Source organism: Trichosurus vulpecula, chromosome 1, assembly GCF_011100635.1.
Source record: "Trichosurus vulpecula isolate mTriVul1 chromosome 1, mTriVul1.pri, whole genome shotgun sequence".
Taxonomy (NCBI): domain Eukaryota; kingdom Metazoa; phylum Chordata; class Mammalia; order Diprotodontia; family Phalangeridae; genus Trichosurus; species Trichosurus vulpecula.
In genome coordinates this window covers 53,516,228-53,588,087 of record NC_050573.1, presented here as the reverse complement: position 1 = coordinate 53,588,087, position 71,860 = coordinate 53,516,228, and the positions used below count along the sequence as shown (strand labels likewise).

Genomic DNA, 71,860 nt, shown 5'->3' with positions numbered 1-71,860 from the left:
CAGGATTGAGACTAGGACTGGAACACACACACACACACACACACACACACACACACATGACATCTATATCTAGCTATCTCTAGCTCTATACGGGTGGATGACATATAGATTTGTCATCTGCATAGAGATAATAATTGAAGTCATTAGAGCTGACAAAAGGATCCCTTGGAGAAAGAAACAGCAAACCATTATCTTTGCCAAGAAAACCCCATGGACAGAAGTCCACGGAATCACAAAGAGTTGGACGTGACTGAATGACTGAACAACAAGGCAGCTGATGTGGTTAGTAAGTGAGAGAGTATAGAGAGAAAAGAAAGGGCCCAGGATGCACTCACAGTTAGTAGCTGTGACATAGATGATAATTGAGCAATGGAGACCGAAAAAGATCAATTGGTCGGATAGGAGAAGAACCGAGAGAGAGATCATTGTCACGAACACCTAGAGAAGGGACGACATCCAGGAAGAGGTAAGGCAGGCAAGGCGTGAGGATGAGTACAGTGCCAAATGCAGAAAGGTCAAGAAGGATGATGATTGAAAAACTTCCATTCAATTTTATAATTAAAAAGTAATCGCTAATTTTGAAGAAAGTAGTTTCAGTTGAGTGAGGGGGGCTGTAAGCCTGGTTATAAAATGTTGAAAAGAGAATGGGAAAAGAAGTCAGGCACTCATGATTCATCCTCCTAGAGATGATCACCTGCCGTTTGGCAATCGGCACCTGAACCTCTCAATGACTCCTCCTCCTCTGGAGCTCACAAAGTATTTGCCAACACTACGAACATCCTTCTTAGAATTGTTGTTTGGTCACTTGTATTCAGGGAAAGAAATGCAAAGCATGAAAAGCACCTAGGAACTCGATGTTGACTATCAGGTTCATCTAGATAAGCACATGCTCTCACCCATAGGGAGCATCATAAGTACACCATGAAAAGAGCGAAGCTTTTAGGAATCTGTCATCCTGGAGGTGAATTGCCTTGGCCACTTATGTTTCCTATATATGTGTCTCTCTGATGGTAGTATTCAATATGCTCACTCTTCCCACTGATGCTATGTAATCCTGCAGAAGAGTGATTCAGATTTGGTGGTGTGGCATGGGAGAATACTTTCTTAGTACTGTTCATGCTATGGCATTTCAGTAAATGTCTTTGTTTTCAACTAATTGTATTTTCTAGGTGACTATTGAAGGTAAACATATTTGTGGAAGCTTGTAAACTATAGTTTTAGAAGTGCAGACTCACAGTGTACCTGGAACCTAGGGTAGTTGCCATCTGGGGAACCCAACCTGTGAATACAAGTCAATAAGGGTAGCCCTGATGGGGTCACTAAATAATTTGCTTTTTTTTCTTTCCAGATTTTTATTTTGTTTGTATCCTGTGACTATATGTAGGGGAATGGCTCTTAATCTCACAGAATTGTGCCGCTGTAAATTTTGGATCTTTGACTTTCTTCAGCATTGTTTTTTTCAAAGACTTTTTCCTAGTCATTTTCTGCTGATTGTGTATTCTGATTCTAACTTCATTTATTTTGTTTGTAGAAAAGATCTTAATTTTAATGTAACTAAAATAGTCTATATGGTCTTTTATAACATTCTTTATGTTATGATTTGTCATGAATTAATCCTCTATCCACAATTGTTAGAGAAAACTGTTTTTCCCTTCCTTTAATTTTTTAATAACGCAACTTGTTGTATTTAATTTGTATATCCATTTGGATCTATTGTGGTGAAAAGTACTTGTTCAAATATATTTTCTGCCAAACTTCTGTCTAGTTTCCCAGCAGTTTTGGTTTTTTTTAATAATATTTTTTCAACTGCATCTATAATAATTTTTTTACATTCATTTTTTAAATATTGAGTTCCAAATTCTCTCCCTCCCTCTTCCCCTCCTCCTCCCTGAGAGGGTAACCAATTTGATATAGACCAAATGTGCAATTGTGCAAATTTTTCCATATTAATCATGTTGTAAAAGAAAACACAGACCAAAGAAAAAAACCCAAAACAAGAAAAATAAAGAAACTTTTTAAAAAGTCTGCTTAGATCTGCATTCAGACTCTATCAGTTCTTTCTCCGGAGGTGGACAGATAGCCTTTCTTATCTTAAGTCCTTCAGAATGGTCTTGGATCATTGTATTGCTGAGAATAGCTAAGTCATTCACCGTTGATCATAGCACAATATTACTGTTGTGTATAAAGTTCTCCTGGTTTTGCTCACTTCACTTGGTATCAATTCATATAAGTCTTTCCAGGTTTTTCGGAAATCCTCTTGCTCATCATTTTTTATAGCACAATGATACCATCACAATTATGTACCACAACCTGTTCAGCCATTCCCCAATTGATGGGCATCCTCTCAATTTCCAATTCTTTGCCAAAGAGCTGCTATAAATATTTTTGTACCTATAGGTCCCCTCTTTGATCTCTTTGGGATACAGACCTAGTAGCCATATGGCTAGGTCAATGAGTATGCCTTTGGGCATGATTCCAAGTAGCTCTCCAGGATGGTTGGATCAGTTCATAACTCCACCAACATTAGTGTCCCAATTTTTCCACATACTCTCCAATATTTATCATTTCCATTTTCTGTCAAATTAGCCAATCTTATGAGTATGAGATGGTACCTCAAAGTTGTTTAATTTGCATTTCTCTAATCAAAATTGATTTAGAGCATTTTTCATATGATTATAGATAGCTTTAATTTCTTCTTCTGAAAACTGCTTGTTCATATCCTTTGGTTGTCAATTGGGGAATGACTCATATATTCATAGATTTGACTCACTTCTCTATATAGTTGAAAAATGAGGTCTTTGTCAGAGAAACTTCCTGTAAAATTTCTCCTCTGCCCAGTTTTCTGTTTTCCTTCTAATCCTAGCTACACTGGATTTGTTTGTGCAAAAACTTTTTAATTTGATATAATCAAAATTATCCATTCTTCTTCTTGTAATACTCCTGTGAGAAACGTGATTTTGGGGATCACTGGACTTCCTAGGCAGGGCCAAAGTCCTGAGGAAGAACCCTGTGATAATCCCCTAGGGAGGGCTGTACAGACTACAGGACTCCCAGAGGAAGACCAAGTGGTAGCCATCCCTTAATCCGTGGGGATCACAGGGCCTCCTAGGGGTCAGACCCTAGCGATGGCCTCTTAGGATGGCAGTAAGATCACAAGGCTCCCGGGCCAGAAGTCCCAAGTGGCGTCCCCTTAAGAAGGCCATGCAGACCACAGGGTTCCCCAAGGGAATCCAGAGTGGTAGCCCTCTTAACACCGCAGTGGGGATCACAGAACACCCCAAGACAAGATCCAGGAGTAAGCCTGGCAAGCTTCTGCTGCCTGTTACTTCCCCTCACTTGGCCCTAGGAAAATCCATGTGATTTGCCCATTTGTACCCAAAGAACTCAGGACCAGAGTGGGCAGAGGAAGACATTTTATTATGCTCCCTGAGAGAGTGGGTGTAGTGCTCACAGGAACACTCCCACTGATACAGCTGCAAGAGCAGGGGTAACCATTCCCTCCACTCCTGCTAGAGTCATGGTTAGTTTACGATCTTTGTTTTTTTACATAGTTTTCCTAGGTTATACAGTTTGTATAAATAGGATAATAAGGATACAGAAGCAAAAGTGAAGTTAATTAGATTTTCCTTGTCTTAGTTTAGGATTAAACTATATTCTTTTACTTCCCCTACTTTCCCTCTTTAACATATGCAAATCAGTAGGCCTGGATTCTTGACCAAGACCAGACCCTAGATAAGCTTGAACAGGTTCAAGTGGGTTTGGCCTCTCTAATTCCCTAGACTGCCTTCTCAAAAAGTATGCACAGGTGTACAAGCCTCTGACCTCTCACCTGACCGACCTTGAGGCCTGGTATCTGCTAAAGCTGGGGTGGGGGAGGGCAGGGAAGCACACCTTTAGTTCTGTGGAAACAAAACTCCTCCTCCCATTTCTTACACTCCTTATCTCTTGTTTGGTTGTAAATTCTTTCATTATCCGTAGATATGACAGGTAAGATATTCCATGCTCCCCTAATTTGCTTATGATATCTCCCTTTAGGTCTAAACAATGTACTTATTTTGACCTTATCTTGGAATACAGTGTGAGACATTGGTCTATACCTAGTTTCTGCCAAATTGCATTCCAGTTTTCCCAACAACTTTTGCCAAATATGCTTGGATCTTTGGGTTTATCAAATGCTAGATTACTATGATCATTTATTGCTATGTGTTGTGTATCTAATCTATTCCATTGATCCACCATTCTATTTCTTACCCACTACCACGTTGTTCTGATGATTACAGCTTTGTAATACAGTTTGAGATCTAATACTTTCTCAGCAGTTTTTGAATAAAGAGTTCCTTCTCCAATACTTAATATTCTTGGGTTTATCAAAGATTAGGTTGCCATATGTATTTTCTTTAAATCTTGCTTCTTTGATTTATTCCACCAATCACCTATCCCATTTCTTTCTAATAGTAGATGGTGTTAAACCTGAAAATTTGGTTGAAGGAAACAACAGAGCTAGGTGATAGAAAAATCCATGTTGTTTATTATTTTCCCTTAAAACATAGCGGAGCTAGTTTACTTGTACGTACAAGGAGTCAGAGTATAAACTCTGGCTGCCTGAACAAAGCAATGAGAAAACTTATATACGTTATTTTAGCAGAGCTAGCAAGCCTGTATGACCTCATTTTTATGACCCCCATGTATGTTTAACCATGATACAAGAAGAGGATTTTCCTTAATGGAATAGATTGTAAATACAACAAATTAGATAGTTGACAGAGTGTCAATTGGAATTACTACCCCAGGATCTCTGTGTTTAATTTGCCATTAACATTCCACAACATAGTATATGCCCATAAAATATTAAGATAAGGAAAAGTCACATAATTCAAGATAGTGTCTGGGGTCAAGGTTTTCACCCTTAATGGCCATGGACAGAGCAAGGAATGCTCCATCTGGATTTTGTTGATATAAGATAGAGATATCTCTGGGCTTACTCAGAGAACAAAGAGACTGTTAGGATCAGGCTTTTCTTCTGGTTAAGTAGTTCAGGCCCTGAGTCTTACTGAAATTACAAAAATGATATAAAATAGTATAATATTTTCCACAATGGTTTTAATAATTTCTCTCCACCAGACCTCCACTATTTGAATAACTCAATATTATAAGTGTAGCAAGAGATATACCTCATCTCTTGCCTCTCTCCACTATAAAATATCTTTAGTTCTTCAGTTTTGGGGGCCATGTTGGTAATTTTCTTCTTTCTCCAAGTCTGAATGCTATTCAAAAACAATGAGTGATAATCTTGTTTTTCTCTAAGGTCTGGGGCACATACTCAGGGGCTACAATCCCAACTCCCATTGTACTGACAATTTGGGTCCCCCAGGGCAGCTGATAATTCTTCCCTCAAGATTCTAGGGAACCCTGACTATGAGTGTGTCTCTTTAACACTCCATTATAATAATCAGTTTGTTTTAAGCCTAGTGGCAATACAATGGACTCTCAGGTCCATGTAGTCCATGGTGCTTTAGAGAGTTAATATCAAGTGATAAGTTAGAAATTCACAGTTTCTTTAAGCCCTAAATTGGAAAAATTCCTAAAATTTAAACAGATGTTTAACTCTCTGCCTTAATTAACATTTGTATTGATCTAATGCTAATCCCCAACCCCTTTGCAGAGACAAAATTCAGGTTGCCAGAAATATTTGGGTAAAGAAGTAGCAGAGTACATTCTAATATTTGTTACTAGACAAATATCAGGAAGGGAAATTGGAGAAAGAGCCAATCTTTTTCTTGGAACTTCTTTCAATTAATGAGGGAGTGGCTATGACCAGTGGCATGAGCCCAAGTGTTCTGTTTTGAGATGCCTGGAGGGCTGATGGCTCTCCTTGATCTCTACCTTCTCAGCCACCACTTTCAGAACTAGATGTCTCAGCACTAGATGTCTCAGCTGTTGGGTTGATTCACTGCTTGGCTGGATCAGGCAGGTCAAGCTAGGAGCTACTTTGGCTCCTCAGGGGACTCCTAGTTCAGTTGCTGCTTGTTACTAACCTAAACTCTGGTAAAAACTACAGGTGCTGGACCTTGGGTGGTTCTTTTGACCTTTCAAAGCTCACAAGGTCCTTTCCTGGTTCATTCCGTCTCCAACACTCACTCATCTAAGATTAGGAAAAAACAAAAACAAGGCAAAAAAAAAAAAAGGCAGAGGGCCCATGTTTTCATGGCCATATGTCAGTCTGGGTGGAGAAAGTAGGCAGCTGTCATTACCTCTCCCAACTCAGAGGTTTCTTACCTTGTTTGCCAACAGGGAAGAAAGCATGATTTTGCCTGGCATGGCCACAGTACGCATACTCAATTCTGTCTCACCAGCCAATTTAAAGTCAACAAATCAAATCAACAATCATTTATTAAGCACCTACTAAGTGCCAAGCACTATGCTAAGGGCTAAGAGATCCTAAGAAAGGCAAAAGAGTCCCTTAGAGTCAAGAGACTCACAGTTTAATGAAAGAGATGACAAACGAACCACTATATTCAAACAAGAGGTATACAGGATAAATTGGAAATAACCACAGAGAGAAAGCACTCTCATTAAGCGGAATCAGGAAAAGCTTTTATAAAAAAAAAAGTATATTTTCTTCACTGCATAGTAAGCAGAAAGGAAGCAGTCAGATATTGGGGGAAGAGCCTTTACACCAGGGGTCGCGAGCCTATTCTTCACTATCTGACATCAGCCATTTTCAGAAGCATTCCTGTCTGCTATGCACTGATTGTCTTTTGACCAAGGAAAAGGGACTGGGCAAAAATGCAAGAGAAGGCCAGAAGGGTGCCTTTAATTCAGTCTCTAAAAACCAATTAGGATCCCAGGCCCTAAGAACCAATCGGGAACTATAACAAGGTCCCAGTGCACTTGTCCCAACTGTATAGAGGAAAACCATTTACAAGAGAAGGGTGGAATGCCCTGATCAACCGATCTTATGCTAATTTAATTCCAAGATGTTTAATGCATTTTATTGCATTTTACATGGTTTTTAGAATTATAGATTTAGAGTTACGTGGGCTCCAATCTCATCCACTCTTTAATAAAAGAAACTGAGGCAGAGCTCCAAGCCAATAGCACTTTATTAAAGCGTCCAAGGTCCCCTCTAATGAAGCTGACTTCAGATCTTCTTCATGATCTGAGATGCCCCCTTCCTTTAAAGGCTTAATTTTATTGTGTTTGATACCTAGATGATACAAGAAGGCAAAGTAAAATATAGTCTCATTGGTTGATAGACCTATATCTTGAACTACCAGGAGAAACTTCAGCTCATGCTTGTGATAGATAAGCTGGTACAAGACATCCAATTATGAGCAGAGGCGATGGTCTTTCAGTGGCTCCATGTTGGGCAATAGATTGGGGAATAGATTTGCAGGCAGCTCCTGCAATGTGAAGATAGGGTCAGCCTTTGGTCAACTACTCATAGAACCTGTTGGCCAAGTGCCATAGGGTTGTTTCCCTAATGAAAGGATAACAAGGGTAGAGGTATAATCAAAAATAGCTAGGGGACTTTCTTTTGGGGGGGGGGTTGGAGGTTTTTTAAAAATTAATTTATTTTTCATTTTCAACATTCACTTTTATAAGATTTTGAGTTCTGAATTTTTCCCCTTCCTCTCCTCCCCCCTCCCCAAGACAGCATGCAATCTGATGTAGACTATACACATACAATAATATTAAACATATTTCCACATTAGTCATGGTGTGAAAGAAGAATCAGAACAGAAGGGGAAAACCACAAGAAGAAAAAACAAAAAAAAGAGAGAAAATAATATGTTTCAATCTTCATTCAGACTTCATAGTTCTTTTTCTAGATGTAGATAGCATTTCCTATCAGGAGTCTTTTGGAATTGTCTTAGATCATCGCATTGCTCCGAAGAGCTAAGTCTCTCAAAGTCGGCAATTGCACAATGTTGCTGTTACTGTACACAATGTTCTTCTGGTTTTGCTCACTTCACTCAGCATCTGTTCATGTAAGTCTTTCCAGGATTTGCTAAAGTCCTCTTGCTCGTCATTTCTTATGGAACAATAGTATTCCATTACATTCCTATACCACAACTTGTTCAGCCATTCCCCAATTGATGGGCATCCCCTCAATTTCCAGTTCTTGGCCACCACGAAAAGAGCTGCTATAAATATTTTTGTACATGTGGGTCCTTTTCTCTTTTTTATGATCTCTTTGGGATGCAGACCTAGAAGTAGTATTGCTGGATCAAAGGGTATGCACAATTTTATAGTCTTTTGGGCATAGTTCCAAATTGTTCTCCAGAATGGTTGGATCAGTTCACAACTCCACCAACAATGCATTAGTGTTCCAATTTTCCCATATCTTCTCCAGTATTTATCATTTTCCTCTTTTGTCATGTTAGTGAATCTGATAGGTATGATATGATACCTCAGAGTTGTTTTAATTTGTATTTCTCTAATCAATAGTGATATAGGGCACTTTTTCATATGACTATAGAGAGCTTTCGTTTCTTCATCTGAAAACTGCCTGTTCATATCCTTTGACCATTATCAATTGGGGAATGACTTGTATTCTTATGTATTTGACTCAGTTCTCTATACATTTTAGAAATGAGGACTTTATCAGAGACACTGGCTATAAAAATTGTTTCCCAGCTTTCTGCTTCCCTTTTAATCTTGGTTGCATTGGCTTTGTTTATGCAAAACCTTTTTAATTTAATGTAATCAAAATTATCTATTTTGCATTTCATAATGTTCTCTATCTCTCATTTGGTCATTAATTCTTCCCTTCTCCATAAACCTGACAGATAAACTATTCCTTGATCTCTTAATTTGCTTATGGCATCACCCTTTATGTCTAAATTGTGTACACATTTTGACCTTATCTTGGTATATGGTGTAAGATGTTGCTCTATGCCTGATTTCTGCCACACTATTTTCCAGTTTTCAGCTGGGGAACTTTCTATGCTATTGAGTCACCTCCACCACACAGGGCTTGGTCACTTATTAATCAGGCATTAAGCAAGTGGGTTCACTAGATTGACTAACTGTATATCAGTAGACAAGTACAGCTGTAATAATCACTGCTCCTGTGGAATCAAACTCAACTGACTAATACTAATTGGAAACAAACCAAAGGTCTAAATTAATCATTTCCACAGTTAGGAGGTACCTTAGAGGTCACTGAGTCCAACTCCCCTATTTTACAAATTAGGAAACTGAGGACCAGAAAGGGGCAATGATTTACCCAAGGTCATATACATAGTAAATGGTGTAGCTGGTATGCAAATGCTCAGGTCCTCTGACTCCAGATCAGTACTATTTCTACCATTCTCTTCTTATTAACTTTTCCTTCTGGTTTATGTAATATGTAGAAATGTTGATTTTTTTAAAAAAATTTTATCCCGCTTCTCTCTAGAAGCTATTAATTGTTTCAATTAACCTTGGGGGTTGATTTTCTAGGTTTTCTAAGTAAACCCCCATTTCACCAATAAATAAAAACTTTAACTTGCCTTTATTTCCTTAATTTCTTTTTTTGACTCATTACAATAGGTAACGCTTTTAATACTATATTAAAAAACACCCCTAGGCATATATTAAGAAAGCTTCTAGCGTTTCTCAGTTCCTTACAATACTAGGTCTTTGTTTTAGATAAATGTTTTTGTAGTTATAGCTGTTCGCCATGTGTAGCATGGGGGGTGTCATTGTGTGACTCAAAAGGAGGCAGAATAGATATCTCTAGCATCTTCTCCCCACCCCTTTCTCCCAAGGAGACTTTAATTTCTGCCAGGAGGGAGATTAGGAAGTTAGGGCTAGAATCTCAGACCCTCTGCTCTCCTTAGAGAGAGGAGTTACTGGGCCAGAGTTATATCTATCTGCTCCCTTAAATATTATTGATCTGGGGGATGTGATTTTCAGGTTCAAACTAACTTCCGGTTACTGCTCACTAATTGGGCAAAAAGGAGGACCCCAAGCTGTATATTGAAGGCTTGACCCGTCTCCTAGTTTCACAAAGACTACACATAGCTGATAGCAAAAGAAAACCATTTATCTAAGCCCATAGCAAACAGAAATCAGAGAAAGTATGCACAAGAGAATCAGACAAGATAGAGTAAAGGAGCTCTCCCACTGGGAGCAAGGTAACTCAGAGAGAGAGAGACAGAGAGAGACAGAAACAGACAGAGATAGAGACAGACAGAGATAAACAGAGAGACAAAGACAGACAGAGACAGAGAGAGTCAGAGAGTCATAGATCTTAACCAAAAGGAAGTTCCCCAAAGTCTTTAGTGTAGTAAGCTGGGGATAGGGATATGATGGAGATTGCCAGCTCTTGTCATGCCAGCTTCTTCCCAGAGTCTTTTCCTTTAGCAACCTGAAGTGAGGTCGGCATTATCCGTCTTCTCTCTCAAAGCTGGAAGTCAAAAGAGCCCCAAATGACTGCAGAACCTGAAGAAACTTGAAAACCTCCAAGGAAATGAAGAGATTCAAGGAGCCTGGCACTCTCCTCTTTCCTGTACCCACCAACTCCTCCCCATCCCTCACGGAGGCACATGGCATTGATCTCCACCAGTGAGGAGAGAGTCCCATACCAATAGGCTTTGTGACTTGGGTTACATTTTTTATCGTGTTGATGAAAGGCCTTTTAATTTCTGCTTTTTAGTGTTTTTAACCTAAATGACTGCAGGCTTTCTCTGCATAAGTTGATATATCATGTTGTTTTTATTATGAATACAATTTACTGTGCTAATTGTTTTCCTATTGGTGAAACATCCTCGAATTTTAAATCCAAGTTGGTTTGGATATATTTCTGTTATCTCTTTGCCACTGTTTTGTTTAATTTTTTGTTTGCTTTAGTATTCATCAATGTTATTAGTCAAGAATTCATTTTCTTTGCTTTATTTCACCCTGGTTTAGAAAATCTGGACCATGTTTGTCTTATAGACTGATTTTGATAGTATGACCCCTGGTCCTGGGCCCCCACCCCATCATAAAGGTCTCTGGCTTAGCACTCAGTGAGAACAACTTGACCGCTAAATGAAGAGGGTAAGATTTCTCTCATTCTTTCTAGCTCATAAAAAAAATCCCCCCATCTCAGGAAGTACCTGATCTGTGTGAAATCAGAGCCAGACTGGTTCCTTGTGGGAGACAACACATTGGTACCACAGGTCACATCTTGGGGGCTTATCTGGGATTTGAAGGTATGATTCCCAACAACCCAAAGTGCCTAATCCCTTTCTGAAAGCCCCACACATTTTTGGGGCTTACCCAAGTTTGTTCTATTTCTATTGGTACTAGTGTTCTTCCTCTATGATTGAATGAGCCTGAATATGGATGTCTTGTTTTCAAGGGACTCACTAGAGAAATTTTGGGTGCAGGGGCTCACTGGAAATATTTTTGTCTAGACCTCCGTTTGGAATTGCCCTATACGTTGCAGGTATCCATTGCAGATATTTACGGCCTCCCTCATGTTCTGAAGAGACCCATGGCACAATTAATTTCTCCCCTGAGGGTAAAGGGGTGACTTCCATTCCACCCCATTTTCCAAATTGCTGTTGGGAGAAGCCCACATGCTCTGTGAGCCCTTTTGAGACTTGTCTTCTCTGAAAAGGGGAGCCCATTTTCTTTCATTTTTCCTCTTCCTCTTCTTTTTTCTTTTTCTCGTCTTTGGGTTAGCATGGTACCTCATATGTACAAGGCAGTGAATTACCTGTGAGACCAGTCAGTTCTATGTTCCTCTGGTCTGGTCAGCACTTCATTTTTACTACCCATTATTTTCCACTATTCCCTGCCTTTAGTGTCAGGAAGACCAGGATATCCTTTCTACTAAACTCCCTGCTGGGGTGGGTGAGAGAAGCAGGGACCTGGGTATCATCATGCTTCCTCTCTCTCAAAGCACCTACATGTCCTCTCTCTTTGGAAGGAAATGCTTTATTTCCCCAGAAACTTGAGAAAGTCTAAGTAATGTCTATGCCGATGCTCCTAGGACCGTCCCAAAACATCCCCACCTACCAAGTCTCTATGGCATCTCAGTGGGAAGGGTGATTTCCCACATGGTTACTCTAGAATGCTCATTCTTCCTTCCTCCCTTCCTTCCTTCCTTCCTTCCTTCCTTCCTTCCTTCCTTCCTCCCTCCCTTCCTTCCTTCCTTCCTTCCTCCCTTCCTTCCTTCCTTCTTCCCTTCCTTCCTCCCTTCCTCCCTCCCTCCCTTCCTTCCTTTCTTCCTTCCTTCTTCCCTTCCTTCCTTCCTTCTTTCCTTCCTTCCTTCCTCCCTTCCTTCCTTCCTTCTTCCCTTCCTTCCTTCCTTCCTTCCTTCCTTCCTTCCTCTTTCTCTGAGTATAATTTATGCAGAAGGACAATATTATTCAAATGCTTGATAGAACTCACTTATAAATATATTTGGACCTGACATAATTCCCAACCCCCCCACCATGACCGTTCATGGCTTACTCAATTTCTTTTTCTGAGATCAGATTATTTAAATTATAATAATAGTTATCATTGAATTACTAGCATTTATATAGCACTTTAAGGTTTGTAAAACACTTTGTAAACACCATCTCATTTGGGAGGTAGTGTCTGTTATTATCATACCCATTTTATAGGTGAAGAAAGTAAGACTAAGAGAGGTTAAAAGACTTGACCAAGGTAACACAATATAGTAAGTGTCTGAGGTCAGATTTGAACTAGGATCTTCCTGACTAGCTCTCTATCCACTGAGCCATGCAGCTGCCAAAAAGGTCATCTATAGCTTCTCTTGTTAATTTTGCTATTTTATATTTTTGCCAAGAAGCAGCAAGACATAGTGAAAAGAGGACCAGCCTTGGAATCAGAATACTTGAATGAGCTCTAGCCCTTTATGTGAAATGTACTAGCTGTGTGACTATGGGGGGAAAAATAGCAAAAACCAGTAACTCAGTCAACTCTATAAGAATATGTTACTATAAAATGTTTTATCTGTGTTCACAGAAGAGTTTCCACTCTGGAAATTTTCCAAACCAATAACAATCAAAGGTTCAAACAAATATGTGTGTGTGCATATACATACGTGCGTACGTGTATGTCTAGGTGAACACACATCAACTTGAGTCAACTCAGTAAGTCAACAAGTGTTTACTAGGAGCCAGGCACTGTGCTAAGTATTAGAAATAGAAACAGAGGCAGAAAGAAAGACGGTATCTGCCCTCAAGGAGTTACATTCTTTTTTTAAATTTAATTTTAAATTTACATTTTTTTTTGAAATACAGAGACTTTTTAATTTTTTTTCAGTTCCAAATTCTCATCCTCCCCCTCTCCCATCCACTGAGAAAACAAGAAAAACAAAATCCATTACTTAAATATAGTCAAGAAAACAAATTTCTTTATTAACCATGTCTCCTCCCCAACCGCCCCTCCAAAAAAAGTAAGAAAAAAAGAGGAAAAAATACACACACACACACACATATCTACGTATGTGTGTGTGTGTATGTATATGTGTACTCTGAGTCCATCCGTTCTCTATCTGGAGGTGGATAACATTTTTCATCACAAGGCCTTTGGAATTGTGTTGTCTCATTGTGTTGATCAGAGTTACTAAGTCTTTCTCAGTTTATCTTTGTGTTGTTGTTTAGTCTTGTCTTTAGTTGTGTCAGTCCTGTCCACATCTGATTCTTCATGACCCCATTTGGAGTTTCCTCGGTCTCCAGCTCATTTTGCAGATGAGGAAACTGAGGCAAATATGGTGAAGTGACTTACTGAGGGTCACACAGCTAGTAGATGTCTGAGGCCAGATTTGAACTCCAGAAGACTTCAGGTCTGGCACTCTATCCACTGCACCACCTGGCTGCCCCCATGATTATTTTTACAGTATTGCTATTACTATGTAAATTGTTCTCTTGGTTCTGTTCATTTCATTTTGCATCAGTTCATATAAATCTCTTCAGGTTCCTGGAACCATTCTCTTCATCATTTCTTGCCACACAATAGTATTTCATTGCAATCATATACCATAACTCGTTCAGCCATTCCCTAACTGATGAGTACTCTCTCAGATTCCCATTCTTGGCCACCACAATAAGAGCTCCTATAAATATTTTTGTACATATGAGTCCTTTTCTTCTTTCTTTGGCCTCTTTGGGTATTAGTGGTCATATCGGTGGGTCAGAGAGTATGCATAGATTAATAGTTTTTTGGGCACAGGTCCAAATTATTCTCCAGAGCATTTGGACAAGGAGCTTGGGGGGAAGACAACACATTTGAGGAAACTGGAATGTAGGGGAAAAGGAAAGAAAGTAGAAAGGGGATGAGGAATGGTAGAGAAAGTTCTATCGAGATGAGTCAGCAGTGCAGCCTGGAGAAGGATAATATATCACACACAAACACATGCATGTATGTGTATACATATGCAGCAGAGCACATCTATACATGTGTGTGATGCATGTGTGACCCTATACACACATACATGCACTGCCCTATATAAACATATCAAGCCAAAAACACATTTATTAAGCACTTCCTATTTGCCAGGTGCTAAGATCTGGGGATTAAAAAAAAAAATCAGAACAGCAATCCCTATCTTCAAAAAGCTTATATTCTAATGGAAGAAAACAATACATAAAAGCAAGCTAAAAAGCAGAGGAAAGAGAGAAAGAAGATACCAGGGAGGGCCAAGGCTGAGAATTCTGCAGAATGAAGGATAGTTGATCCAGCTCTCAATTAAAATGAAGGTTTTCTGGCTTTGGGGTCAGAGAGTAAAGGAGGCTGAGTCATGGTGGCAAAGTCCCAAAGAAATATATATGTATGTATGCCTGTACATGGATTTCTCCCCCCTTGGGGGGAAAAGAGGGCTATGTGCCTAATATATGTACATAGACATACAAACATATATGTCTACACACATCCATGCATATGTATGTACGTATATACATTTTGGAAATAGTCATCTCTTATAGTGTCTGGGTTTATAAGGTGTTTGGTTTAGCAGGAATGCTCTTTTCTCTCTGGACCACACCTTCACATGGACAGATTCATTCTATCGTCTACTTCTTTCTCCCTTCAGGCATAAGTTTCTCTCTAATCAGCCCTAATTACCCCACACCCTCAAACCTGTTTGGGAAGAATTATTTGGGATAGCTGAAGTGTTCCCTTCAGCTATCCCCAAAATCCCAAATCAGGCAATTGCCTTTGAGGGAAGTTATTTCTACTCTTTAATTTCCCCTGACCAACATGGGTTAGTTCACTTGCCTAGGAGACTCGTGTCTAGGAGAATTCAAATTCACATGGCTTTTTTTGGGTCTGTTTTTTGGGGGGAGTTATAACGATACTTCGTAGTAAAATCTCTTTGGTTTGTATATCAGATACTCTGGTGATTTGGAAAGAAAATATCTCTCTGTTTTTGCCTCTTCTAGAATAACCATAGCCTCTCACCCACTATACACCCAAAAAGACTCACACCCACAGCATGATGTCATAGAGAAATTGGTTGCTTTTTGAAGACACTTTGCCAATACAAAGAATGGGAAGGAAGCTCAGTGGGAGAGCCAGGGTAAAGTAGAAGACAAGGGGGTGGTAGTTTTACCATTGTGGTTTTTATAAGAGACTGGTAGCAAAGGCAGTCTATAGCATCTTGTTTTTGACATCTCCCTCTTTCCTGAAACTTCAGGGTCATGGCAGAAACGGTTGCCCTGGCCCTCTGAGGCAGCTCACTCTCCCTTTTTCTCCCTCTCCCTGTCGCTCCAGTGGTGGAACTAGTTTCCTATCCCCAGAACATTGTTCATCTCTTACCTTTCATAACATTTCAGCTCCCCCTTTCCTCAGATAAAGGGAAGGAGCTCTGTCTTTTCACCTACAGACACAATAATATCTAGGGCTCTGTGTAAATAGGCATTGGAAACTATATCCAAACATAGACTTTGTCCCCTGTGGCCTGCTACACACCCATTTTATTTAGGTTTCCAGTTTTATTATTATATAATTTGGTATGGTAATGAACACCATTTTGACCCAAGCTGGGGGGTGGTTTTTCCGGAGAGTTCTATGTGACCCGCATCCTACATATGTGGAGGGAGATGTGACTCCTGATGGCTTAGAGAACACTGAACCATGGTGTAGCATATCTACATCAGGAAGAAGGGAGTTCACCAGAGAGATGGCTGGAGGACTTTTGACAGAAGTGATCATGGAAACTATGATCTTTTGAAAAGTAAATGGGTGCAAGGTAATAAAACTATGTCTTTTTGCAGACAACATGATGATATACTTGGAAAATCCTAAAGATTCAACTAAAAAGTAAAAATGGTTAATAGTTTTAGCAAAATAGCAGGATATAAAATATATCCACAAAAATCATCAGCATTTCTGTATATCACCAACAAAACCCTGCAAAAAGAGATGTAAGAGATACCCTATTTAAAATAACTGCAGACAGTATAAAATACCTGGGAGTATATCTGCCAAAACAAACCCAGGAACTACATGAACATAATTATAAAATATTTTTATACAAATAAAGTCAGATTTAAATAATAGAAGAAATATTAATTGTTCATAGGTAGTTGGAGCCAGTATAATAAAAATGACAATTTTACCTAATCAAATCTATTTATTCAATGCCATTCTGATTAAATTTCCAAACAAAATTTTTTTACTGAGCTAGAAAAAATAATAACAAAATTCATTTGGAAGAACAAATGGTCATGGTCTTCAAATGAATAAAAAAAGTAAAGGAAGGAGGCTTAGCAGTACTAGATCTTATACTATAAGGCAGTAATTATCAAAACCATCTTGTACTGGCTAAGAAATAGAAAGGTAGATCAATAGAACAGAGTAGACATACAATAGACAGTAGTGAATGATTATAGCAACTTTGTGTTTGACAAATGTAAAGATTTAAGCTTTTGAGATAAGAATTCTTTATTTGGTAAAAAGTCTGGCAGAAATTAGTTATAGACCAAAATCTAACACCATTTACCAAGATAAGGTCAAAATGGATACATGAACTAGATATACAGGAAGATAGTATAAGAAAAATAGAAGAATACAGAACAAATTACCTATCAGACTTAGGGATAGGAGAACAATTTATGAATAAACAAGAGATAGAGAGTATTGTGAAGTGTAAAAGGGATAATTTCAATTGCATCAAATTAAAAAGGCTTTGTATAAATAAAACCAATGTAGCCAAGATTAGAAGGAAAACAGAAAATTGGGGAAAAAAATTTTATAGACAGTTTCTCAGATAAAGGTCCCATATCTCACATATATAAAGAACTTTATCAAATTTATAAGGATGAGAGTCATTCCCCAGTTGGTAAATGATCAAAGGATATGAACAGGCAGTTTTTCGATGAAGAAATCAAAACTGTCTATCTGTCTATCTATTATCTATATAATTCATTAAAAAATCCTCCAAATCACTATTGATTAGAGAAATGCAAATGAAAACAACTTTGAGATATTATCTCACACCTATCAGATTGGCTAAAATGATAGAAGAGGAAAGCAACAAATGTTAGAGGGGATGTGGAAAAATTGGGACACTAATTCACTGTTGGTGGAACTGTGAACTGATGCAGAATTATGCCCCCAAAAGTTATAAAACTGGGTATACCCTTTGACCTGGCAACGCCACTATTAGATCTGTTTCCCAAGGTGATTAGGGAAAAAGGTAAAGAACTTGTATGTTCCAAAATATTTATAACAGCTCTCTTTGTGGTGGCAAAGAACTGGAAATTGAGGGGATGCCCATCAACTGGGGAATGACTAAGCAAGCTGTGGTATATGACTGTGATGGAATACTACTGTGCTATAAGAAATGATGAGCTGGTAGATTTTAGAAAAAACATGGAAAGACTTGTATGAAATAATGAAGAGTGAAATGAGCAGAACCGAGAGAACATTGTACGTGGTGACAGCAACTTTGAACAAATAAATCATTTTGAGTATTATACTCAAACCAACGACAAAGGACCTATGAAGGAAGGTGCTATCCACATCCAGAGAAAGAACTGATAAACAGAACTGTGTATAGTATGGTTTTACAGATATGTACATATTTTGTGTCTAATGGTAGCCTTCTCTAGGGTGAGATGGGGAGGGAGGGAGAAAAAAATAAAAAGTGCGCAGCAGAGAGCAAAGAAAACTTGTAAGCACAGAAAAGCAAGGTAGTTTTGAAAATGATGTCTAGTATTTATTACATAGTTTTTCAAAGAGCAAACAGTGAGGGGCGGAGCCAAGATGGAAGAGTAAAAGCAGGGACTTGCTTGAACTCTCCCCCAAATCCCTCCAAACACTGTAAAAAATGACTCTAAACGAAATCTATAACTACAGAACCCACAAAATGACAGAGTGAAACAAGTCTCCAGCCCAAGATGGCCTGGATAGTCTCTAGGAAGGGTCTATTGCACTGTGCTGGGAGCGGAGTGCATTTTGGGGAGGGTTATTCTAATTTATATATTTTCCCAAATTTTGTTTTACTGCTTACTTTGATAAAGAGTGGTTTTTGGCTGGGAGTATGACGGTGGGGAGACGCATATGTGGAGATGTGTGTGGCCAAAGGACAAACTCACAGCTCCTAGGACTGAAAGTATTTTCTTTTTTTTTTAATTAAGATTTTTTTTATTTTTAGTTTACAACACTCAATTCTGCATGTTTTTGAGTTCCAGATTTTCTTACCCTCCCTTCCTTCCCCCCTTCCCCCCAAGACGGCATGGAATCCGATATATCTTCTACATATACCTTCATGTTGAACTTATTTACACAATAGTTAAGTTGTAAAGAAGAATTATGACCAATGGAATGAATCATGAGAAAAAAGAAACAAAACCAAAGAGAGAGAGAGAGAGAGAGAGAGAAAAGAGAGAGCAAATAGTTTGCCTCAATCTGCATTCAGACTCCATAGTTCTTTGTCTGGATGTAGATAGCTCTCTCCATCATGAGTCCTTTGGAGCTGTCTTTGAACCCTGTATTGCTGAGAAGAGCCAAGTCTATCAAAGTTAGTCATCACAGAATCAATTTGTCTGTGGTTGTGTACAATGTTCTCCTGGTTCTGCTCCACTCACTCAGCATCATATCATGTAGGTTTTTCCAGGTTATTATGAAATCCGTATCATCCCCATTTCTTATAGCACAGTAGTATTCCATTATCTTCATATACCACAGCTTGTTCAGCCATTCCCCAATTGATGGGCATCCCCTTGATTTCCAATTCTTTGCTACCACAGAAAGAGTTGCTATAAATATTTTTGTACATACAAGTCTCTTTCTCACTTGTGTGATCTCTTTGGGATACAGCCCTAGAAGTGGTATTGCTGGGTCAAAGGGTATGCATATTTTTATAGCCCTTTTGGCATAATTCCAAATTGTTCTCCAGAATGACTGGATCAGTTCACACCTCCACCAACAATGCATTAGTGTTCCAATTTTCCCACATCTTCTCCAGCATTTATCATTTTCCTGTTTTGTCATGTTAGCCAATCTGACAGGAGAGATGTGGTACCTAAGAGTTCTTTTGATTTGCATTTTTCTAATTAATAGTGATTTCGAGCATTTTTTCATATATCTATAGATATCTTTAATTTCTTCCTCTGAAAACTGCCTATTCATATCCTTTGACCATTTCTCAATTGGAGAATGACTTGTATTCCTACAAATTTGGCTCAGTTCCTTATATATTTTAGAGATGAGGCCTTTATCAGAGACACTGGTTATAAAGATTTTCTCCCAATTTTCTGCTTCCCTCCTAATCTGTGTTGCATTGGCTTTTTTTATACAAAAACTTGAAAGTATTTTCTTAAACCCCTCATCTGCATCCTTAAAAGGCTCATGTACCTTGAAGATGCTTCCTATCTCAAGTGGTTCTTTTTCCTGCATCCGTCTGTGTCTGTTTGTCTGGGCTAGTCTTCAGGGTGTGCTCTTGTTGGATGTTTGCTTCATTTTCTTTGATGACATAGTCCATAGAGGGAAGGAATGTAATCCTCTCTCTGGACTCACTCCTCCTTTTCCCAGAATGCCCTTTGGTACAGTCACGAGTTTCAGCTGATTTCTGGGGGATGGAAGCCAGATTGCGAAAGTGCTGAGAATCTAGTGGGAGGCAAGAAGATAAGGCAAGGATATTTGAATTCAACTGAATATCAGTTAGATGTTAGTTAGATATCACATAGATGGGACAGTATAGCTGAAAGGGATAGGAGGGGAAAGAGAAGACTTTTTTTTAAAGAATTGGGGAGACCTCCGAATATTTGTAGGCAGATGAAAAGAAGCCAATTAGTTGGTGACTTTTATTAACCATATACTACATACCAGGGACTGTACCAGGTGGTAGGGTTGAAAATGCATGCATCTTGAGGCACAGAAACCCCCCAAAGGGATTCGGGGCTCACATGGACTCAGGTTTGAACATGGGTGCAGCCTGACCCCGAAAAGGGTCAAATTTCTCTTTCCTTTGGCTTAACATGGATTAATCTAGAAATGTCTCTAAGATAAAACTTGGACAGAGCTTGTGCCCAGAGTGTCCCAAATGTGTGTGGCAGGGTCCCCAAACGCTGCTCCCAGCTTGCAATATGGTGGTTGTTTACAGTACAGCATTTATTTCATCTTACAGAAAAGGCAAAAGGATTTCCAGGAGCCCATGAAAAATCATAGAAGAATAATTCACTCAGATAACTCCTCAGCTAATACTGCCTCCCCTTTCCTCTAGCCTCAAGAAGGGAACTGACCTTGGGAATGCTATCAGGGAGGCCCTCTGTCATTCAGGTGAATTCCTTCCCCTCTCCCCAGAGTACTTCGTACACCTTCCCCCAAAGACTCATAGTATGACTGTGCTTTAGACTCTCCCTGAAAAATTAATATACTTTGGAGCTCTCTCTCTTTTTTTAAAGTATATTTGCTACTGAAGCAAGAACCATGCTCTGGAACTTACTGAACAAACAGCGCCTGTACCATCTAAATAACCCACTAGCTTTGTTCTGCGAGAGGACACTGTGCAGGAACTGTGTGGATTGCCTCCTTCCTTCTCCAAAGAACAGGAATCTATAAGAAATCTTATTCCTCCAGAAGTTCCAATGACATAACTCTAGAATTTCTGAATTTGAAGTCACCCAGGGACAACTCTCAAAGCTGGTGCTACCCAGGAAATCTGCCTTCTTGGCTAGAAGGAGAGTGTGCAGGATTATACAACCTAGAGAATTCAATGCCTGCCCCCACCTTCTTTCCCTTTACATAGGAAACTATATACACTTCACAGGCTCCTTCTCTGGATGTATAAATGGCAGCTATGAAAAGACATTGTTGGAGCTTCTCAACCAAGTGACCCCAAGAGAGGATGGAGCTATCATGGCAACTAGGCCGTGGAGAGGCAAGGGCAGAAACATGTGCCAATCACCTGTGCTCTCAAACATGAGGGCCCTCAACAGAGGTGACAGCAGCTGGAGGCAGTGGTGGAGACTGGACCCAGTGCAATGGAGGAGCATCAGAAGTTCCAGGTCTGAAGGAGAGTGTCTGGATCAGGAAGTGGAAGCAGTAGGAGATAGTTGTGGGGCTGTGAGAGAGCTTGAAACCCCATCTTGTTGGAAAGAAGACCTGGCCTGGGATTTGAAGTCCAAATCTTTAAGGCAGTACTGTAATGGTTTGGTTTTCCTCCAGATGAGAAACATGCCTATTAATCAATTGACAGGCATCTGTGGTTCTTAGAGAGGCATTCCAGTGAATTCCACCTTCACCCCAGGAACCTATAATACTACCCTAAAGGTCCGGGCTCTACCCACCCAAGGAAGAAGAAGGAACCCAAATTGCCTCAGGCCTACTGCTCATCATGTCCTCTACATAAAAGATCATAGGATTTAAAGTAGGATCATTAGATCTAGAAGAGGTCATTGAGTCCATCCCCCTCACTTCACAGATGAGGTTGAGAGAAGGCTAAATCACTCACCCAGGATCCCATAGCAAGTAAGTGTCCAAGACAGGATGGAAACCACATCTTTGTGACTTGAAGCCTAACACTCTATCCCTTGGAGTCACCTAGCTGCCTCAAGGATGTATATGCTCAGGGGAGAGTCAAGTTTCTGCTAACACTAGGAAGGAAAAGAAATAGTGGTTTCAGAATGACAGAGTCATGCAAATAGAAAGAGAATTGAAATGCAGTCAGAGAACCCGGGTTCCAATCCTGATTTTGCTACTGATATGACCTTGAGCAAGTTTCATAGCTCATAGGATGTTCAAGTCACTCTACATGTCTCACTCTTCTCATCTGTAACATGAGAGGAGCTGACTGGATGTGGATTGTCTCCTTCCTTCTCCAAAGAACAGGAATTTATAAGAAATCTTATTTCTCCAGAAGGACAGGGACATAACTCTCGAATTTCTGAATTCGAAGTCACCCAGGGACAACTCTCAAAGCTGATGCTACCCAGGAAATCTGCCTTCTTGGCTAGAAGGTGAGTCTGCAGGATTACACAACCTATGGCCTCTAATGGCCTTTTCAGTTTTAGACTTGTGTTCCTGGAACAGAACCTCAGAGTTTGATGAGAGGCTATCAAGTTCAACTGGGAGGCCATAAGGGTCAACTGGAGGCCATCAAGTTCAACTTGGAGGCCACCAAATTCAACTGGGAGGCTATCAAGTTCAACTGGGAGGCCATAAGGGTCAACTGGGAGGCCATCAAGTTCAACTTGGAAGCCATCATATTCAACTGGGAGGCCATCAAGTTTAACTTGGAGACCAATAAATTCAACTATTCAACTTGGAAGCCCTCAAGTTCAACACACAGAACCAGGATTTGAAGCCAAGTCTTAGACCTAAAGCCAGATAACATGAGGTTTGAGTCCTAGCTATGCCACTTACTATCTTTGATATCACTCCCCTTCTCTGAGCTTTAGTTTCCTCATCTATAAATTGGGAATTGAGAGGCAGATTAGCAGAGTGGACAGAAAGCTGGGCTCTAAATTAGGATGATCTGGGTTTAAGTTCTGTCTCTGTACATGCTAGCTGTGTGACCCTGGGAAAGTCTTAGTTTCTCAGTGTCCCTAGGCAATTCTTTAGTTATTTAGAAAACTTAGAGAGAAGTAAGGGAATTTCCCTACCATGGACTTCTCTACATTAAAGAAATCACAAATTTGAACCAAAAAAATTAAATAAATGGAATTATAATCCCTGCCAATTGTTTCTATCAAGGCAGTTGTGAAGGGAGCCGTCTGTTAACTCCAAAGTGCATATAACAGTGAAAGTCCCAGTGCTCCTTCCCACTCATCTAAGGATGTCTATACATTCCCCTTCCTTCTGTCTCTATTTCCTGTGTAAGTTCTGAGGGTCCTTATCCCAATTCCCCCTCTCATTGGAAAGTTTCCCCAAAACAGGGGTACCCATTCCTCCTCAGGGCTTTAGGGGTATCCAATTCCAAATCCTCTGACACTCTAAAGTTCCCAAGCTCCTTCCTTGGTGGGGGAGGAGGGAGAGAAGGAGAGAAGACAAAGACTACTTTTCTTCCCCACCCCCACTAGCTTCTCCAAGCAATTCCTTCTCTGGGGCAAGACTGGAACTACTCTCTCCTATGTCAGACACTTGAATCCTGGATTCCTAATTGGCTTGCTGCTTTATAGAAAACCCAAAGTGCTTAATTATCTCTTCAAATGTCATTTTGTAGACTTGGCACGCCTGTACCTTTTATGACCATGATCAAAGGAAACTCCTTAATAGATTGTAGATACAACATATCAGACAGCTGACTAAGTGTCAACTGAATTACAACCCAGAATCTCTGTGTCCAGTTTGCCATACATCCCACAACATGACTCATGAGATAAGAGCTAGGAACAGTCACATAATTCAAAAGAATATCTGGGGCTGAGGCTTTCATCCTTCAAGGCCATAGGCAGACCGAGGGATGCTCCAGCTGGGTTTGTTGAGACGAGATAGAGTCGTCTCTCAGCCCGCTCAGCAAAGAAACAGAGATTGCTAAGCATCAGGCCCTTCCCTTGGCCATACTCCATACTCCCAGAACAGTCATGGGGGGGGGGGGGGTGGCGTGTGTCAAGGACACCCACTGAACGCCAAACGGCAGGAACTAAGTCTGATTTTCTTACACAAACTGGGGTTTTTTTAGTTAGGGGCTGGGGGCAGGGTTTTTCTAGCAATAGCTGGCTACTCAAGTATCACACATTAATTGATTGATCGAATGGTTCATACTTTTGATTGATTTGATTGAGAAATCTGGTGAGCTCCTACCGTTTCGTATACTAGTCAGTCAGAGGACACAATTAGCTCTAATTGTAACCCTTGTTTTGAATCCATCATTTACAGAGGCTATAGAAACTGTTACTGCCTTTTTAAGAGCATTAAGAAGCTAAATGGAATTCTGACAGTTTGGGGGGAGGGGTTTAGGTGGGGTACAATTGAAAAAGCCAATTCAGTTGAGAAAATGATTTGATATGAAGTTCCTCTCCCTAGAGAGTCAGGAAGAAAGTGTTGGGGTTTTTTGGTTTGGTGTGTGTGTGCATGCTCTTGATCCATGTGGATCTATGAAATATCAGCTGAGAGATGTCTCACTCTGTGCACTTTTTTCCATATGGATTTAGGGAGAAAGTATGTGTTTTATCTGTGATCCGAGAGGATCTAGGAAGGAAGGAGGAAGCATTTACCTAGTGACTACTATATGCCAGGCACTTTACAATTACCTCATCTGAGCCTCACCACAACCCGGGAGGTAGATGCTAAAAAAATTAACCTCATTTTACAACTGAAGAAATTCAGGTGGACAAAAGTTAAGGCTGGATCTTGAACTCAAAATTATGTGGAACTGAGTGTTGTGAACTAAAAATAAAAAATCTTAATTATAAAAAAAAATGTTAAGGCTGGAAAGAGATGTTGTAGCTAGGTTGTGAAGGGTTTTAAAAACTAACTAAACAGGGAAGTTTATATTTTCTCCTAAAGGCAATAGAAAGCCACTGGAATTGATTGAGCAGGAGAGGCACAAGGTCAGATCTGCCCATAAGGAAAATTACTTTAGCAGCAGTTTGTAGGGCAGACTGGAGGGGAGAAAAACCTGAGTCAGGGAGACCAATTTGGAAGCTGTCACAATCACCTAGGTTAAAGGGAATGAGGGCATGATATAAGGTAGCAGCTTTGCACAAAAAGTTGGATGTGAGAGATGTTATGAAAGTAGAAACCGATTGAATGTGTGGGGTGAAGGAGAGGGAAGAGTCCAGGATGATGCTGAGGTCACCAACCTGGGAGACTGGAAGGATAATTGTGTTTTTGACAGAGGCAGGAAAGTTTGGAAGTGGGGAGGGTTTCAGGGAAAGATAATGAGTTCAGTTTTGGACACATTGGGTCCAAGGTGTCTCCTGAATATCCAGTTTGCTACTGGAGAGGCAGGACTGAAGATGCCAAAGGGAAAGCCTCATACCAAGACAGTATGTGAGTCATCTTTGTAGAGATGACAGTTAAACCCATGGGAGCTGATGAGTTACCAAGAGAAAAATTACAAAGGGGAGAAAGAAGAGCCTGTGATGGAACGCCACCATTGAAAAGCTTGACCTGGATGAAGACTCAGCATAGGAGTCTAAGAAGGTTGGCCATACAAAAAGGAGGAGAACCAGAAAGAAGTAATGTAATGAAAAATTAGGTGAAAGTAATCAAGAGGAGAGGCTAGTCTACAATGTCAAATGCGTAAGGATGATGATAATTGAGAAAATACCATTAGATTTGGCAAATACGAAATCATTGGTGAAGTGGGAGGGGAGAGTCTCAGTTAAGTGATGAGGCATGAAATTAAACTCCCAAGGGTCGAGGAGTAAAAGAGAAAAGGAAGTAGTGGAGACACCTCTTTCTAGAGTTTGGCTGAAAAGGTGAAGAGACCTGTAGGTGGTAGCTTGAGTATATGGTAATGTCTGGTGAGAATTTTTTAAGGATGGCAAAGACCTGAACACATTTGAAGACAGTAAGGAGGAAATGAGTAGATAGGAAGCAGCTGAAAATTTGAGAGGGGGGAAGATGATTGAGAATGCAATCTGCTGGAGGAGACAGGAGTGCACAGGATCAGGGGTCCACCTTGCCAAGGAGAAAAGCTACCCCTTTATCGATTTCATTACATAACTAACATTTTGGTTATTTAGTTTTAGAAACATAGGAGATGATGTCAACAGGTTTTGAGGTGAGGAGAATGAGACAAGAGAGAACTCATGTTAAATGGCCTTAATTTTCTCAATAAATTAAGAGGCCAGGAACTCAGTTAAGAGGTTGGAGGGCAGGAGGAGATATGGGAGGTTTGAGGAAGAGATGGTTTGCGATAATTTCTCTGGTTCACAAGAGAATCAATTAGAGAGGAATAAAAGGATTGCCTTGCTTCAGAGAGGGCCTTGTTGAGGTTGGAGGACATGAATTAATATTGTACCCAGCCAGCACAATTATGAGACTTCTTGCAATTCATTTAGCAGCATTGGAGGAGGAAGGGAAAGAGGAGGACAAGAAGGAAGCGGAGGAGGAGAAAAAGGAGGAGGAAATGAGAGTAATCCTGGGCTGAGGTCTGGCAAGGGAGGAGCAGGAACAGAACTAGGAGATGAGGGATTCTAAAGCAGAGGACATTCAAATCCAGCCTCAGACACTTACTGTGTGACCCTGGGCAAGTCACTTAACCCTGACTGCTTCAAAAAATAAAAATAAAACCGAGGACACTGTAGAGGTCAAATGTCTAACTACTGAGTTGAGATTGGAGAGGGAGGAAAGTATTCATGATGGAGGGTACAGAGGTCTTGATGAGGTCCAAGAACAGGTGAAGCCTAGGGAGATAGGAAGAAAGGGAGACTCAGGAACAAGTGAACAAGTAAAGGGGAGAAGATTTATTAGCATTGAAACATGAGCAAGACACAACCTCTCCGGGTCTCAGTTTCTTCATCTTTCTGTTGACTCGACTCGGTTTTCAAGCACTTATTCTACTCATGACTGAGTTTGTAAAAAGCAGTGGTAACTCCAAATAGGGTTCCTGGTGGGACTGACTTAACATCTGTGAACAGAGGGACAAAATGATCGTCTTGCAGATTTTCCTCCGGAGAAAAAGAAAGTCCACCAGCTTTGCTTTATCTAGCAAGAGATTTACTCTAGGCTGAAGCTGCACCCGAAGAGTCCAGAGGTAATCCCTGGACTTGCTCTGCCGATGCCAGGCTGAAGGATGAGGGAACGGATGTCGATTCAGTTCGATCCAACCATCAGTAAGCGCTTCCTATGGACCCTCCTGAATCCTTGAACCTGTGAGCTGTGCCATGCAGGGTTATACCCAAGATGGAGAATTCTGACAAAAGCCGATCCACTGGAGAAGAAAACGGCAAACCACTCCTGTAGCTTTGCCAAGACAATCCCACGGAGACTACTGGCCCGGGGTGCTGTGGTCCCCGGTGTCACGAGGAGTCCCCACGACTGAACAACAACATATGGAAAGATAGGAAACTGAGCTCCAAGAATGCAAAGACTGAGTCACGGGTGAGTGCGGTGGATAGAAAGGGCAGGACTTGGAGATCAGGATCCTGGGTTCTAATTTTAACCTTGCCATTCTCTAGCTCTGTGACCTTGGGCTATTTAATGACCCTCCTCACGCCTCAATTCCTTCATCTGCAAAATAAGGGGCTTGAACTAGATGACCTTTAAATTCTTCTTTAGATCTCCGATTCAGGGGTGGGATCTGAGGGGCTTTACAAATAAAACGAAGGTGAAATGGCACTTCAGTTTACTTTGGGGGAGGCCTGAAGCGTGCACAAGCTCACATCTTCTGACCTACAAGGAGCACACCTCCCGGCCCCGCCCGTGGACTGGAGCTCCGTCACGTGACACGATTCTCTTTCGCCCCAACCCACCGGCCCCGCCTGGTCCCCGGAGTCCTGGGCCAGGCTGGAAGGTGATTGGTTGTCAGAGGCCGGCGCGGGCGGGGGCGCGCGGGCGGGGGGCGGGGCTACGGACGCGAACCCGACGGCGTCCGCGTTCTCGGGCTGCGCCTCTCATTTTCTTCCGTCACCTCGTTTTGCGCGTGCGCCCCTCGACCCTGTCTTCCGCGGGCTCTTATAGCGGCGGCCGGAACCCTGGACAGATCGAGTGACCGAGCGAGCTAGCAAACGAGGGCTCGGGCAATCCGCTCGAAGGCTTCGGGACAGCGACGCCGCGACATGGGGGCCCCGCTGCTGTGGCTGCTGGCGGCCGTGCTGCTCTGCGCTCGGGCCGCCTCCGGAACCGGTGAGCGGGGCCAGGGCCTCCGGAGGCCCCCGCGGCCCGGGCTCGGGGACCGTTGGGGGTTTAGGGGGCCCAGGGTGGAGGACAGCTAAGGCTCGGGGTGAGGGATGCAGGCTGAGGAATTGAGGCTTTGGGGGCCCCGCGGGAGAGGCGCAGGCTGGAGGATCGAAGTTCAAAGGATTGGGGGGGAGGATCACGGGCTGGAGGCCTGAGACTCAAGGGGTCCTGGAGGGGTAGGGGTGCAAACGGGGGGCCTGAGATTTAAGGGGTCCTGGAGGGGTAGGGGTGCAAACTGGGGGCCTGAGGTGCCAGGGGTCCTGGAGGGGGAGGGGTGCAGACTGGGGGCCTGAGATTTAAGGGGTCCTGGAGGGGGACGGGTGCAGACTGGGGGCCTGAGGCTCAAGGGGGTCCCGGGTGAAGGGGTGCAGACTGAGGGCCTGAGGCTCAAGGGGGTCCCGGGGAAAGGGGTGCAGACTGGGGGCCTGAGGTTCAAGGGGTCCCGGAGAAGGAAGGGGTGCAGACTGGGGGCCTGAGGTTCTAGGAGCCCCGGGCGGGGAGGGGGGGGAGGGACGAGCGAAGACCAGGGACTTGAGACCCCGAACTGGAGGGAGGGAGAGGAGAAGGCCTTAGGGACAGCTAGGGGGAGATGAAGTGCTGGGGTCCTGGGGGATGAGGAGGGGGCAGTGTGTGGGGGAGGCATCTGAGGCGGGAAGGGTTAGGCACCTCAGGGGGAGGAGCCTGGTGGTGGTCTCGAAGGGGAGAAGGGGAAGGCTGAGGGGGAGGATTTTGCCTGGGCCTGGCTGGTGGAGTTGGAAATTGGAGGAAGCGGGGCGGGCTTGGGGCCTGCGGACATGGAGCCTCCCGTGGGTGGGGGACTTTGGGGTTTAGGTAGGGTTGGGCACGCTCTGTTTGAGGACAGCCTCACCAGGCTTTTAGGGGAAGGAGCTCTGACTCACGTCCCGTTTAGCAGCTCAAGTCTCTGTCTCCCCAGGGCTCTTTATATTTTCAACCTCTGCTGGGGTCCATTTGTACCCAGTTCAGGCCGGAGCTGTCTATCCATCATGTTACATAGGGTGGTAAATGTTTGTGTGAAGGAAGATAATAAATATCTTTCCCTCCTCTGTTTGGATCTGGATTAAAGTAATCTAGCAACAAAAATTTTAGCTTGATGGTCTAACTTCTGGTTAGAAATTCAGCTTGGCTGCCATTCACTAGGGGAAGAGTTTTGAAAAAGGCGAGATAGGCTTCATTGTAAAGTATTTTTCCCCCCTGAAGTTTAAAGACATAATTAATTTTATCATGAATGATGGCTAATAAGAGCATAAATGTGTTGTGCACCCACATGGAAAAGATAGAGGATTTGGAGTATAGCTGTCGCCCTTGAGAGTTTTTCATGAAGAGCTTTTTCTGCCATGAGCTGCAAGTATTACTGCTCCTGTTTCATAGATGGAAGAACACTGAATCTAAAGACGGGAAGCAGTTTGCTCAAGGTCATAGTAAATGTTGGAACTGGAAAATTTCTGCCTTCCACTTGAATGTTCTTACCACCACACTATACTGTAATTTCTGTGTTTCTATTTTAATTCTAATATTCTAATTTTTACTGTTTCTAATTTTTTCTCACTCAGCTCCTTTTCTCTTTTTCATGATTTAAAAACTATTTCAATGCTCCCTGCACTGGACTTGTGAACCAAGATGAGATCAACAAAAAGGTTTATTCCCCTTTCTATTGTAACAAAGAAGAGCTTTCAGATGATAGAATTTTTGCTCTTGTACTGAATTAATTCACTTTTGACTTTTCTTTAGGTTGTGCTATTTTTGCCACATGGGTTTATTTTCAATCAAATTTTATTTTTTCAATGATCAAGCATTTATTTCACCCCCATTTCTTCCAGAAAAAAAGGTTTTTATAATCTTGTAACAAATGAGCATAGTCAAGCAAAACAAATTTCATACTGTCCCTATTAAAAAAAATGTGTCTCATTCTTCATATTAGCCCCTCATCTCTCTTGTCAGGAGGTTCTTCATGATTGGTTCTCTGGAGTCGTGGTTAATCATCGTCTCGAATAGAGTTGTTAAATCTTTCAAAATTGTCTCATGTATAATAATGATGTATACTATATATAGTATAAATTGTCCTTCTGGTTCTTCCCACTTCACTCTGTATTACTTCATATAAGTCTTCGAAGGTTTTTCCAAAACTGTCTCTTCATTTTTTTACAGCACAGTAGTGTGCCATTACATGATCATAATACAATTTATTCAGCCATTCCCCAGTTGATGGCCACCCCTGAATTTCCAGCTTTTTGCCACTACCAAAAGCTGCTATAAATATTTCCTATTTCTTTAGTTTCTTTAAATGACTCATGTTTTGTGCTATAGACAGTTTGGTTGTACATTCAGGAAACAGCAAAAAGATTATTATTCCATTAGGATATTTTTCTCCCTCTGAGTTGCCTCATCTGCTTTCTATTCCTTTCCTCAGCTTAGGGAAAATTGAAATTTAGTCCACTTAATTGGGAAGGGAGGGGAGAGGGGGAGGAGAGCTGCTCTCTTGTTATGGTCAGATTGCTTGAATCAGTTTGATTTTTCTTGTAATAGCTGAGATACCAAAAAAGAAGATTTCTTGACCCAGACTATCAGTCTTGGCATTTTTTTTTGTTTCTTGCTCTAATCTTGGAATATAGTCAACTGCTAGTTTTCTTTAGGTGAATTATCCACTTTATCTACAAAGAACTATAGAATAAAAACCTAGAGGGGACCCCCTTGCTGGCTGTTCTCTTGGCTTTGACTGCCAGGTTCTTCCACGTGGTTTGGTGTCTCACATTCCTTTCTGCCATGGGAGCTTGTGGGTAGAGCACCAGAATGGGGTTGTTAAATATATTATTTTTAAAGCTTCCTTTATCTTCACATCTATCTCCATTAGTATAGATAAATTAGCAGGTTATCTAGGAAGACGCCTAGTATTGTGTCTGAAAGCTGCAGGGTGTGTGCTACAGGGCAGCAGAGGATGGAGAGGTTGGCCTGTTCCCCCCACCTGTTGTGGGCTATCTCAGTTAAACTTTGGTTAAACTCCAAGCTCTCTGGGTTCTTTCTTCCTCTGGAGCAGGTAACGTCTGTTTTTAGGTGAAGGTGACTTTACTTCGGAGTCTGTCAGCAGGTCACATGGTTTCCTTATGGCAGAGGATCAACTGGCTGTAGTAGAGTTTTAACTTCCAGACTGATTTCGGGAAGAAATTTTACACATTCCTGGTGATCCTAGTTGCTGGGGAACTTTATACCCTTTATATTCTGTTCCCATTATCCAGTCTGTGGCTGTATACCATTTGAGTTGTTGGCAGTGATTTATTGCTTCAGAGTACCTGTAAAGGCAGGTTTGAATCATTGCAAATTCTTGCTAAATAGTGATGAGTGGTGTGCAATACTTCCTGCATATTTCTCAAATTTTCATATGCACTTTCCGTAATATCTCAAGTTAAAAGTGGATTTTATTTAGTTGATGATAAACATAACTCGCTCATTTTAGGAAAATTTAGGCCAGGAGTTTTTATAACTTGCCAAAGATCGTATGATGAGTTAGTGAAAGAGCTAGGGTTAGAACCCGGCTCAAAGCATTTGTTGAGGACTTACTATGTGCCCAGGCCCTGTGCTAAGTGCTGGAGATCCAAAGAAAGGCAAGAGACAGTGCCTGCCCTCGAGGAGCCCGCAATCTAATTGGGGAAGACAGCGTGCAAACAACTTGGGGAAAGATACTGGAATTAACGGAGACCTGGAAAGGCTTCTTGCGGAAGGCGGGATTTTAGCTAAGATGTGAAGGAAGCCAGGAGGCTGAGATGAGGAGTAGAAATGGTGGGGAAGGAAGAAGCATTTCAGTATGGGCCAGGCCCTTTGCTAAGTGCTTTACAGATACCATCTCATGTGATCCTTACAGCATCTCTTTGAGGTAGGTAGATGAGGAGGAAGAGCTTTCCAGGCCTGGAGACAGCCAGTGAAAACCCACGGAATCTGGAGGTGGAATGTCTTGTTCCAGGAATAGCAAGGAAGCTGCTGTCACTGGATTGTAGATTGTGTGGAGGGGGTGAGTGGGTGGGTGTGGAGGATAAGGTGTAAGAAGACTGGAAAGGTAAGAAGGCCAGATTAAGTAGGGCTTAAAAGCCGGGGGATTTTATTTGATTCTGTGGCTGATAGGGAGCCATTGGAATTGATTGAATAGAGGGTAACATGGTCAGACCTGCACTTGAGGAAGATCATTGTGATAGCTGAGGGGAGGCTGAACTGGAATGGGGCCATGCTTGAGGCAGCCAGACCAGCCAGCGGGCTAGTGTAGTAGTCCACACGTCGGGTAACAAAGGCCTGCACCGAGTGAGGGCAGTGTCAGAGTAGGAGGTGTTGCAAAGTGGTAGAATTGAAAAGCAGCTTAGACACCTAAAAGCAGTCCAGCATTCTCTGTTGTGAATGAAACATTGGCGTTGTCTCTTTAAAGGGCCACATCCAGTTGCTTCTCATTTCTGGTATTCCCTTTACTTTCCAAAGCTTGTACAGAAATAGCTCCAGTCCTTTTCTGACCAAGGCAAAACTAGGCAGCTGGTGGTGCAGGGCTTGAAGACAGAAAGACCTGAATTCAGATCTGGCCTCAAGACAATGACTAGCTTGTGTGATTTTGGGCAAGTCACTTAACGTGTTTGCCTCATTTCCTTCGAATGTAAAATGGAGGTCATAATAGCAGCCACCTCCCAAGGTTGTGGTGAGGCCAAAATGAAATAATACTTGTAAAGTGCTTAGCCCGGTGCCTGGCACATAGTAGGTGCTATAAAAATGCCAGCTATTATTAAATGGTTGAGAACCAGAGTAGTATTAATCCACTAACAGGTGTTGGCTGTTCCACTGAGACTGTTACAAGTCTCTCGATTCATTTGGAATGAAATCTGTGAAAGGCTTAAAAGCTTGATTCTCTTAAACCCTTGAACATTCACTTTGCAGAATGTAGCTTATGTACTACCAGACCCTTTCCCATCCACAGAAGTGTTTGTACCACTGAAGTCCTCTGACAATTCTGCTGCTCATGACCTTTCCAGTCTTCTCTGTTTCCCTTCACGCACACTCAAGGACACTACTTGTCACACCTTGATCTTATTCCATTGTCCTCTAATCTGTGTTCCTTTGCTTCCCTTGGCTCTCCTCTCCACCCTCTTGCTACCCCGCCCCAATAACAAATCACCTGTTGAAATACAGAAGCCTTAGCATTTTTAAGGCCTGATTCTAGTGCCGCTTCTTCGGTGAAGCTTTTCTTATTTCCCCGTTCTTTTTCCATGTTCCACTCCAAGCTGAAAATGATCCCCCTCCTGCTCAGTCATCCCATAACATGCAGCTTTGATCCCATTTTGGTTTGCCGCATTCTAATTCATATCCTGCTTCTTTCCTATTAGCTCAGAAGGAAGAGACCATTTTATTCATCTTTATCGTATCCTGAGAGGCTAAAAGTGTATTGCATGTATTTGGGTCTTTAATGTTTATTTAATTGAACTGAATACCAGCTTAACATTTGGTTTCTTGAAGCTGTTCCACTTTTTGCCTCCTCCCCCCTCCCCTTCCCATGGAGCTGTAAAATCCATAATCAGATATGTGTCTGTGGCTCAGTCGGATTCATCCAGTTCTATGGCTGGAAGCAACATTCTTTGGGAGGAATGAAAGAAGAGGGAAATGAGCTTAAGAGTCACATTTGTGCTTAGCCCAGATAATGAATGGCTCCCTCTGAGAGCAGAGATCTCTTCAGCCTTGTCAGCTGTTACGCAGAGGTTGTAAGCTCAATCCTCCTGATGAACAGTGGCTTTGCATCTTAGGATTCCTGGTACGTTGCCATTAGCCTTTAGGCCTGTACTTCCTGGACGGGACTTGGAACACTACACGAATATACACCACTGATTTTGCAATTTCTGAAAATTTTAGTTCCTCTTGAGATGTTTGAGTTGAAATGAGGTGAGATGATTGTTTTGTTCCAGTGGCACCATTAGAAATCCTCAGAGCCAAGGGACTCTTTAAAGATTCAGAAATTCCTTTGGCTTCTGAATTAATGACATCTGCTGTTTCCACATGGGATCCTGGGTGCCCAAGCCCCTTAAAAGAGAACGTGTTGGTCATTCATTGTGTTGCTGACAAGCCCTACATAGAGTCAGGAGCCCCGGGCTCTGGCTTTGTCTTTACAAATTAGTGACCACAGGACCACAGACACATCCTGTGCTCTCTCGGGAGCTGCTCTGGGTGGCAGCAGGGGCTGGTGGTGGGCTAGCTTAGGAGGACAGTGAAGCTTGATGTTTTTGTCGAGTGCTTAATTGGAATATCTATTAATGGCTGTTGGATTGATATGAATTACTACACCTGGCCAGGTACCAAGTTTGTATTTTGTGCTTTAGCTTTGCTGGGTGTTCTAGTTCAAAGAAAGCAAGTTCTTTATCTTTTCCGAGCTTTGTTACCTTCACCAAAAAAAAAAAGTGATTGATTTAGAAATATTTATTTATTTGAGCTTTCTTTACTTTTAAGCTGCAGCTTGGACAGTAGAAAATATTTAGTCTTTGCAATTGTGATCACAAGAAGAAAACTGGATGTTTTTTAGTACCTGCCAAGAGCTGACATAATTAGAGATACTAGTGATCTGTAGGTAATGTTTGCCTTATATAGTGTTTTTAGAAATATATTTGGATAGCTTATGAAACTAAGAATTTCCATTTTGGACTTCTACACTTTCCCTCCTATCCTCCATTTTTTTCTTTTCTCCACTACCCCAGAAACCACACCCCACCGATGGACAGACACAAACAGACAGTAGCTGCAGTAATAAAGACAAGCCAATGTGAAGCTGCTGCTTTTTAATGTTCGTAGTCATTTGTCTTACTAAACTATGTAGCTCACAGAGAACATCTTCAAAAGTATGTTCTCTAGTTAGGGAACTGCCTTCTGTTGTTTGCCTTGTATCCTGTTTTTGAGAATGGTTCATTAATCTTTGTCACTTTGTGAGAAGGCTCATCTAAATTATTCTTTATTTACAAAATATAGTGTCATTTGATTCAGCTGAATTTTCTAAATAATATATTGGATATCCAAATAGTGGATAGCTAAGCAGCAAAAATGCTTCTGTGTAACCAGAATAATGGTGATAGTCCATATTTTGCCACGTTGTTGATCCTTCTCCTCTCTGTAAGGTAGGCAGGACAGCTAGAGCTCTCAATTTAGAGATGAAGAAACTAAGCCTCGGAAGCAAAGGGACTCGCCTAAAGTCCCACAGCTAGGAGTGAAAAACTGGGGCTTGGACCCAGCTCTTCTGGGTTCTGACTCCACTGCCTGCCCTTCTCAGTCACACCGCTTTTTAGAAAGAGTGACTGCTGCCTACAGAACAATTTTTTTTAATGGAGGCTATGTTAATCCTCTGGTTCATCCACTTGTAATTTATGAGAATTAAGGGCAGGGATACTCCACCAGGCCAGGGAATTTCCAAATACTTTTGAAGCATGGGAAATGCCCTTCCTTTGCCATCATTAATGTGGGGAACTGGCTTTAGAGAAGAAAGCTCATACTTTCTTAGATTCATTTTTTTTGGTTTTTGTTTTTTACTTTTAAACTAACATTTGCACTAATACCTCTCCAACTCATAGCTGGCTTTATAAAATCACCACTATCCAAAAAGAAATTGGTGGAGGACAGTGTGGAATTACACTGTGAGGCAATTGGCAGCCCCATCCCAGAGATCCAGTGGTGGTTCGAAGGAAACGAACCTAATGAGACCTACTCCCAGCTGTGGGATGGTGCTCGGCAGGACCGCATCAGAATCCATGCCACCTACAATGAGCATTCTACCAGTACTGTCTTCATCTCTAACCTCACAGTCAGCGACTCTGGCACCTATGAGTGTCGGGCCAGCAACGACCCCGACCGCAACCACTTGTCGAAGAGTCCCAAAGTCAAGTGGGTTCGTTCCCAGGCAAACGTAATTGTCATCGAACGTGAGTGGCCGGGCTGAAGCACTTGACCAGACTCCACCTGTCTTTGGATGTCTGAAGTTTGCAGTGCACCACCTCCCACCTGTGCCCTGTGGCTTTCTGAAAGCCTGTTGTCCCTCCTCACTTCCCTGCTTTGGCTTTGTAGACCTGAGAAACTTCTTTCCTTCTGTGAGTCTCCCTCTCATTCCCTTATCACTGAGGCCCTGCTCAAAAAGGGTTGTGTGACTTTGAAATAAAATGCCCTCTGACCATCTTGTGCTGGATTCCAAAGGCCTAGAACCATTCCATGCCCCAGACTGTCCTGTTGTGTGTTTGCAGATTTCAGAGTCTTGATTCTGTCCGAGGGCTCTGTTTTTTCCTCTATGAATACTCTGCCTTGCGTTCAGAGGAATCCTGCCTTTTTCCAGATGATACAACCGTTTTTGAAATGGCCATTTCTGTGTTACACACGTAGATCGTAGTTCTCGGTGTTGTGAACCAACCTTGCATACAGAGCTGAAAGTGGAGGTTTTGAAGGAGGAGGGTTTTCTCAATATTGGACCTACTCTAAAAATAGGTTACTGCTTTGGGAACACTGTACTCTTTGAATTGTATTTGATTTCCTGAGACAGCTTTTTGATATTCAAAGCTGTTGCAGCCGAATGATTTAAAATGTTCCCTGGCTGATAATGCAGACCCAGCTGCACAGTATATCAGTGGGACTGTGCCCAGGTGGCCAAAACAAAGAACATTTTTCAGCCCTGTATGAACAGTTCGTTGGGTGGCGCCAGGGTGACCTGGGCATGATAGGAGGGTAGACATGTGTATGTTATGATAGTTATTTGTTTGTGGGGAGAATTTTAGTCTCAATTTTGGCTGCTTGAGGATATTTTAAGATATATGTACATTTTCTCTACTCCTCAAAAAACTTTTATTAATAATTAAAACTGATATTTCTTTTAATGTTTTAAGGTTTGTGAAGTGCTTCACATATACTTAATTTAATCACCATAACAATCCTTTGAGGCACTTCTAACAGCCAGTGTCATCATTTTACAGATGTAGAGGAAGCTGAAGCCCATTTTCTCATTAGCCTAATTTTAAAGGTTTCTGAGGCTAAAATAAAAATAAACATTAACCTATTGCTAACAAGGATGTATTTGTTTATTAGAGGTAAAGTTTCTTCCTACAGAAAGGACTCAGATTTATTTTTGGATTAAAATCAGTTAATTTTTCCTTGAGAAATATACCTATTAAGAGAATGGCTAGGAATGCTACCTGCCTATGTAGAAAAAGGTGCTTTATACAGTCTCTACTCAATACTTTGGTCTCTAGACTTCAGCAATGTCCACTCTTTTCTCTAGCCCCACAAAGTAGAAAACTATTAAAAAAAGTTAATGGGGGATAAGAAGGTAAGAAAGAAAGTGGAAGGAGAGAGAATTTAAAAAAAAATTCTGAATTTGACTAGATGATGGTTTTTCCCCCAATCCTTTTGTTGTTGTTGGTTTTTTTTTTTTTTACTAACTTTGTCCTTTTCTTTTGTAAAAATACAGGAAGCACCGTTTTGACGGCTATAGATGTTTCTGGCCAGAGAACACTCCTGACCTGTAAATTGAATCAAGCTTCAACTCAAATTCAGGGTCATCGTTGGCTGAAAGGTGGCAAGGTGTTGAAAGAGGATACGTCGGATAGTACAGTCACAGAATATGAGTAGGTTTTTCTTAAAATTAATCTTGTTACAGATGTAGTATTTCTCTGGGTTTTTTTTTTCAGATGTTACAAGGACTACAGCAAGATTTTCTTTAAAAATTTTAATAAATATCTTTAAAACCCTCCAAAATACCTACCCCTAAACCCTCTAAATTCATCATCCGTTGTATGCACTAAGGTAAGGGGAAAGGTGTGGCTGGGTGGGAGTTGAGGCTGTTCAGTGAGGAAATGAATCGAGAAGGGGAGGCAGGAGACTGAGGAATTTCTTGGCTTCCAGAAGTACAGTGACACCAGCCCAAAACCAAGTCTGTACTTGGAAAAGCCAGGGTTGTGTTTTAACAGATCAGTTTAAGCCATCCTGCCCAGGCTTTTCAAACCTTGAGCAATTTCAGTCAATTTAATAAGTACCTACTAGATGCAAGCACCCTTAGACACTGAAGAAAATTCAAGGTTTGACTAGAATTTCTGCTCTTTAGATCAGGGGTTTAGGGCCTGTAGACATGAAAAGACAGACAAGTTTTGTTGTATGTGGATGTAATAAAACTTCAGCCAGATCATATAGTATGTATGAAACAAGTAGGCCACCCAGGAGGGTTTTAGAAAGAAGGATTGACATTGATTGACTTGAACAGGGTCTGGTTGAAACAAAGAGATTTGAATGCTGTGTTCCTTGAAAAAAGGCGAGCATTGTCTTTACAAAGAGCTGGTATGACTTCATCAAGAAAAGGTCGTGCTAGGCTAACCTCCATTTCTGTTTTTACCAAGGTTAGATGGTAGATCAGAGTAACATTAATAATTATAATTGTTTACTTTTAAGGTTTGCAAAGTATGTGTATGTGTGTTGGGGGGGGCGGGAGGTGTACGTGGGTGTGTGGGTGTGTGGATAGATATGTTGTGACTTGCTCAAGGTCACACAGCTGGCAAGTGTCTGAGACCAGGTTCTATCCATTCCTCTTTCTAGCCACTGTGTAGATCTGGATTATCTAGGTTTGAACAAAGGGCCTAGCAGTCTGTCCAGGTGTTCTTGTGGACAGAGTAGAGATGTGGGCTAGACAATAATGTAGTGAAGTAAAATGGAAACTAGTTGAATGGCTGGGCCCAAACAAGAGTCATTTGCTTGAGTAACATGCCCCAGGAGCCAAATCAATTGGTTAAAGGCATAGATGACATATTATCAAATTTGTAGGGACAGAAAGTCAGGAGTAGGAATGGGGATTCCAAAAGATTGATGATGGAGGCCCTTAAGGAATTTGTAGATAGATTTAAAGTGAATTTAAGGGGGTGACATGTTTGTTTTCACTAACCTCTAACTAAAATTGAGCACTTTCTTCAGTAATGAATATAAGGAAAAGGGTTTACTAGGCTGCCCAAAAAAAGGTGAAGAACACATGTGTTAAAATTTGGGGTTGAATCTCTCATGAAATGAAATGTAATAGGAATTGTTTCAAATCTAGTAAAGAGTTGAGGTTTTTTGTTTGTGTTTGATAGTTGAGTACCAGATGGGCTAGACATGGTTAGACCATGGTTTGTCTGGGAAAAGATCTGGAGGTTTTAAGTGGACTGAAGGCAATTTCAGGGAGTTGGTAGTATGATAATGGCTATCAGAAAGGCTAATTGTATTTTTAGGCTACATTGAGAGTCATCATATACCTGACAAGGGAACAAATGATCCCACTGTGTTGAAGACAGACCACATCTAGAGTGTTGTATTCATTTCTGGCAGCCCCATTTTAAGAGGATTTTGGTGAGCTGCAAGAGTGGCCAAGATAGTGAAGGGCCTAGGGATCATACATATGAAGGTTGGTTAAAGGAATTGGGCATATTTAGCCGGGAGAAGAAAAAGACTTGGGGTTGACGTGAGAGGTATTTTCAGGTATTTGGAGGGCTGTTACAGAAAAGAGATTAGAATTGTTTGGACTAGGAACATTGGACAGAAACTACAAAGAAGCAGTCCAGTTCCAGCTATTCAAAAGAAGAGGTCTTCAAGCCAAGGTGGTGTGACTACTTGTTGGGTGTGGTATAGAGCAGATTCTTGTTCTGGTACCAATAGGAATTGGGCTTGTAAAGTCCCTTCCATCTGAGATTCTGTATCCTGGGCCCTGCTTCCTATTTTAAAATTGGAACAGAGAATCAATTACTCATTGCCGAGAGTCATTATTTAGTATGGTAAGCTCCATCAGTGTCCTTAGAGGTCCTCCGATCCAATTAGCTTTCTACCTCAGGCAAGAATCACTTCGATAGGTGATTTTTAGCCAGCCTTTGCTAGACTCCTTCCAATATTGGTAAGGCCACTCTTTCAGTAGTCAGTTCTTTCTACTTTATTTGATCTATACTGATCTGAATTCTCTTTCCCAATGAAACTCCCCCTGCCTCTGTCCTGATGCTGGTTCCTACAGTTTTTCAGAACAAGTCTTTCCTTTGACCAACCCTCTGGATATTCATATAGTTGCCGGCTGAGTGCCCACTCTCTCATGCTGTTCCTTTGAGCTGAGGGCCTTTCCTCTTACTTTACTGAGAAAATATAAGCCATTTTTCATGAATTCCCTCTTCTCTCCTTTTCTCCTAAGCTCTGGATATCATCCCTAACTCTACTACAGTCTCTTAGGAGGTGCCTCATCTCATCACGAAGGTGAACCCTTCTTATATGCACCTTAATCCCTTCCCTTTCTGTCTTCAGTAAATTGCCTCCATATCATCCCATCTTTCTCTGTAATTTTCACTTTCTCACCGTCTGCCTAAGTCTCCCTCATCCTTAAAAAAATCTTTATTCGACTTTTCCATCCACTTTTGCTATCATCCTATATCTCTCCTCTTCTTAGTTGAACACCTAGAAAAAAGTTGTCTGTATTGTGTCTCTGCTTCCTCTTCTAAACCCTCTGCAAATCAAAGTGACCCAGCCTCATTACTCAAGTGAAGCTCCCTTGTCTGAAATGACCAGTGAACTCTTTAATTGCCGAATCTTGGCACCCTTGCAGCATTTGACCCTCTCGATTGTCCTCTTCCTGGATTCTTCCTCTTCTTTGCTTTTTTGTGATGTTGTGCTCTCTTTATTCTTGTACCTGACTGTTCCCTTTCAGTGTCCTTTTAGGATACAGCATTACAGTGGAAAACACACTGCTTCTGAAGTCAGAGGCCTTGGATTCAGATACCACCTTTGCCATTTTGTACTATTGTAACCTGTGTGGTCTTGGGCAAGTCACAGCCTCCTTTCTCCTCAGTTTCCTCACCTGTCCCATGAAGGGTTTGGACTCGATGGCCTCTGAAATCCCTTCTAGCTCTAGCTCTGGCTCTAGATCTAGGTTCTTGTGACCCTTGCTGGATTATCATCTGTATCACACTGTGTAATTGTGGGCCTAGTTTAAAGTTCTGTTCTGAGCCCTCTTCTCTCTTTGCGATTGGCCTTATTAACTCCTCTGGGTTTTATTATTATTTCTACATAGATGACTCTTTCCAACCCTAGTCTCTGTTCCGAGCTTCTCTTCCCCGTTACCAGCTACCTGTTGGACAATTCTTACTGGTTGTCCCATCAGCATCTCGAATTCAACCTGTCCAAAACTGAACTAGTTATCTTTCCCTCGATCCCATTCTTTTCTGAACTTCCTGTTTCTCTGGAGGGTCCCACTGGTCACCCACGTTCACAGCCTTGGTGTCATCCTTAACTTCTTTCACTCAACTCACAGTGCATATTCGTTCAGTTGCCAAATCTTTCTACCTCTACAAGATCTTTTGCAGTCCCCTTCTCTCCACCTGCATGGCTGCCATCTTAGGTTAGTCACCTTTTACCGGGACTCTTTCAGTTAGCCTCCTGATGAGTCCTCCTCAAGCCTCCTCTCCCACCCATTCTCCGCATGGTTGCCAAAGTGACTTTGCTCAAGTGTGGGTCTGCCCGTGTCTCTCCCTTGCTCACTAAAATTCAGAGGCTCAGGGGCTTCCTTTTACCTCTAGGAAGAATAGAAACTATTTTGTTTGGAACTTGAAGCCTTTTGTAACCTGCTTTTCCAGTCTTTTACATCTTATTCCCCTTTAGGTACTCCGTAGTCCATCGGACTGGCCTTGCCGTTCTTCATGCATGCTGTTGTATATCCCTCTCTGGGCCTTTGAACTCGTCGTCTCCTGCGCTAGAATGTACTTCCTCCTTACCTCCACCTCTTAGAATTCCTGCTCTAAGACTTTTCCTAATTTCTCCTCCCCTTCAAAAATCGCATTAGATCTGTTTTATATATTCTTACATGCGTGTGCATGTTGTCTCCCTTGTTAGAGAGTGTAAGCCTATCCCGGGCATGGACTATTTGACTTTTGTCTCTGTGTCCCTAGTCAGCTCAGTGTTTGGCGCAAAGTAAATGTTTAATAAATGGGCATTGATTGATGCAGAAAGGGATTTTGGGTCAGTGAGGCAGCCCAGAGAAAACTTGAAAGCAAACCCTTGAGCTTTAGTTTCTAGTAGGGGAGGAAACTGGGAGGCCTCACAGCAGAATCCTTCTGGTGGTGTGGACTTTTGCCATTTGGGGGACTTGTAATATTTTATCTGTGCTACTCTTAAGGAAATCTGTATTTCCAGTTGAGCCTCTCACAGTTAACGTTCCCAAATGTGAATAGTTATTTTTTAGAATGGTGAGAGCTAGGCCTACTAATGGGAATACTAGCCCATTAAAATAGCATAATAAGCTTCCCTTCTCATTACCATCAATTCCAGCTGGTGTTCAGAGCCAAGGCGTCATGCCCTTTGTGTAGAGGAGTTGATGGGCTTCATTGCTTCTCCTCCCTCCCCTCCCATGGCAACAGGGAATCAAAATGAGGATTAAAGTATTTATAATCTGGCCTTCCTCCCATGACCTCAATTTCTCAGCTGAGTGGCTTTTGGGAAGGGGGCAACATACCCATCTGGTAGAGTTAACAAACAAATCATTGTGATCACAGAAGACTCAGCCCCTCTCAGTAAAGGGCTCTGGAATTACAGAATCATGTTTCTTGAGGATGGCTAGCTAGTGCCTTGAATTCTGTCATGCCAAATATTCCAATAGGAATTACAAGTTTCCCTCGAAATTTAAATGGGAAAGTTTTTGAATGGTCATAGAGAAAGTAACTCTTTAATTCTTCCTATCTATGCCAGGTAATGGTAAGAGATTGGTCTTTCATGGGATGAACGGAACAGAGTTTACAGGGCTAGTTAATTGGGTGCCCAACCAGTCCTGTCATCCGAGAGAAGTGATTGCAAAGCGAGAGAGTAACTGCTACTGTTACAGCACTCCAGAGCTTGTGCAGCATTTTACCTGCAGCGTCCCAGAGGCTCCTACAACAACACTTTGCAGTAGATATTTCTTGTGTGGTTTCCATTTTACAGATGAAGGAACTGAGGCTCAGGTCAACTCCATCACTTCACCTTTGCTTTTCCAGATCTCTAGCTCTCCCCTCAAGGAACAGCTTGAGTACTCTCTCCTTTTCCTGACACCCCTCTCCCCCCCAAAAAAAATCCACTTCCCATTTATTTGGATGTGTTTGCCTGTATATATAATACGCCCCCCAAGTAGAATATAGAAACTCCTGCGGAGCGGGCATTGTTTAATTTTTGTCCTTGTCTTCCCCGTGCCTAACACAGAGTTGGTGAATATCGGAGGCAGGGTTTTAAAAGGTCTCTGTTACTCCAAGGCTAGCTCTTCACTGCACTACCCCGAAGGCAAGGAGCATTGGTATTCAATCACTGTACTGTGGTAGAGATGTACGGCCGCAGCATGCTGGCCCTCTAAGGGATGTTAGGGATTGTCTAGTCCGGCTGTTTCCTTGTACGGATGAAAACACTAAGGTGTGGACTTCCCCAGAGGCACATAGCCAGCTTGTGGCAGACCTGGGAGAAAGCTCCACATCTTTTGGCTCTTGCCGTGTTGTTTTCCTTACTTGAAATGACTGATGAGTTTCTTTAGTCTACTGTCTGGATGGGAGGGAAACGTGTTCTCAGAAGTACCAGGCTTTTCTGTGAGCATGGGGACTGAGAGCAGCCTAGAGTCATGAACACTTTGAAATCCTTGAGAAGCGAGGGGATCTAGATCTTCCTAGAGGATTAATTAGTATAGCGATTTCAAGGGAATCTTGTACCTGGGGGATATTTTTGCTTTATAATTTGCTTTCTTTTTAGAGTTCACATAGACTCAACTGCTTCTGTCCTTTAAAAATGGGGGAATTTGTATCAATTTTAATACTCGGGTGCAGTACTGGACAGCTGTACTCCCAATGTGTGTGTCCTTAGAGTTCCTCTCTATTTGACTACAGTTATCTGGTTTGTTCATTTGGTTTTTTGTCCTCTTTACCGTATACCTGTTTCCTCTTTCAGGGTTTCGTCAGATGATAGATCCGGGGAATATCAGTGCGTTTTTCTTCCAGAACTTACAGGAAAGGCTGACATGCAAGTAAAAGGTAACATCTGTCACTGGACCATAGACCGGAGAAAGTAATCATATGTGTAAATTTGTATTGGAGGTTAAGGGATTCAGAGAATCTTGAAGACATCATTAGGGAGCCAAAGGAAATGTTTATATGGGAATATAATAAATAGGGTTCCAGAAAATATTTCTTCAGAAAGTGTTTCAAGCAGATAAATACTGGTATCCTGATGTTTGTAGGGGTCCGTACTCAGTGCCCTTTTAGGTAATCCGAGAGAGAGAGAGAGAGAGAGAGAGAGAGAGAGAGAGAGAGAGAGAGAGCGAGAGCGCTCGAGTGAGTGAGCGAGCGAGCACAAGCGAGTGTGTGTGTGTGTGTGTGTGTGTGTGTGTGTGTGTGTGTGTGTATGTGTGTGTTTCAGACTGAAAAGTCAGTAGCCACCTAACCTGATACCAATGAAATAAAGTCAAACCCTCAGAAGACTTCAGGAGACCTTATGTGAAAATTTGTGCAACTAGGAAAAAACTTGGACAGTTTTTTAAAAAATCATAATGCGCAATGGTGAACATTTCTTGTAAAAAACTGAGTAGGAACTTAAGCAACCATTGACAAGAAAGGGATTAAGTCTGTGGCATTTTTGGTATTGTGTATGAGAAGTACATTTGCCAATGGAGAAAGTATAAGGAAAAGTGGGCCAAGGGGAAACTTCACATTAGAGGTTTGGGAAGAACCAAGGAAGTGAGAACCAGAAAATGCCGTTTTGGTGCCAAGAGAGGAGAGTCTTTCCAATTGGGAGAAGGTGGTCAACTGTTCTAAAGACTGCAGAGAGGTCAGAGACTAAGGATGGAAAAAATTGTGATCTTAGTGTGGTTTTAAAGTGATGGAGGTAGAAACTCAATGTAAAGTCCCTTCCAACACCAGATCTATGATCTGAGGGACAGTTTTGGTAAAGGATTAAGGAGAGATTAGTTAATGAGGAAATAGAGCCTTTAGGTCTAGAAAATTTTTTCAGATTTAGCAGTAAAGGAGAAGAGATGTCAAATGGATAGTTTAGGGAAGGTCACGGTAGGAACTGAAAATTTTGGTAGTTGGGAAGGAATTAATGGCAAAAAGGCTAAAAATGCATATACCTACTCTAGTACAACTCAAAAATCTCACCAGACTACATAATGATCAAGAAATTCACTGAAAAAATTTAGTGAATTCTTCTACCTTAGAACTACACAAAAAGTCATCCAGAAGCCCTGGACTGTAGGACGGACAGCTTTCAGAAAAGCTACCACTGGTGCAGGCAAACAAAAATCTATGTACCCTGCCTGGCTGTGTCCGCAGGTGAGAGGACAGAGGACTTCCCCCTTCCTATGGAAGTCCCACAGAGTCAGCTGCCAAGAGTGGCAGTGACAAGTACAGTCACTGTAGCCCTCAGAACTGAGGCTCCTTGAACCTCAGAGGTCAGGTAAGGGCCTAGTCCCAGGCGGAGTTGAGTTCAGTAACTCAGGTGACAGTTCTAAGTAGGGCTGAGCAACTCACGCCAAAGTGCATTGAGAAGCTCAGCCTGGCCCCCATGGCACAAAGCTCCAACACAGGAGTTAAGGCTGGAGATAAGCGTGAACACAAGAAGATACTGACTGACCACTCTCAAGAATTACAGTAGATCCAGAGATACCCAGAATCTAATTTTCCAGCAACCTTAAGCAGTGGTTCAAAGGAAAAAGAAATGCTCCCAGGACTACATGAATACTTAGAAGAAATGAAGCAAGAGTTTAAAAAAAATAAAAGCTCTGGAGGAAACAATTCGAAATAGAGTAGATGGCTTAGAACAGAAAATAGTGAATCTTATCCAAGTAACACTCCCAGAAATTATGACTTCATGAGATAGTGAGAAATACTAGAACAAATCAAAACAGTAGGAGAAAATGTAAGATAGCTGATATAAAAAACATCTGATCTGGAAAATAAATCTAGAGGTAACTTGAGAATCTCTGGACTTCCCTAAATTTTTTTAAATGCCTGTATACCATATTTCAAGAAATCATAACTGAAAATTACCCAGCTCTGTTAGAGCCAGAGCAAAGTGAAGATAAAAAGGATCCACCAATCATCTCCTCAAAGGAACCCTAAAATAAAAAGTCCTAGGAATGTTATAGCAAAATCCAGAGCTTCCACATTTAAGAAAAAGTACTGCAAGCAACTCTAAAAAATTCAAACCCAGTATCAAGGAACCACAGTCAGTCCCACATGGCAGCATCTATTAGAGATGAGAAGAGATCTTGGAATGCAAAGTTTCCAAAGGTGGCAAGAGATACAGGCTTGCAACCAAGAATAATTTACACAGCTGAGAATCCTACAGGGGGAAAAAAAAACCTTTTACTACTTAATTATAAACAATTTAAACAATTTTTTAATTAATTTTTAAAAATTTAATGCTTTTTGGGTATTCCTGGTGTGTAGGGAGGGGGTGGGCTAGGGAAATGTTGAGATTATTGGCAAAAAAGAGAAGAAGTCTTGGGAAAGTTGCTATCAGGAATTAGGAGTAGAGTAGAACTGAACAGCAGTGAGTGCCCAGCTGAGGTTACATACTAAGGATTTGATTAAACTCAGTTGGCATTACCACTCTTGCTCAACAGCCATATAATAGGACTAGAGAAATCTGTTAGGCATTACTCTTGTCATTAGAACAAGGATTCCTCTATCAGGATTGCTGAAAGGTCAGTAGTGACTAGTGAGTCATTAAAGTGGCAGACCACGTGGTCGCAGCTGGACGTGGAAACAAGTAAAGCCAGGACAGAGGAGTGGAGAAGAAAATACAGAATAAAAGCTCATGCTAAGGGTGTAGTGTGAGAGGTGGCAATGGAAGCCTAGGTAGCAGCAGCGAGAGAATGTTGGAGCAGTCAGCAAGCGTCAAGCCCTTACTCTGTGTTTTGGGTCTTGGAAGTGGTGTAGTTCTGAGAGATGGTGAGGTTCACAGTGTGCCCCCATCTGTGTGACTTAGAGGTAGAGGGGGATGGCTCACTGAGGTAGAAATGGAAGCAGGTTTCTAGAGGGGCTGTCAGCATGATTATTGAAATGCCCGAGGATGAAGACAAGGGGCAAAGGGAAAGAGACAGAAATGGTGAGCCACTAAATTCATTTAAAAGTTACCTGGAAATTAGTAGATGCTCGGCAACAAGGTTGATATGGTGGCACAAATGGAGTGAGCAGACCTTGAAAGAAGAAAGGCGCTTAGTTTTAGAGAAGTGATTTGGGAAAGTAGTGAGGAGCAAGGATTCTACATTGCCTGCTCCTCCTGGCCCTGTGAGTTGAGGAGAATGTAATTGTGAGTGTTCAGCAATAGGGAGGTACCTTCTGAGGAGAACCAGCCTTCTCTGTGGACTTGAGGCAGTAGGAAGAATGTTGTACCATAAGGAATAATAAACCTAAAGAAATTAGAGAACTCTGAGAGGAGCTTGATGAGAGATGAGAGCCAGTTAAAGTGGAAGGAGTGGGTATGTACAGGGACTGAAAGACTGGCTGAGCAACAATGAAAACCTGGTCAAATGCTACGGACAGTGTTGGTATCCAGCCTTGAAAGTTAAAGCATATGGTCTTCTTTTCAGTGAATGATCAGTAAGTCCCAGCCCTTCTGTGCCTGTTTCTGTGTAATTGTTCAGGGCAGGTCCTCGGGGGTAAGAGACTGTAATGTCGAGTTGTTATAGAGTGTCTTGTAGCAGCACAATATATTTATCAGGAAAAAACTAAAGTTTAAAGTTATAAAGCAGTTTTTGTCAATCAGATTAATTCCGAAGGAACAATGAAATGAATAGAGCGAAGACAGAGCACTGAACCAAGTGGAGGGGCTGGCTGGGAGCTGGAGTGAACATGTAGGTGAATGAGGTGAGGGTTCAGGAGCAGGGACTACGGCATCCACCCTCTCCTAAGGCAGGAATACTGGCTAACAAACATTAGGAAGCCAGTTCCAAAGGGCTGAAGCTATCCGCTCCCTCAGTAGAGCTGAATGGCTCTGGGAGCTCCTCTCTCAGTCTGACAGATCACTTAGCTTGTGGCAGAACTGGGAGGAGATGTAAATGTCCTGCCTCTAGGGTGTGGCTGCTGATAGATTGGGAGGCCAGAGTCTGTGCATTGAATGATTTGACTTTTAATCTCACACTTTCTCCTCCTTTTAGGTCCCCCAAAGATTACAGTTAACAAGAAGTTAGAACATGGGAATGAGGGAGACTCAATAATTCTTAAGTGTAAGAGTCAGTCCTATCCTTCTATCGAACAGTGGAGTTGGTACAGACAACATGAGCTTGAAAATAATACAGTAAGTATCACACTGGGTGTCTGTGAATTACTTATAATCTCTATGGGGCTTTGCAGTCTACAAAGGCCTTCCACATAGTCAGGGCAGGCGGGTGTTAGGATCACAGATTTCTGTCCATTTGCAAATGAGAGCAGAAGATCAGGTCACATAGCTAGTTAGCGTAGGTGGGGTTAGAATAGCATAGATTAAGATTTGGAAAGGACTGAAGAGGTCTTCCTTTACCTCTTGTGTTTCTGTTGAGGAGTCTGGGACCCGGAAAAGCCGTGACTTGCCTAAGATCCCATAGGTTGAAAGTAAGTGGCAGAACCAGAGTTGGAAACCAGGTTCTGTGATTTCTGGTCTTTGACTTCTCTTACTGTTGTGCCGTGCTCACTGCCTCTTGGGAATGCTGGCCTCTAAGTCACCATTCTCTCTGATGACTCCTCCTCCTTTACAGAGCATTTTAAATGGCACTGAAGGGAGGTACTTCATAACTGAGACCCCTGAAAAAACAGAGCTGCTTATTCAAGAAGCAGATTTGGAGAAGGATCCTGGAAAATATATCTGCAAAGGCTCCAACTCGGAGGGCTCAGATTCTGCTGTGATCACCGTGAAGGTCCGAAGCCGTCTGGCTGCCCTCTGGCCCTTCCTGGGCATTGTGGCAGAGGTGCTGGTCCTGGTCACCATCATCTTCATCTATGAAAAGAGGAGAAAACCTGATGATGTGCCAGAAGGTAAATGTACCTGCTTATTCCTAGCAAGATAGGAAAGGAAAGGGAATAATTGGGAGAATACTTAAAAATCAGACCACCACGCAGAAGACCCATCATCTAGACCAGGGGCCTTTGTGAACAAAATTAAGACTTGACTGTTTTCAAAGGTCTCTGCTCCAGAACAATTCAACAGCTACCTGTCAAATGACTTCTGTATGAAGACATCATTCCTGATGCTGTAATAGCTGTAGGGATGAATAAAAATATAGATCTGTCTTACTCTCTATTCATAGGGGGAACTTGAAAACAGATCTCATCTTCAAGAAGCTTGGATGATGGTGGGGAACAATCAAAGCAGTAGTCCAAAAGAGAAATACAGACATTGGGAGTGAGGGTGGGGTGGGGAGGGGGCGTGTAGTGGAAAGATCAGTGGCTGTGCAGTAAGGAGAGGGGACCTAGGTTCTCATTCACTGAGTGATTGGACATAACCGATTTTCTTTCTGGCCCTCATTCCCCACCCTGTAAAATTAGGTGCTCCCTAAGGCTCCTTCTGGTTCCGACATTCAGTGTTTTGTGTGTTAAGTTCACTCTAGCTCTAACATGCCATGGGTTTGCTAAGTACCAGTGCTCAGCATGTGATTTTTAAGCTCCCCCTTAAATTCTGTCCCTGAATTTTCTTTGCTGAAAGCCTATGCATGTATTTTTTAAAGTGTTTGTCCCTAAGCTTCTGCAGAATATTTTCACTGCTGGTCCCTGTTCTTTCATCTTCACTATATTTCATAGCCCTGAGGGCTTATACATGACCCAAGCCAGACACTCTAAATCCCTCAGGCCCTCCTTTGGCAAATACTAGTCTGTTGAAAAGAACTTTGGACAAAAGGTTACAAGTGTGGATCTTGTCCTTGACTTTGTGAACTTGGGCAAGTCAGTCATCCTCTCTGACTCAGTTCTGTTGTTGGTCCATTGTAGATCAGGTGCCTCAATGAGGAAGTGAAAAATCCTAGGTTCTTTTCCTCTCCTTATAGGAGAGGCCCAAGCTGTAGCTGAAAAGAGTTATGTTAGATCTCAGGGGGAACTGGCCCCATTTCCTCATCACCTTAAGAGGGAATGAATTTTTTTTTAAGGTTACTAGACTGGTATGTCAGGGAAAGATGTTGCATGTCTAGATTTTAGCAAAGCATCTGACAGAGTCTCTCATATCCTTCTGGACAAAGGTGGGGCCTTGTGGGTAGGATGATGATAATATATGGGTGTATTTATAGCTTCGTAAATGTCCAGACCTGCATCTGGATCTGTATCTCGGAGCATGCTTCATCGTCTCCAGCATGCTTCAGGGTTTTCTCTTTAGATCTATTATATTCAACATTTTTATCATTATAAGACTTTGGAATTTTTAGGCAAGGTACAAGCTCAGTACGAATCAACAGTGTTACATGGCCACTGAAAAATGCTAAGAGAAGGAGAAGGCTGTTGTTTGAGGAACAAGGGAAATGCTATCGCCTCTCTATCTTCTGCCCTGATCAGACAACATCCAGAGGATTCAGGCTTGGGCAGCTTCTTTTGAGAGAGATATTAACAAACCAGAAAAGTAGGTCTGGAAAAAGGTGACTAAGATGGGGGAGACACAAATGAAGGCCAAGTGAGAAACATAGAAAATAAAGGAGATAAGTGGAAAGGTGATTGTTTCTTCAAGTGTCTAAAGGATTGTCAGGCAGGAGACTTGTTCTAATTCAGAGCAAGGACTCAGGAGGTGAGAGCTTAATTTGGGCCCAGTCTCCATCTGACATCCTTCTGGATTGGCTCAGTGGAGTGAGTTACTTTTAACTGGAAATGTTTCAACAAAGGACTAGTGACTACTTGGAATATTGTTGTGAAAGGAAATTTTGTATCAGGTAAGACTTGGACTGGATTACCTTTGGATCCCTTTGAGCTTGAAGGTTCTGCTGTTCTAGGATTTCTCCACATGTGAATGACCAAGTCCCCTTCGGGGTCTGCACATGGCTGGGCCTCTGAGCATCCACCCTCTTTCCCACTTACAGATTTGTTGGAGGGGGATGAATGGGGAGAAATACAGGGAGGAAAAGGGAGGGCCTGTGTCTTCCCCTTCTGGACCACCTAGGTGCTGGGGCAGGGGTGGGGGTGGGGGTGGGTTGGGTAACTTTTTCTTCATCTGAATAAATGAAGGAACTTTTCATTTGGCTGAGAAAAATCAGTTAGGCTAGGGGTGCCAGAATTTCCAGAAGAATTCCAGCTTTTTCATTGGCAGATTTCCATTTCCCACTAAGTGATGGAGATAGCTCTGGAGGATAACTAATTCCTAGTTAGAAGAATGTAAGACTTAAAAGGGCATTCCCCTGTTCCCACATTGCTTGGTGGGTAGTAGTACCTGTTCTTAAACTAGCTGTTTCTAGTCCTGTGGAGTTTGTTGTCAGAGGTCAGTAGGAGACTGGTAGGCCAGTTTAGAGTGATGACTGCTTCACTTTTTACTTGTTTTCTCCTCCTTGCTTCTGCTGCTAGCTGAACCCCCACGTGGTAAGTGAATGGCACCTCCAGTTGTCATTCGGCTTCAGCCGTTCCATCAGCTGTTTGAGTCCCAAGCATGAACTCCTTGACTTTTTGCATGACTTCTGCATTGCTGGGAGCTTTCACTTAATGCTCAGGAATCCTGAGCCAAGACAGCAACTCCCAGGCTGCACTATGCCTTCTTGAAGCATGAATGACATGGGCACCCTGTCCTGCACACTTTCCTTGTCTGCATGTGTCTAGCACCGGGAATCCCCCAATATTAACTGAAAGCTGTCCTCACAGTTTGGGGTGGTGGTGTGAGCAGGGAAGTTGTTGCCTTCTCACAGATGTCTACAATTCTAACTCTTATTCTTCCACTTCTTTACTCGTCGGATGAGGTTCAGATCTCAGTGACTAGCATACGCGGGAGTCACTGAATGGCTTTTGTGTCCACTCTGGCCTCCAGAAGGTGCTGGGCATCCTGTCTTGTTGGAGTGCATGAAATCATGGAGACTATATTTGATTGTGCCCTTGGGACCTTTTGCCTCTATCTTCTCTAAAAAAATAGAGAAGCAAATCTTTGACCCTCCCTCTGCCATAGGGAGGCTGTGAGCTTAAAAATGAGTTATATTCAGAAACAGTTGGAAGGTCCTTAGGGATTGTCTAGTCCAACTCCTCCATTTTTTCCCATAGGATTTAGACCTAAAAGAAATCCCTACATTTTTATGAAGGAAAACGAGACTATAAGATAAGGGAATTGATTTGTCCAAGGCCACATAATATGCTCGTGATAAAACCAGTTTCTCAAGATGAGGTCATCGTTCAGAGCCTTTAAGAAGCCAATGGCACAGGGTACCCTTGTAAGGCAATATGCTCTAGCCCCATGCTCATTAGCTTCCGGGATCTTGTGGCCATTTTTTCAAACGGGAATTCATCCCGGGGGGTGGGACTCACATACACATTAGACTGGACCAGGAATGCAAAGACCTACCTCCCAGTAGGAGCCCCTCCTCTGGTTCCCTTTGTAAGCACAGTGAGTTCCTTCCCTTTTTGGGCTTCAGATTTCTCATGCGTAAAATGAGAGGATTGGACTGTATGATCTCTAAGGTATTTTTCCACCCAGATTCTTTTATATCTCTGAGGTATGTTCTCTTGGGCAAGTTTGTGTCATTTACTAGGAACCAGGAAAATGAGGGTATATGGGAGAACTGATCATTAATAGAAATAGCATAGTCATAAACTAATCTTAGCTTTTCATTTTTCTCTCTTCTTGGTTCCCCTTTGCTTGAGAAGATGAGGATGGCGGATCTGCCCCACTGTAAGTACTGGTTGGTCATACTAGGCATGGGCAGGGAGCCACTTTTTAGGGTTTAGGGGCCAGGCCTGTGTAAACAGTGCATCATGAAGGGAACTAAGAATGCATAGCTAGTAAGACGTGAACCATGCTTCTGTTGGGTAATTTTCAGGTGGCACTTATGAGGCGAGACGCTTTATTTAAGACAGCTTCTCAGTCTTGACTCACATACTTTCGGTGCATCTTTTTCGTGCGTTTTAGATTGATCCATTAGAGTCAGCTAGCATTTATTAAGTCCTTCCTGTGTGCTGGGCACCGTGCTGAGCACTGGGGATACAAAGAAAGGCAAGAGACGGTCCCTGTCCTCAGGGGGCTTACAGTCTAATGGGGAAGACAGCATGAAGATACAGTCTGGGTAAACTGGGGTAGTCTTAGTGGGAAGGCACTGAAATTAAGAAGTACTGGGAAAGGCTTCTTGCAGAAGGTGGGACTTTGACTGAGACTTGAAGGAAGTGGGGGAAGCCAGGAGGCCAAGATGAGGAGGGAGAGAATTGCCAAGGGAAATGCTGAGCATCAGGAGATAGAACGTTATGTTTGAAGAACCCAAGGAGGCCAATGTCACTGGATCAATGAGTACGGTGAGAGTGGGCGTCGACAGGGGATAAAATATAAGGAAACTAGAAAGGTAGGAAGAGGTCGGGTCATGAAGGACTTTGAAGGTCAAACAGGACTCCATCCTGAGGTAATAGGGAGCCACTGGAGTTTAGAATGGAGTGGGAGTGAGGGAAGGATATGATTAAACCTGTACTTTTGGAAGATCAGTTTGACAGCTTAGTTGAAGATGGACTAGGGCTGGGGAGAAACTTTGAGACAAATCTAAGCATGAGGTGATGAGTGCCCACACCAGAATGAGATCACCAAGTGAAAGAGTCTAGCAGGAGTAGAGAAGAGAGCTCGGGACAAAGCACACAGTTAGCTGGCTGGATGAAAATCAAGTGAAGGACACTGAGGTGTGGTCCTACTGGAAGGAAGGAGAACCTAGAGAGGAGAGAATAGGAAGGAGAAGAGGGTGATGGATGGTGCCAAAGGCTGCAGAGAGGTCAAGAAGGTCCAGGACTGAGCAAACACCAATAGATTTGGTCGTTGAGTCACTAGTAACTTTGGAGAGCACAGTTTTGGGGGGAAACGAGACCTCAAAGATTGAAAAAGAGTGAAAGGAAAGAAGTGGAGGCGCTGATGAAAGCCAGCCTTCTCGATGAGTTTAGCCACAAAAGGGAGGAGAGATCTAGGCCAGTGGATGTTTGGCTCTCTGCCCAGGCTTCCTGTTTTCCAAGTATACCAAGAGGTTCTCTTTATCTTCCTAGGAAAAGTGGCGTGTCTCCAAATGACAAAGGTGGACAAAATGTTCGTCAGAGGAATGGCAACTGAGCAAAGGTGAGACTCTTCCTTCTTTTTAATAAGTTTAGAGTAGTGATGGGAGTTGATTTGAAAGCCTGCCAAGTCAACTTGTCATCTCCACCGGCATCCACCTTCTCAGAAAGACAAGATCACTGTCTAGTGGGATATTTAAAGTGTCCTTTAAAGCCCAATTCTGCACCTACAACTTAAGATTCCTTAAAGGTTAGAACAAAAAAGGGACCATGGAGAACATCTGGTTAGATCCCCTCGCTTTATAGATGGGCAAACAGACCTGTCGTGTAATGGAATGGACCTTGTTGTTTGTGGCATTGAGTTGGCCCTGGCACAGCCGCTGCCCGGGGGTAACCAGGGGCAAATCACTTTATCTGTTTGGGCCTTAACCTGAAGACGGCAAGAGGCTTGGACTAGAAGGATCTCTAAAGAATCTTCCTGCTCTCAAAAAAAGGCTATAATTCTAAACTGCGCCCCTTGGGACTTATTGCTCTTGGATATTTACCCCATTTCTTCCATAAGTTTATAATCTAAGTCAGTGAATGACCTTGGTCCAGTAAGTACCTTCCCTGTCTGTAATAAGAAGGAGTGGGCTTACACACCCTAAGACCTTCCTTGCCCAACATTGTGATCTGAGCACACACATGATAAATAATGAAGTAAATGCAAATAGGTTTTTATTATGGTCCAGCTTGGCATAGGTGTTTCCTGCTTTTTGTAAATCCCTAATATATTTTGAAATTTAACTTTGCCCCAGTAGATAAATGAGGAGCTTGAAATAAAAGCATTGGTTTAGTTCAGAGATAGTGATCTAATTTTGTTCTGATTAGGTCTAGCTTGAGCTGGTGTCTTAGGTCTGATCGGGATAGGGACTGGACCTTTGTTTCATCAGTATAGGGAATGCCTACATGAGGAAGTTCCCTCTACCAACTGAGGATGTCACTTTTTCTACCACTTTGAGTCCTCTGTGCCTGGAGCATTGAGAGGTCATGGGACATGAACCCAGGTCTTTTTGGCTTTGAGGTTCTCTCTCTGTCCTGCACCATGTTGCTTCTTACAAGCTGCCTCTAAATAGGGGCCTGGCTTGTGGCTTAATGAGAGAAGCAGAGAGAGCTGGATAAGTGAGCATGGTTTATTGCAGCTTTTGGTTCACACGTCAGTTCGGTTTCATTCATTGTAAATCAGGGGTTGGGTTTTACTTTGCTCAGAGTCCTTAAAGTAAAAACTCAGTGTCTATGATCTGAATGACAAAGTGTCTGTTGCTCATGAGTAGGCATGTGTCTGTTGTATAAAAAAAATTCTTTGGGAATAGAAATAATTGCTCACAAATAGAGAGTGCTTTTTACACTTCATGTTTGTTTGTCTCACAAACACCTCGTGGACATAACAATATCCTCATTTTACTGATAAGGAAACTGAGGCCTCTAGAGACTCTCACAGGGTTACTTTGGTTGTATGTGACATGGTCCCAAGCCATCTGACGAGGGCCCTTTCCATTCCACAAGGCCATGGTGAGAGCTGAGTAAAAAGTATGAATTAGGTATTCCTCGAATAGAAGGAATAATTGGGAAAAAAAATTTGATCTCTTGGAATCAGGAGACCTGGGTTCTAGTCTTTGCTTTGACAGATGACCTTGAGTAAGTCACTACACTTCTGGACCTCAGTTATCTTTGTAAAATAAGGTTGGAGATTGGGAGGACTCAACTTTATTACCCTTGGTGGTATAGCTAGTAATAGGACCCCTTTTCATCAGAAGTTTCAGTTGATGGATTTACATCTCCTTTTTCCCTTATTCCACTTACTCCTTACAGTTTCAGGTGATCCACAGTGAAAAGATGGGTGTGAAATAAGAGTAGCCAAAAGCTAACCAGTTAATCAGAACCCTGCAAATGGAAAAAACCAGAAAATTCTTTTCACTGTTTTCCCCCCAGATGACTTCTGATGAAGACCTCGCCTGGATGGATGTGTGTGTGTTTCTTTGCAATGTAGCATGGAGTATATTCCTAACGTACCTTGCAAAATCCAAGTTGTCTTCACCAAATTATAGCAAACTAAGCTGTAAATTCAAGTACTTTTTAAAATTGTCGGAGGGTGGTTTTTTTTTTATGTTTTTGGTTTTTGTTTTTTCCCTCCTACATGTAAATTTTTGTCCTTTGGCCACCAGTCAGTCTGGTCTCTGGCATCAGTCCCTGGGGTTGTGGGGTAATAGATATCACGGTCTGCGTGCCTGTCCTCTTCTGGATTTCTCTACCCTTGTTCTGGGCAATGAGTCACAGAATTGGGGAGAGTGTTCTTTTGGCAGGGAGAGTCCTTTCTTTTTTTAGAGGCCCATTTGCCAATAAGGGAGAAGATTCCATAGCGGCTGGCCGTGTGTCCTAAAAGGGTAGAGTATGTAATAGTGTGTTGTTTGGGGGGACGGTCCAGTGGGGCAGAATATAATCTGCTTCTCCCCAACTAATCAAATGAGGTGGCTTTAAAAAAAAAATTTGATCCTGCTAACCTGCCTGTCTGAATCAATTGCTGTCTTGTCTTTTTAAAGAAAAAACATTTTTAAAGCCACAAGTGTTACTTGCCTTTCTTGGGAGATGTTCAAATGACCTTTTCTGTGTGACATGATCTGACCTCAGTGGTTAAGAATAAGTGATGGGCAAGTAGCTACAAAGGCCCCTCTCATATTCCCTGAATGTTCTCACTGGCAGTTTGCCCACACCCTGAAAGGTCCCTTGCTCCTTTGGTTCATGGTGTAACATTTGATATCCCTGCAGGGAAACTCACACCACCTGCTTAACAGATATTTGAGTGTTATGTTAATCTCAATGTTCCAAGCTTGCCATTCATGACCTTTTCTTCCAAAATGCTACCTTCCAGCTAGACCGTGTAAAAAGCGGAATTGGAAATCTGGCGAGGGTGATTGTGGTAATAACTTACTGCACAGACTTATTTGGTATCATCATAATATCATTGGCACAGTGGAGCCAACCACACAGTAGGTGGCAGGACTATTGTGTTTTTGTAGACTAGACGGACGTATAACAGTTGGTTATCTTTATGTGCACGTAACAGGCAACAGTAAAACCTTATTCCACTTGAAATGTTGGCTCCTTGTCCCCATCTGCCCTAGGAACCTGTGAGTGCATAAACACGTGTGTAGTCTGTGCTGATTGCCAGTGTACCCCTAGTATTTTGAGACACCCCTGCCTGTTAACATTTCATCAATAAAGACATCTTTTTCCATTTTCCAGCTTTGTGTTCTGTGTAATCCTAATTGTATAGGCTTCCATATAGTCTGATTGATTTAATTTGCTGGACATTTCTTAAGAGCCTTCTGTGTTGTAAAGCTATCTGCTAGGCATGGAGGCTACTAAGACAATGAAATGGTGACTGTTTTCCAGGAATTTGCATCCTACTGGGAAGGTAGAAGGGGCCAAAGAGAGGACGAGAGTGCATCCCAGCATGCAGGAGATAAACCAAGGCCAGAAATGGAATATTTGGGAACCTTGATGCATATAGTTCAGGGCTGGAGCTCATATTTGTCCAGTTCATAGACCTCTTGTCAGAGAGTGCTTAGAGGGTCCTTTCCATCTTTTGGGAGGAATTATGCACAAGCTGGAACACATTGAGGAGGACCAAGATGGGGTCAACTGAATCTTCTTCAAGGGAAGATCATTTCAAGGAATAAAGCTTAGCCTGGTGAACAGCATGGCAGGGATGTGTTCCTTAGCTCTTCAAACATCTGAAGAACAATCACAGGAAAGAAGGAGTTAGCTGTGTTCTACATAGCTCCGTGAACAGAACCAGATCTGATAGGAACCTGCAGGGAGCCAGCTCAGTATAAAGAAGGGTTTTCTGGTCCTAAGAGCTATTGGACAGGGGAAAGCGCTGTTTTTCTAAGTCAGTTAACTATCGGGGAAGTGTTCTTTAAAAACCCTTCTTCATATCTCCTCATTTATCTTCTCCATTGATGTTTGAAGATGGTGGACCCCAGTTGCTTCTTTTCACAACCAACCCCCTATTAGGATGAGGCAGCCCTATGAAAAAAAATTCTTTTGCTTTTGGTGGTCTCTATCATCTCTGACATCCTATGAATGTACTTGGTGATGTAGGACAGACCAGGATGAGATGCCACATAAGCAGGGGCTCAGGAACCTGTGCTGCCCTTCTGGGGTCTCTGAGGTGCAAGTGATCGACAATTCTGAGCTCTTAATGTTTGCCATAATTCCCTGAAGTGTTAGTAAGGACTTTTTGAAAAATCCCCACCCAGTCTCTCTTGAGAGCACTGACAGTTCCTAAGTGAGGCATTCCAGACGACAAGTGTGGAACTCACAGTGATAGAGAAGGGGGTGCTTCTCCTCTCCGCCTCCATCCAAACTTTGGGGGCTGGTTTGGATCTGCCTGGGCCCTCCCTGGCTCATGTTCCTGACAAGTGAGGTGACCTGGTGTAGAGTAGTAGTGTATGGTGAGGAAGACCACTTGGCTTTGAGTCCTACGGCTTACTCTTACTAGCAGTGTGAACCTCAGCTGGGGTTAGTCTCTGAACAGAAATGTCTTCGGTGATTAAATGGAGCTGCTTCACAAGGTGGTGCTTAGGCTCCAATGAGATAAAGACTTCAGGCTTCTCAGTTAGCTCACTCCAAGCAACCAGAGCCTGGAAAGGCCTGCGTGAACGGCAGGGAGCAGGGTTTCCTGTGGGGCTCCCAGGAGGGGAACAGCTGTCCTCCCAAGCAGTCCTGCTGTTTTCAAAACATTCCTCCCATGGGCTGAGGGCTCCTTATTTGTCTGTTCACAGCAAAACAGCATGGGTTTGGCACCAGAAACAACTCTCATCTCAGACATCGATGCCTTGTTCCTCTTCAGGGAGCAGAGGTGAGGGTTAGTGACAGCCAGGCTCTTCCAGGGCTGGGGATATCATTCTGTTGAGAGGACCCTGCATACAGAGGACCTAGACTTCATGAATTCCTTCAGTCTGCCCAGCTTCAGCTTTGCTTGGAGGAAAACAATGGCCGTGACTGTGCTCCTGGTCTTACCTTGGCCACCCAAGAGACATAAATAGGCATATTTGGTCTTTCTAGTCTATCCTCTCTTTCCTGTATTAACAGATGGGAAGACAGACCCCGAGCAAAGGAACTGGTTCATCATGAATCAGCAACCGACCTAGGACTTTAGAGTTTAGAAAACCCATTTCCTAGTGGAGAGCACTTCTTGCTATGCCACAATCAAAAACCATATATTAAGGGCTAGCTACCTCCGGCATCTCACTGCTATCTGGGGACACAGAGGACAAAAACAGACTTTTTTCCCCCTTCACGTCCCCAGTCCTCAGCGTGGTGCCTAACATGTAAGGCTTTACTAGCAGCTGGAGAGATCTGGGAGGGCCTCACATGAACAGTGGCAACGGAGCCGACTTTTGGAGGAATCTGTAGATTTTGAGAGGGTGCTATGAGGAGGGAGTAGTTCCTGCCATGGGAAGATGGCCTGTGCTCAATGGGTTATGCATTTATTTAGTAAAGCATAGAGGCAGGAGAAGGACTGCTGTGTGAGAGGAATAGAAAGCCAGTTTGGCTTGTATTAAGGGTTGTCTGAGTCATCAGTATGGATGTTGAATTTGTTTTCCATGTAGCACAGATGAGTCGTAATGTCTAACCGGATCAGGCTTATTTATTACCAATGGTACATCTCACCTGTCTGTGGTCATAGAACTAAGACCCTCCCCACTTGGCACTGGTTGTGGGCTGGGACTGATTCAGTTCTGGTTGAACAACTGCAATGAGGGAGGTCAGCTGGTCCATCCAACTTCCCCCGATCCTTTTTACAAATGAGAAAAGAGATCCAGAAAAGTTGGGGCTTGTTCAGCAGCACTGTGGGAAAGAGCCCTGGATTTGGAGGCAGACAACTTGGGTCCCTCTGAGCCTCAGTTTCCATATATGCCAGATGAGGGGATTGGACTAGATCTGTAGGGTCCTTCTGTGCTTGTTCAGTAAATATTTACTAACCCTAATAGGCAAAGACAAAAGCAGGCTTCACTGGCAAGGAAACTGACCTGTTGGGGGACAAACAGCCTATTTTTGTTGTGGCTAGAATGCTGGGTCTGGAATCAGGAAAACCTGAGTTCAAATCTTGCCCAGAACACTAGCTCTGTGGTCCTGGGTAAGACAGTTAACCTCTGTCTGCCTCAGTTTTCCCATTTGTAAATGGGGATGATAATAGTACCTACCCCCCATGGTGGGGGGTGGGGAGGGAGGACAGGATAGGGTCCGTTGGAGATCACAGTTTTTTTTTTAATTTTAACATCAATGACATCATAAGAAGCAAGAGGGGGAAATTGCCAAGTCACACTAAATTCCCACCAGATTCAACAGGAACAGTGTCCTTGGCCTCCTTGCTGTTCCTAGAATAAGACTCCACTCTCCAACTCTGGGCGGTTTCACTGTCTCTTGTGCATGGGATGGTCTCAATCCTCATCTCCACCTCCTGCTTCTCTGACTTCCTTCATGTCCCACCTACAGGAAGTCTTTCCTGATTCCTGTTAATTCTAGTGTCTTTTTTCTATAGATTATTTCCGATTTATCCAGTGCACAGCTTGTTTGAGTGCAGCTGCAACGATAGAGTGAGTGGACCTGACTTTTTTGGATGGCAAACCAGACATCTTTGAGGGGTAGCTCGGTGGTGTGAAGATACCAGAGCACACTCCACGGTGTCCACCTGCATCCCCCAAGGACAGCAGATTTCCCTTGAGGCAAGAATAGAACAGAACCGAATTTCTAACTATACATTCAGAGACAAAGAACCACGTTTAAGCAGTTGTGGGGCAAAGTCAGTTTAGCTGTAAATAGGATCAATAAAAAAAAAACCAACACAGAATCAATCTAATCATTTCACTTTGCTTCATTTCTACCAACTGCCTCAGGGATTTTCCTCAAGCTAGATCTGCCTATATCAGCTAGCCACTCAATAAATCTCTGTTACATCATGGATCAAATATAAAGCTTGGCATTTAAAACTCTTCACAACCTGGCAACTTCCTATCTTCCCAGACTTACACTCTACTCCCTTCCTCACTCTCTGCTATCACATTTGACCTCCTTGCTGTTCCTCAAATGCAACATAATGTTCCATCTTTCCCCATGACCTCCTCTCCAAGGCTACCTTCCATTTCCTCTCTGTATATCTTGTATGTATCTAATGTTACATGTTGTCTCCCTCGCTAGAATGTGACCTCCCCGAGGGCAAACTGTTGGGTTGTTGTTTTTTACCTTTTTTTTTTTATCACTTAGCACCATGCCTGGCTCATGTTATATGGGTGATCCTATGACATATCCATCAGTGGTTCTGCAATTCCTGGGGATCAGAAGTCATTTTATCTTGGAATATTAAGACTGAGAGAGACCTTAGAATATGTAATATTAGCATAGAAATCCATACCAAGGAGAATTTTTTTAAGCTTATATGCAAAGTTACTGTGCTGAGGATATAAGACTAAACAGATTCCCAGATCTTAAGGAATTTATGGTCTACTAAGGAGACAAAATATGTAAACAGCTACTATATAGATGAGAGTTAGGGAGGCTTTCTTCTACAGGGGGTGGAGAACCTGCAGCCTGGAGGCCACATATGGCCCTCTAGATCAAGTGCAGCCCTTTGACTGAATCCCCTTAATAAAAGGATTTGTCCTGCAAAACCTGGTCTCAGTCAAAAGGCTGCACCCAAGGACCCAGAAGGCCACATGAGGCCTTGAGGCCGCAGGTTCCCCACTCCTGTTCTAGCAGGAAAGGTTTCCCTATAAGAGCTGGCCCATGAACTGAGTCTTCATGCTACGAGGTTGAAGAACAGAGAAGGTGCTTTCTAACCCTAAAGCATTGCTCTGTGCAAAGGCAGGAAGGCCAGAGATTCCGAATACTGAATTCAGAGAACATGGTTGGAGAGAGTGGGGGGGAAGCAATGCATAATAAGCCTGAGAAGGTAAGAAACATGGCCCTTGCCTCTCCAAAGAGTGCAGAATGTTGCAGGAGGCATTCCTTATTTATCTCTCTTTATTGTTTGTGGCCTCTTGTTTTTACATCATATTCATTTCTGAAAGTTTCTCTCCTTTCCTCCCTACCCCAGTAAGCCATCTCATGTAACAAAGATTGAAAAGGAAAAAACTTCAGAAAAAAAAACCAACCCATTGACCACGGATTTCAGCTTTCCACACCCCTAAACCTCTCACATTTCTCTAATTAAAGAAGGGGATTTTCCAAATCTCTCATTTCAGGCCAAAATCGGCAATAGGAGTTACACAGCATTCAATTTTCCTTCTCTTTTTAAAAAATGTACATTTATAATTTACAAATATATACACTGACCACAGCAGTTTACAATGTTGATTGTTGTAGTCAGTGTCTATATTAGAAGGAAGGAAGGAAATGAGTATTTATTAAGTACCACCTATGTGCCAGGCACTGTGCTAAGTGCTTTATAAATATTACCTCATTTGATTCACAGAAGCCTTGTAAGACAGGTGCTATCAATGATACTCATGTTACAGTTGAAGAAACTAGGGCTATAAAACTGTGCATACCTTTTGACCCATCAATACCACAAGATCTGTATCCAAAAAAGAGATTTTTAAAAAAGGGAAAGGACCTATGTGTACACAAATATTTATAGCAGCTCTTTTTGTGGTGACTAAGAATTGAAGATTGATGTGATTCTCTGAACAAGTTGTGATATATGACTGTGATGGAATACTATTGTGCTATAAGAAATATCAGCCGGATATTTTCAGAAAAACCTGAGAAGACTTACATGAACTGATACAAAGTGAAGTGATTAGAACCAGGAGAACATTGTACACGGTAATAGCAATATATTATAGAATGACCAACTGTGAATGACTTCACTATTCTCAGCATTACAATTATCCAAGACAATTCTGAAGGACGTATGATGAAAAATACTATCCACCTCCAGAAAGAGAACCATTGGAGTCTGAATGCAGATTGAAGAATACTTTTTTTTCCCACAACATGACTAATATGGAAATATGTTTTGCATGACTGCACATGTATAACCTGTATCAAATTTCTTGCCTTCTCAATGAGAGGAGAGGGAAAGGAAGGTGGAAGAGAACTGGGAATTCAACATTTTAAAAAATGAATGTTAAAAATTGTTTTTACATGTAATTGAAAAAAAAATTTAAAACAAGAAAAAAAAAAGCAGCCAGACCATCCTATATAATCCTTCCAGAACTGACCCTAGTATTAAGTCCAAAGTCAGAAAGTAGAGTAGAAGAATGAGCAAACAGAAAAAGAATCCCCTCATCAAAAAGTATTATGGTGACCAGGATACTCAAGACACAAAGCCTCAAAGGAAAACAGCTAGAGAAAACAAAGCAAGGATGTTTTAGCAGTTTTTTTTATATAATTTATTTTGCATACAAAATGAGAGCATTAGAGGAAAAAAAATTGGAAAAGAAATGAGAGCTATGGAAGAAAGAATTGGAAAGGGGATTAACAGCTTGGCACAAGGAAGTACAAAAACTTAGCCAAGCAACAATTTCCCTGATAATTAGAATGGACCAAATAACAGCCAGTGACAGCAATATTATAAAAACAAACAATTTTGAAAGACCTAGGGTCTCTGATCAGTGCAGTCACCAGTTTTGATGGTGGAAGGCTAATGATTAAACATGCTACCCACCTCCTGATAGAGCGCTGAAGGCCTCTGCAGACTGAGACAGACATCCACACACACACGAATACATACAAACACACATGTAGGTCATGGCCCATGTGGACATTTGTTTTGCTTGACTATATATGTAACAGGAGTTGTGTTTTTCTTTTGTTCTCAGTTGGGGGAGGGGTGAGAAAGTAGATTTTTACTGATTGACAAAAAGAAGATTTGATTAAAGAAAGTAGACCAGGGGAAAGAAGGAGGGTGCAGTAAACTGCAGATTTAAATTCAATACATGCCAAAGGAAAGATTGGGGAAGAGGAAATCACAGATTAATATCATTACCTTAAAAAGCAGATTGAGATGACATTACCTGTATTTTAGTAACGATAATAACAGTAGGCCACATTTACATAGTCCCTTAAGGTTTGCAAACCACAACCCTGGGAAGTAACGTGCTATTATATCTTTAGTTGAGGAAATTGAGGCATTCAGCGCTTAAGTGACTGACCAGGGTCACACAACTAGAAAGCATCTGAGACAGGATTTGAATTCTGATCTTCCTAATTCCAGGTCCAGTGCTCTATCTGCCACACCATCAAGCAGCTTCATATTTTATCATCTCTATAAACTATTTATGAAAATGTCTACACAGGAATCAAAGGTATTGATGAAAGTGTGAGAAGGAAACAAGCAGGCTTTCACAAATGACTTTCTGCAGCAAACTACACCCACATTCGACCTAAAGGTATAGAGAATACCAATCCTACATTGTCCGTTGCTTGTTAATTATTTTTAAAAAAGGAAAAAAAAAGCAAACAACTCGATAGAGCAAGATTTGGCCCATTGTGCTCTGCTCTTACAAAATGTCTTCTGTGAATATGCCAAAATCTGCCAACATCCCCAAAAGTTGCAACCACGAAGATAACTTAGTTCAGTGATCCTCTGATTATCAGTAAAAACAAAAGGACATATCTTGTTAGCTGAGGTGTTCACTGCCTAGAGAACTTCTGTGTGGGATGGAAGAGGATCTCCCTATTAATGGTAAGTTCAGGTGAGTTCCTGAATTCAAATCCAGCCTCACACACTTACTAGCTGTGTGACCCTGGACAAGTCACTTACCCTCTGTTTGTCTTTGTGTTTCTTCATCTGTAAAACGGGGATAATAATGGCACTTATCTCTCAGGATTGCTGTGAGAATAAAATTAGGTTGTATTTGTAAAGCACTTGGGAAACCTTAAAATGTTATGTAAACACTAGTTGAAGTTGTTACTATTATCATTCCAGAAACAGCCATAGTAATTGGAACCACCTGGTCAAAGTACTCTGGGTAAAGATTCAGGTGGAAGAGAGTCAAGACCTGACGAGGCTTGTTAATGAGATTGCAGATACAGAGGGAGGGGGAAACAGACACTCACTGATTCACCATGAGTCTGCTTAATGCTAGAAACAGAAACTCCCAGGAGCAGAGCAAGAAGAGCGCTTCCCATGGCCCCTCCTCCACCAACCTCTTCCTCCACAAGGGCTAATGCGAGTTATGGGATTGTGGGGACTGTGTACAAAATAAAGCTTAAGAAAAATAGAATGGGGGAAGGGTAGTTAGCTGTCAAAAACACTCAGAGACTTGTTCCCTGGCCCTGGCTAAGGTGAGGGCACTGGTTCCCTGGGAAAGGGGACTAGTGCCATCTGCTGGATGAGAGCCAAACTGCAGAGAACATTGGGCCAAATCTGCCTTGAGCAGCAAAAGCTGAGTAGAGAGTAACTCAGGTCAATGAAGAAGAGCTGACGCTCACAGAGCGAGGTCTGAACAGCAGGACATAGGCGCTGCCGACAGGGACGGCGCATGGGAGCACTAATGGAGAGCAGCACCCGCAGGGACATACAGAGAAGGAATGGAGGGGAAGACTACGGGGAGTGAAGATCCCACGCTGCCGGACCTCCATCTAGATTGTACCATGGATGTCCCCCAAGACTGCCCCCGGTCCTCTTCTCTTTTCTCCCTCTAATCTGTTTCACTTGGTGATCTCATCAGTTCCTGTTGATTCAATTAGTGTCTCTGTACAGACGATTCTATTTGCCTAGCTCTAAAACTTTTTTCCTTGGAAGCGGCTGAATGACTCAGTGGATAGAATGCTGGGCCTGGAGTCAGGAAGACCATCCTCAGACAGTCACTAGCTGTGTGACCCTGGGCAAATAACCTCCGTTTGCCTTAATCCACTGGAGAAGGAAATGGCAAACCACTAGGGTATCTTTGCAAAAAAACCAAATTAAATCATGCTGTGATCCACAGCGTCACAAAGAGCTGGACGTGACTGAACAACACACTTTTTCCTGACTTCCAGTCTCGTAACTCCAACTATGTATTGGACATTTTGATGTGCAATGTCTCAAACATATTACACTCTGCATATCCACAATAATGTATCTTCCCACCCCACGCCCAAACCTTCCAACTTCCTTATTACTGTCAAGGGCACCACCATCCCCCCAGTCACTTAGGTTCACAAGCTAGGGGTAATCTTCTGCTCCTTGCCCTCTCAGCCCTTATACCCAATCATTTCTAAATACTGTTGATTTTGCTTCCGTAACACCTCTCAATATGTGCCCTTCTCTTCTCTGACACAGCCATCTCCCTAGTGCAGATCCTCATCCCCTCATGACTGATGTATTGCAATAGCTGTTGGTGGGTCTGCCTGCCTCAATGTCTCTCCCCACTCCAGTCCATCCTTCACTCAGCTATGAAAGTACAGGTCTGACCAAGTCACTCCTGAATTCAAGAAACTCCGGTGGCACTCTATTACCCCCAGGATAAAATAAAAAACCTCCTGATATTAAAGCTTTTTTTATTAGCCTCATCCCTTCCTACTTTTCCATTCTGAGTCAAAATGATGGAATAGCTAGAAGAAAAAGCTCCCCCATTTTTCCAGACTCCTCTAAATAGATCTCAAATACACACCCGACCAAATCCTGATTGGGAAATCCAAGGGGGGAAAAAATCACTGAGTTATTTTTCTAGCCCATGTCAGGATAGGGAGACAGAGAGGTTTGAACCCACTAAGGACCAAGCTTTGTGGATCATTCAGACATGGGGAGAGGCTATGCATGAGTGGAAGAAGAGATCCTAGATCCAACATAGAGGGGCCTAGACTTGTGTAGGTACAGAAACAGGGGCCAACTCACTCTGTCACTCACTCCCCAGTTCTTGGTAGCAAATCCAGGGAGGACTGAGAAAAGCCGTGCCTGGGAGTGGTGTTTCAGGGGGAGGAGAGGCCATGGGCCCCGGGCTATGGACTGAGCTAGGAACAAATTTAGAAGAAAGCAGCAGTTGTGTGGTTTGGCTCCCAAGAGTGGAGAAGGGTCTCAGTTCCAACTTGTATGTACCAGGGCAGGAATCTCAGACCAAAAGAAAGCCTACAGTTCCGTCATTGCAAATTGGCAGAACTTTCCAGCTGACTAACTGTGGCTGAGCCCAGCAGCAGTCTGCTAAGTACACTCAGACCTGAAGCCAGGTCAGGAACCTGCAGAGCTCAGACCAGGGTCAGGAGGGGAGGCAGTGAGCAGACTGTGTACGGAATCAGACTATTCTGAGAGCAGTGAAAACTTGCAGGTCCCCAGTCTGGACTGTCCCTGAGATCCTGGAACATCCTACTTTCCCAGGCTCCTTATATTCTCCCCACACATTCTGCCGTCCACTGATACCGGACTCCTTGTTCCTCACACCCAACACTCATTTTCACTGGCTGCCTTCCATGCCTGGAATTCTCTCCCTCCTGATTTCTGTTTTCTCTCTTCCCTGCCTTCTTTCCCTGACTTCAAGTCTCAAATAAAGTCCCACCTTCTGCAAGAAACTTTTCCCAGTCCTAGTGAATCTTGGTGCCTTCTCTCTGAGATCATCTCCAACTTATTCCATCTGTGGGCAGCTAGGTGTCTGGGCCTGGAGTTAGGAAGACTCATCTTGAGTTCAAATCTGGCCTCAGATACTTACTTGCTTCATGACCCTGGGCAAGTTGCTTAACCTGTTTGCCTCAGTTTCCTCATATGCAAAATGAGCTAGAGAAGGAAATGGTAAACCCTTCTGGAATCTTTGCCAAGAAAATCCTAAAAATGGGGTCACAAAAAATTGGGAATGACTAAACAACACTCTTTATAGATCTTATGTTTACATAATTGTTTGCATATCATCTCTACCATTAGACTGTGAGCACTCTGCCTTTCTTCTTATCCCCAGCATTTAGCAGTATCTGGCACATAGTAGGTGCTTGATAAGTTTGTTAACTCCAAGCCCTATCCAGGACAGTACTATAAGTCATAGAATCTGTACAGGTTTCTGGTTGTTCACTGGGGGTGGGGTGGTGGTCAAGGAACTATTACTTTTTGTGGGCTTAGATATGAGTCCTACCTTTCCATTAACATACTAAAAACTGCTCATGTTTTGAATTTTATGGGTCTTTGTGCTTATAAGGGCAGGAGAAAAGGTTAGGGAGGTGGAGTAGCAGATAGAATCTTGAACTTGGAGTCAGGAAGACCTGAGTTCAAATAGTGCTCAGACATTTAACTTACCCAATCTCTGTCAGTCTCAGTTTCCCATCTGTAAAATGTAGATAATAATAGAACCCACCTGGCAGGGATGGCGTGAAGATCACATGAGAGAGTATGTGGAAAGAACTACACAAATACTAAATTATTGCTATGATTCCTTGGGGGGTACCAAGTGCTGAAATTCCCAGATGATCTGGGTAGGAGCAGCAAACCAAAGAAATTAATGGCCCTCAAAGTCTAAGCCTCTCATGCCGGGAGAGGTCCTCTGTCCTAAGGTTTTACGTAGGGGAAAATGTCCCAGGTATCAGAGCTGTCCAACAGTGGGATGAGTTCCCTTAGAAGCACCAAGTTCCTCTTCCCTGCAGGCTGAATGACCCCTTGTCAGGGACATTGGAGAAGCGACTCCTGCTTGGCACAAGTTACATTGGAACAGGATAGACAACACATGTACATATGTGAGTATATACTAGACACATACAAGGCAGGCACAAGGCACATGCATCAGGGACAAGGAAAAGCTTTCAGATGACTTAACTTAGGAGACAGTGTGGTGCCATGGAAAGGACTCTCTTACTAGCTGGGTGTCTTTAGGAAGTCGGCATCTTTGGGCCTCATTCCCTCATCTGTAAAACAGGTCTAGGAGACCGGACTAGATTAACTCAAAGGGCCCTTCTGGTGATTTTTTTCCTGCATGTTCCCAAAAGGTGGCGCTAGGAGTAATGGGTAGAAATTTTTAAAAAGGTAAGTTTATGTTTAAGATAATGAAAAACCTACCAAATATTAGAGCTATCCAAAAATTGCGTGATGTGGAGCACAGTGGGCTCCTCTTTCCTCTACGCCTTGTCAAATATCAGCTGGAATAAATGGCCACTTGGTGACCAGCAGAGGGCACTACTTCCTAGCAGAGCTCAGGAAACAGAGGTAACTGGGCCACCAAAGACAAATATCCGTACCTAGATGGCTAACATGAACCTTTCCTTGAGATCCTCTAAGCACCTCGTGGGCATTCTCTTATTGGTTATCAATTTCTTCCACCCCCTGTGATGGGGACAATATGGACTGTCTTTCCCCATTTTGTAGAAAAGAGGATCAGTGTTGGCCCAGAACCAAGAAGAAACTGGCCTGAAGGGTCCCCTATTAACCCAGAGTCCCAAGGTCCCAGCTCTAAGCATCCTCATGTCACCTTAGGGAAGACGTTGTCTTTGAGGATGGGAGCCACCTCAATGGGACCAGAGCCAGAACTGGAAAGCCAGACTTTTTTCCCAAAGGAACCTACAATGTCTTGATATCTTGGGCCAAAATGGAGGAAAAAAATCTTAAACTGAGGCCCATGATGACACTATGGCAGGTGCCTCCTGAAAGTTGACTAAAGGAAACTACAAAGCCGTGGGAAAATGTACATTAACATACACTTCCCATCACCCTTGAATTCCTGAAACCTTGAGGCTTTAGACTTGAAGAGCCTTCTGGTCTACCTTTTCAAGCCATTCATTCCACGTGTTTATGAGTATTGAGCTTTCTGAGACTGGGAATGCTTGGTAGGGGAGCTGCTGCAGCTCCAAGCTGAGTAGGGTGCCAGAACAGATGAGCCAAAACAGATCTTTGAGCCTTAGTGGTTAGGGCACGGATCCAGAGGGGAGGCAGGGCCGAGGCACTGGGGATGTGAGCTGAGATGAGGGGACTGGAGAAAGTCTGAATGAGATTGGCAGGTGCCATGGAGACCCCAGCTACAGTAAGACCAAGTAGGAGGGTCTCCCCAAACCCCAGCTCTTCTTATGTAGCCTAGCTGCTCACTGAGCCAATCTCAGTGAGTTCCAAGGGTGCAGCATTTTCCCTTTCATCCTTCTCCCTGTGCTCCAGGAAGTGAGTATGGTTTGGAAAGTAATCGCTCCACAGAGCAGCTCTTAACAAGTGTCTTATTCATTGGGACCCCGGTTCTCTGAAAAGAGATAACAAAAACATGAGCCACTGTTCTAGTAACTAATCATTTCACTGGGCATGCACGTACAGGCATACCCATCCAGGAACCAGAAAGCTTCTACAGTTGCTAAAAAAAATTGTGGAGGAAGTGTTTCTCTGTTTATGGGTTCCCTGCCAGGATCTACTGCCCCAGATATAGACTCTGAGAGCAAGCTACTCAAGAACACCAAAAATAAGAGAGAGATTCCATTTTAATCATATTTACAATGCAGATTGCCCCTGATGCCCTCTCTGTCCATACATCAGAGGCTCACATCACATACAGTATGTGAGTCATCCTGAGAGAAGAGTGGGGATTCCACAAGGCTGAAAGGTTGGCAGTGGAGCCCTCGTCTTCAACTGACTGCTGGAGTGTGCCCAGGTAAGTTGATGACGTGAATCGTGACCCTCACAAAAGAGAGGGGGGGCTTTACAACATTCCTTCCCAAAAAATCATAGATGGAAGAAAGTAACAATCTGCACACAAGGTAACCACAAGAGGTACAATGGTACAGCCCACACTCTTCTTGCCAACTCTTTCCAATGCTAAGCACAGTGCCTTGGCACATAAGTAAGCATTTAATAAATGTTTACTGACCATCAGCCACATTATGAAGTCAAACCCAATGACAGCCCAATCATATCTGAGAAGGGGACAAAACAATTAAAAACTATTTGAAATATTGACTTACACTCATTATTGTTCACGGTATTGTACAATAAGTGTACAATATACACTTTGAGATATTTGCTAACGATAGTATAAAGCCATTACAATTAGCAAGATCTTTGAAAAACTATGCTTTTCATGCCAAAAAACAAATGATTATAAAAATTCATAACTAAAAATAATAAATAATTTAAAATAGAAATAATAACCTGAATAGAGAATTGTTTAACCTACGTTTTAAAAAATAACTCTCCCAAATGAAGAATTTCAGTGGGGTTGGGACCCATTTGTTTGTTAAAATGTTAAAAGGTAACATCTTCTGATTTGTGGACAAGAGCCGCTGAGTGACATCAAGGACACTGGAAATGTATTAGCTAAATTTCAACCAAAAACTTTGCCTAATTGGTGGACAGATTAAAAAATGAGTATGCCTGAGTTCATGCAGCCTTTCTGAGAGCTCTTTTTCACCTATGACAGCCATTAAAAATCAGCTGTCAGAATGAGGTGAACTTAGAACCATTTTGGAATCCACTACATCACCAAGGGTTTGTAATATCAATTAAGTTGGGACTTTGTTACTGTTTTAAAATGATTAATTAAGTGTCTTTGATTGAGCCT

At 42.4% G+C, this 71,860-nt stretch overlaps 1 protein-coding gene across 6 annotated transcripts; it reads left to right on the top strand.

Annotated features, from left to right (window-relative positions):
• The first annotated feature begins 27,932 nt into the window (after window positions 1-27,932).
• Window positions 27,933-61,290, top strand: BSG (basigin (Ok blood group)). Of its 6 annotated transcripts, none has more exons than XM_036761627.1 (10): window positions 27,933-28,170; window positions 35,814-36,161; window positions 37,691-37,847; window positions 44,173-44,255; window positions 48,383-48,522; window positions 48,959-49,235; window positions 51,732-51,746; window positions 53,013-53,037; window positions 54,378-54,447; window positions 56,235-56,336. In XM_036761627.1, exons 1-9 carry the CDS (start codon window positions 28,104-28,106, stop codon window positions 54,439-54,441), a joined length of 1,176 nt encoding a protein of 391 aa, XP_036617522.1. In that variant the 5' UTR covers window positions 27,933-28,103; the 3' UTR covers window positions 54,442-54,447; window positions 56,235-56,336. The 6 variants fall into 6 exon arrangements, with proteins under 6 accessions (XP_036617522.1, XP_036617512.1, XP_036617508.1 ...); XM_036761617.1 differs by lacking the exon at window positions 56,235-56,336 and adding an exon at window positions 60,973-61,290 and having other exon boundaries at window positions 27,934-28,170; XM_036761613.1 differs by lacking the exon at window positions 56,235-56,336 and adding an exon at window positions 56,355-57,664 and having other exon boundaries at window positions 27,934-28,170.
• Window positions 61,291-71,860: the final 10,570 nt, after the last annotated feature.

Excerpts from the sequence above, each read along its gene's own strand:
- BSG (XM_036761617.1), top strand. The coding sequence starts at position 28,104 with ATGGGGGCCCCGCTGCTGTGGCTGCTGGCGGCCGTGCTGCTCTGCGCT. Across the intron at positions 37,848-44,172 it reads AGTACAGTCACAGAATATGA|GGTTTCGTCAGATGATAGAT; the intron begins GTAGGTTTTTCT and ends TTCCTCTTTCAG. Across the intron at positions 48,523-48,958 it reads ATGAGCTTGAAAATAATACA|AGCATTTTAAATGGCACTGA; the intron begins GTAAGTATCACA and ends CCTCCTTTACAG.